At 46.8% G+C, this 72,089-nt stretch overlaps 2 protein-coding genes and 1 non-coding gene across 3 annotated transcripts; 2 read left to right on the top strand and 1 right to left on the bottom strand.

Moving 5' to 3' along the window:
- The first annotated feature begins 45,756 nt into the window (after nt 1-45,756).
- On the top strand, nt 45,757-47,515 carry LOC109764269 (uncharacterized). The gene is made up of 4 exons (XR_012187443.1): nt 45,757-45,870; nt 46,018-46,272; nt 46,365-46,652; nt 46,757-47,515. It is a non-coding gene; the product is annotated as an uncharacterized protein (transcript).
- Nucleotides 47,516-59,757: 12,242 nt separating this feature from the next.
- LOC109764268 (uncharacterized) lies at nt 59,758-65,297 on the top strand. Its single transcript, XM_020323113.4, has 12 exons — nt 59,758-61,076; nt 61,172-61,374; nt 61,516-61,713; nt 61,816-61,887; nt 62,309-62,404; nt 62,887-62,966; nt 63,060-63,135; nt 63,212-63,422; nt 63,599-63,792; nt 63,868-63,973; nt 64,064-64,153; nt 64,400-65,297. Exons 1-12 carry the CDS (start codon nt 60,503-60,505, stop codon nt 65,128-65,130), a joined length of 2,631 nt encoding a protein of 876 aa, XP_020178702.1. The 5' UTR covers nt 59,758-60,502; the 3' UTR covers nt 65,131-65,297.
- An 885-nt stretch (nt 65,298-66,182) lies between these two features.
- On the bottom strand, nt 66,183-67,876 carry LOC109764267 (zinc finger A20 and AN1 domain-containing stress-associated protein 4). The gene is made up of 2 exons (XM_020323112.4): nt 67,745-67,876; nt 66,183-67,036 (listed from the first exon to the last, which is right to left on the bottom strand). Exon 2 carries the CDS (start codon nt 67,017-67,019, stop codon nt 66,492-66,494), a length of 528 nt encoding a protein of 175 aa, XP_020178701.1. The 5' UTR covers nt 67,020-67,036; nt 67,745-67,876; the 3' UTR covers nt 66,183-66,491.
- Between the last annotated feature and the right edge of the window lie 4,213 nt (nt 67,877-72,089).

Below are 72,089 nucleotides of genomic sequence, written 5' to 3'. Positions count from 1 at the left end.
TTGGCATTCGGATGTTTTGTTTCCTTTCTCTGTAAACCGACTTTGTACAACCCTAGGCCCCTTCGGTGTCTATATAAACCGGAGGGTTTAGTCCGTAGAGGCTAAGACAAATCATACAGGCTAGACATCTAGGGTTTAGCCATTACGATTCCAAGGTAGATCAACTCTTGTAACCCCTATAATCATCAAAGTCAATCAAGTAGGAAGTAGGGTATTACCTCCATTAAGAGGGCCCGAACCTGGGTAAACATCGTGTCCCCTGCCTCCTGTTACCTTTGATCCTCAGACGCATAGTTCGGGACCCCCTACCCGAGATCGGCCGGTTTTGACGCCGACATTGGTGCTTTCATTGAGAGTTCCACTGTGCCGTCGACAGAAGGTTCAATGGCTCGATCGATCCTCTACAACGATGCCGTTTCAGGAGAGATTTTCTTCCCCGGCCAAATTTTCGTATTCGGCGGCTTCGCACTGCGCGCCAACTTGATTGGCCACCTTGAGCAGATCGACAGCTACGCCCCTGGTCATCAGATCAGTTTTGGAAATCAGAACGATGTCGCCGATATCTGAGGAGACTTGATCTTCGAAGGGTTCGCGGCCCCAACCACCGCTCTGGCCCTAGATCCAGAGCAGACTACCAGGTCCGAAGATGGGAGTTTAAAGCCCGCCGGACTATCTGCAATTATGGAGCTCACTACCGGAGATCCGGAGGGGACTGCGTCATCGGCGAAGCCGGACTCGCCCCTGAACTCCAGATCGAAGGGGACTACATCTCGGGCAAGTCCGCGCCAAGCGAGCATGGCCAAGAAGCTTTCACCCCGGCCAGCCCAGTGGACTCTCGCTTCCCCGTCCAAACCTCGCTCTTAAACGAGGCTCTGGACTTAATGCGATCCCTCGCCATTACAGAAGAATCGCTCCCGAATTACGCCCAGCCCGGACTAGGGGCTGAGAGCGGGGAATTTCACGTCCCACCCACCACCCACTTCATAGCCATTGTCGAAGATTTAACCGACATGCTTGACTATGCCTCCGAAGACATCGACGGCATGGACGACGATGCCGGAGACGAACAAGGCCAAGAACCGCCGTTTACCGGACGTTGGACGGCCACCTCCACATATGATGTGTATATGGTGGACACACCCAAAGAGGATGACGGCGACAGCAGGAAGGATCCGGTTGAGGACAAGCCTGCTGAGGCACCTCCAAAGCGTCAACGTCAGCGGCGCCGCTCAAAATCGCGTCGCGGAAAAGACAGCAATATCGGCACCAGAGACAATGACACTCCGGAGAACACCGAAAACCCCGAAGCCCCCGTCGAACCAACATCCGAACGGGATGATTGGGAGGAGGGGCAAGTTAACCCCGACGATCCGGTCGGGAACGAGGACTCGGAGGATAGTAACTATCTACCGATCTCTGAGGATGACGTGAGCCTCGGCGACGAAGATTTCATCGTGCCAGAGGAACCCCTCGAGTAGGAGCGCTTTAAGCGCCAGCTAATCGCTACTGCGAGAAGCATAAAAAAGAAGCAGCAACAGCTCCAAGCCGAACAGGATACGCTCAATGAAAGATGGACTAAAGTCCTGGCAGCCGAAGAATACGGCCTCGAACGCCCAACAAAGAGCTACCCGAAGCGCAAGCTACTACCGCAATTTGACGACGAGGCTCTTGAGCTAATACCGCCAAAGTATAAAGCTGTTGACGAACCTGACCGACCACCACGTGGGCGGGACAGAGCGGCTACTCATGCTGAACAACAGCCCGCACCTCCCCGCTGTAGAGGCAAGGAGGTCGCAGCTACGGGCTACACCTACGACCTGCGTAAGGACCTGGACAATAGAGCCGGTCAGACCAGATCAATCTATGGATCAAGGGGGCGTGCTCCAACGCGAGAAGACGATCACCAGGCCTGGCGTCACAACCACAACCTCACCCGGGCCGAAAACTGCATACGAACTTCATCCGAACTGCATCGTGACATCACCCGATGCAGAGGCGCCGCACACCCCTTATGCTTCACTGACGAAGTAATGGAGCACCAGTTCCCAGAAGGGTTTAAACCCGTGAACATTGAATCATACGATGGAACGACAGATCCTGCTGTATGGATTGAAGATTTTCTTCTCCATATCCACATGGCTCGCGGTGATGATCTCCATGCCATCAAGTACCTCCCGCTAAAATTAAAGGGACCAGCTCGGCACTGGCTAAACAGCCTTCCAGAAAACTCCATTGGTAGCTGGGAAGATTTGGAAGATGCCTTTAGAGACAACTTCCAAGGTACCTATGTTCGGCCCCCAGATGCCGATGACCTCAGTCACATAGTCCAGCAAACTGGACAGTCAGCCCGGAAACTCTGGACCAGGTTTTTAATTAAAAAGAACCAAATTGTCGATTGACCGAATGTTGAAGCCCTTGCGGCCTTTAAATATAGCGTCCGTGACGAGTGGCTCGCCCGACACCTCGGCCAAGAAAAACTGAAGTCCATGGCATCCCTTACCGCACTTATGACCCGCTTTTGCACGGGAGAAGATAGCTGGCTAGCTCATAGAAGCAACGGCACCAATGACCCTGGCACCTCTGAAGTCAGAGACGACAACGGCAAACCACGGTGCAAAAAGAATAAGCGTCGAAGCAACAATGAAAATACTGAAGATACGGCGGTCAACGCCGGATTCAGTGGCTCTAAACCCGGTCAGCGGAAGAGGCCATTCAAAGGAAACAAAGATGCTCCATCCAGTTTGGACCGAATACTAGATCGGCCTTGCCAAATCCATGGCACCCCTGATAAGCCTGCCAATCATACCAACAGAAATTGTTGGGTCTTTAAGCAGGCCGGTAAGCTAAACACCGAACACAAGGGGAAAGGGCCGCCCATCGAGGACGACGATGAAGAGCCTCGCCCAACGAATAGCGGGGCAAAAGAAATTTCCCCCCGAGGTGAAACCAGTGAACATGATCTATGTCATTCACATCCCCAAGCGGGAGCGCAAGCGCGCACTAAGGGACATTTATGCCATAGAGCCAGTCGCCCAAAAATTCAACCCATGGTCAGCCTGTCCGGTCACTTTCGATCGCAGAGACCATCCGACCAGTATCCGTCATGGAGGTTCGGCAGCCTTGGCCCTCGATCCAATTATCGACGAATTCCATCTCACGCGAGTCCTTATGGACGGCGGCAGGAGTCTTAACCTACTTTATCAGGACACTGTCCGTAAAATGGGTATTGATCCGTCAAGAATCAGACCTACCAAAACCACCAATAAAGGAGTGATACCCGGCGTAGTGGCCTGTTGCACAGGATCCATAATGCTGGAAGTCGTCTTCGGCTCACCGGATAACTTCCGGAGCGAAGACTTGACATCGTCCCGTTCCGTAGTGGCTATCACGCACTGCTCGGACGGACCGCTTTCGCCCGTTTCAATACAGTCCCGCACTACGCTTATCTAAAGCTCAAGATGCCTGGACCACGTGGCGTTATAGCAGTCAATGGAAATATGGAGCGCTCCCTCCATACCGAGGAGCATATTGCATCCCTCGTAGCCGAAGTACAGGGTGACCTCATTAAGCCGAATACTTCATCGGCAGTCAAGCCCCCGAACACTGTCAAACGAGTCCGGTCTACCCTACAGAATGGCAGTCCGGCTCGTCCAGAGCTAGATTAGCAATTCAGCCTCCGTCAAAGCCCAAACCTGATAGCGGCATACGTACCGCGCGTACATAACTATGCACTAAAGATACCATGTGCAAGGACAGAGGCTTACTAAACATAAGGTCCACAATACGGTTCGACCCTATCCGGACCCTCATACTCTTCTTTTTCTTCTTCTTTTTATTTTTTCAGGTTCTTTACAACCCACATCACTTCTCGATGGTACCAAGGGCCCCTTTTTTAGGTCCCTTATGTATACTCGATCATTGATCCTTTGAAAGGATCATACACCAAGGCGAAAAGCGGCGCAGACGTGCGGCAGAATATCCAAAGGATCTTCAAGATCATCTTTTTAGGACCTTTATACAGCTTTCCCTTGTGCTCGGCATGTAAAATAGCCTCGATGCTTATCGCATCCTCTGTAAAAATACGTTTTGACGTATCAATCATATTATAATGGAAACAATTCCGCCCAACCCCGTTCGGTATTGGCTTATTTCCTAATCTGTACCCCCCTTTTTCGTCAGATTATCATATATACCTCGGCACGATTCAAATCGCCAGGGGCTCTATCTGGCCACGTATATTTTTCAAACAAATAGAAGTCCAAACACTTTTATAGTACACTTCGGCGTCCCGAATATAGCATTATATGTATCGGCTCTGAATCATGTCTTTGGTCAATAGTTGGGTTGCCCGGCTCCTGTGATTACCACCTTACGTTCCGCTTGTTCGGCTAAGGTAGTAAAGGGAGAACTACTGCGATTGTGTTTCTGGTTCGTCCGGTCAAGCACCTCGGTAGAGAAAGCCAAAGACCGACTGTCATGATGCGGCGAGAGTTGGTCAGCAATTCGGCGACTTACTAAATCTCTAGTGATTTCTTCCGTATTACATGAAGGACTGGCTCTTTCCAGTCACGCGCTTAAGGCATCCAAGTCCGGATAGCCGCATACGCACCAGGGGGCTACCTTACAGTCCAATTGTCAAACTCCTATGGCTAAGTGAAAGTGCTAAAGCCGCATAGTCTGATTGCCCGGTTCACTACGTAAATCACCTCCTTTACAGACCAAAACGTTGGGTCAAGAGTGATTACACGTTATTCCGAACACCCCCGTAGTATCTACGTTGGGGCTGAAGCCGACGACTGGCAAACTTTCAGAATAATAATATGCGGCCACACAGGAGGAAAGTAGTTCAGATAAATGCATAAAATATATTACACAGCCTTGGTTTATAATACATTGTCTGGGTAGCCCAGATACATTTACTCGAACATGATATCCTTCGAGCATTGACCCCTCTATCAAACGGGCACCCTCAAGGACATCTTCAAAATAGCGCTCCGACTTGCGGTGGTCCTTGCCTCCGGGCGGACCCTCAATCGCCACGACGGCGGCCTTCATCTTCGCCTAGTGCATCTTGACATGGGCAAAGGCCATCCGCACCTTCTATGCACGCCGAAAGCTTCACTACCTCTACTCGGGGCAAGGCGTCGCCGAGCCGCTTGACCAGGCCGAAGTAGCTGTTTGGAATGGGTCCGGCTGGCCATAACCGGACTATGATGTCCTTCATGGCAAAACCGGACATCCTATGCAGCTTAGCCAGCTGCATCATCTGGTTGTTTAGCAGCGCTTGCCACTCCGGCGCCAGGTACTGCGACCAGAAGAGCTTCTCTATCGCGTTCCCTTCTTGGGCCCGGAAATACTGGGTGGCGTCGGCAGCACTCCTCGGGAGATCCGCAAAGGCATCTGGAGTACTCCATAGTCGAATTAACAAAGCATATCTTTGACCGCCAAATATACTCTGTAAAAGAAAAGGCTTGCCAGCCGCTATCTGTTCGGCTTGCTTGACCTCCTCGCGAGCCGCTCGAGACTCGGTCTGCGCCTCCTTTGCCTCTTGAAGAGCCTTGGTGAGTTTGGTCGCTTGGGCCTTATTACTCTCCTCCAAGGACTCACACTTGTTGGTGGCATCCTGGAGCGCTTGCTCCACTTCGGTCACCCTCTCCTTATACTGGAGGCGGGCATCCTGTTCGGCCTTTAAATCCGCAGTCGCTTTGTCTGCGACTGCTTTGCTCGCCCTTGCCTCCTCCTTGGCTTCGGCAAGAGCACTCTTGAGGGTCTCGACCTCGGTCGCGGTGCCTACAATCATACACATAGCAACACATGAGCTTAAACTCGGAGTTTGCATTACAATTCAGGCTTGTAAGGGGTCTTTGTAAAAAGCATACCTTGGGCCTCCTCGAACCACTTGTTAATACGGTCGATCTCATCATCAGCCAGCTTCAGTTTCCGCTGGAGTTCGGAAACTTCTACATCCTTGGCTGAAGCTGCTAGCAGTGAAGCCTGTTTATCAAAATAGACAAGTATGTTATCTCCGGAATATTTGATCCTTTGTCCGGCCTCTTTTTCAAAAAGCCGAACAGAGTCTCAGGGGCTACTATCTATACACAGGCATATTTTTTACTCATGCAAAGGCGGCTAAGAATATTATATCGCATACCTCAAAGCCTGTTAGCAGGCTGGTGAAAGCTTCGTTCAGCCCGCTTTTTGCGGACTGAACTTTCTCAACCACCGTACTCATCAGGGTACGGTGTTCTTCCACAACGGAAGCACGTTGAAGTGCTTCCCTCAATGTGTCCGGCGCCTCCGGATTGATGGAGGTCACCGGTGGAGTCGGCGCTCCCCCCTCCCTTATAGGGGGCCGCTCATTTGATTCCGGAGCCATGTGGGTCTCCGGGGTTGTATTCGGCTGGGGGCCGGACTGGTCCGGGCTCCCGTCATCAGTTTCCATGAGGGTTGTGCCCCCATGTTTTCGGCAGCCGAGGCATTACCCTCTGGTGCCATTTCAGCGGCCTTCCACACCTCTCCCTAGCCCGGAGAGGTCCTTTGGGACAACACCTCAATGTCATCCGTGACATGTGGCAGAGAGGCTCGCAGAGGCATCTCGCTCTCCATCATCTCCGGCGCCAAAGAGTTCCCCGAAGACGATGATTGTTGCGGGAGATCACGGGCCGGACTGAAATACATAAATGACATGTTATCCTACAATTTGTAAAAAGCCGGACATATGTATAGTATCTTTGAATACTTACGATTCGTCCAGGGGTTTTGCCCTGGGGAGCCACTGGGGGATGGCTTCGGCATCCGAGTCTGAGCCATCCGAGAGGGATATCTTCCCCCTTTTGGACGCCTCCGCTTCTGGATTAGCGGAGGCCACCCTCTTATTCTTCTCCTTGAGGGGAGAATTGCTCTCTTCCTCCTCCTCTTCTCCGTCTTTGTCTCCCTCGTGGGAGGAAGAAGCTTCGGTATCTCCGGACACCGCGTCCGAAGTACCTTTACGGCGGAGGCCACTTCTGGCCTCCTTGCCCTTCTTCTTGGCCTTCTTCTCCAGCGCCTGATATGGCGCCGGGGCCAGCATCCTCGTTAGCGGAGGAATGGCTGGGTCTTCGGGTAGCGGAGCCGGACATTAGATCCGCTCCGCCTTCTTTGTCCAACCCTGAGGAAAGAATGGAAGGCTCAACATACTCCTTCGATTTACAAGTTGAGGTTATGTTTGGAAATCAGAAAACTTACTGGAGTGGCCGGATGAGCACAGTCGAGGCTGAGGTCTTCGGCCGTTTCCGGCCACGACTTCTGGACCTTGAAAAGCAGCTTCCAGATCTCTTCGTGCGTCGTGCCAAAGAATCGTTATAGGGTCCGAGGGCCGGCCGGATTGAACTCCCACATATGGAGAGTCCGGCGCTGGCAGGGGAGAATTCAGCAAAAAAGTGTCGGTGTACAAAAGTAGGGGCTCTCCTTTTGACCCCTTTACTTGTGCACGGGCAGTCAGAGCCACGCACCGCGGCCACACGAAGCAGGGCAAGGGAGGGAAGCCGGAGAGAAGCCGAAGTACAAGACAGCCAAGGCAACGCCAAGGCCAAGAAGCACAAAAGAGCAGAGAGACGAAGCAGGTTCCCCCGGCAAGACCCTTGCCGAGGCGGCTCTCCCACACCAGCGGAGTGAGCCATCCTCGAGCCCACGGGTTCCAACTCAACCAACCATGTTGGAACTAGGGCTCAGGAGGCACCTCCATGGTGTCATGCAGATCTTTGTCAAGACCAAGGAATATTCAAGATAAGATGAGGATTAAAAGACAACGGTCCTCGGCAAGATCCTTGCCGAGGAGAGCCACAAGACCCCCGGCAAGATCCTTGCCGGGGCCGACAGCGCGCCACGGAAAGACCCTTGCCGGGCCACCCGGCAAGGCCCTCACCAAGGATGCCAGCAGGGCCACTGCCAGGCCCGCACCAGCCAAGTCTCCACCGCCGTTCGCATGCAGCTGCCAGCCCAACCAGCTGGGCTGGCACCTGCGTGGCAACATGCAGCTCCCAGACCAGATCAGCAAACACATGTGTGGCGGCATGCAGATCTTCGTGAAGACCCTACCGCCACGCCACCTCAGCTGCCTGCCTGCCTACATGGCGCCGCACGCATCGCTTGCCAGGGCGCGTGTCGAAGCAAGGAGGAGCGGCGACGGACAGGACGGGCCTCGCTCCCGCCCCCGATAAAGCTAGGGGACACCTCAGCGGCGCATTAAATGCATCTTGTCCTGTAATACGAGCGATAAGCTCATAGCACTGTACGCCTTTCCACCTCCTGTGTGCCACTGTGGCAGCCCCTTTCGACTATAAAAGGAGGCCCATGGCGTACTAGAGGAGGATTCGGCTCTTTGGAACTACTCAGCCACCGTAGCTAGTTCAAGGGCTCAAGAACACTCAATACACCCACCAAAGCAGGACTAGGTTTTTACGCATCCTCGCGGCCCGAACCTGGGTAAATGATCCTTGTGCTGATTACTAATCTTGCTCTTCTTGCAACCCTGCGCCCCGGCAACCGTAGTAGGGATTCTTGTGATCCCATAGGTGTCGTTTCCCACCGACATCTTTGGCGCGCCAGGTAGGGGGGGCAATTGTGAGAATCTGGTCTAGTAGTTAGCCTAGCGGTTCTTCATCGCCATGGCTCCCAAGAAGAAGACGGCCACGGCGATCGGCTCATCGGGGGCCGAACGGCCCGTGCCAGTACGGGCGAGCAGCGGCCCGGTCACGGACAGAACCCGGGCCACGGTCCGCAAGCACCAGCATCGCCCAGGCAGTCAGAGCCTGGCGAGCGGCGTCGTTCGTGCGCCAGGCGACGGGCCGCACGTCACCAAATCCAAAGATAGGGCTGGGCCCCCCGCAGGCGGTGCGGGGCCCTCCAGGAGTGTCGTTGTGCCACCCACGGGCGGCGCAGCAACCTCCAAGATGCCCACGCCGGCGACCACTGCGCGCTCCTCCCATGGTGTGCACGACGAGCAGCGTCACCACGCCGGTGACCCAAGACACCGCCGTGGGAAGAGCCCTGTGCGTCGTCCGCAGGACGAAGGAGTTCAGCATGCCCGCCGAAGTGCTGGCGAAAATGGCGCGGAGCCGCTGGGTCATGATAGAGCTCCTTCTAACATGGTTAGAAGTCGAAGCGCGCCAGGTCCACACAGCTGTCGCCGCCACCCACGCCAGCATAAGCTTTGGCGTGCGCGCGGCTGCTCCTCGACTTTCCTCCAGCTGCGGAGAAGCTCGATGAGTGGAGGGCCACCATCCGGAGCCTCGTCGCCGTCGCCAACAAAGATGATCCGTGACGGCGGGACCCTCGGGCCGGCGCTCCACCGAGCCACCACATGCCAGCGCTGGGAGGACCGGGGGTGCTGCGGTCACGGTGCACTCTCCTCCTCCTCACCAGCCGCCGCGGGCGTCGGCCCGTCGTGACGACGCTTGTGATAACATCTCTATAGCGTCGTCCGACCCGCGGACCCACCGCGACCAGCGCCAAGTTCTTCGAGAACAAGCTCATGAAGATGCTCGAACCACTATCGAGCGCTGGCGTGATACATGCTACCTCTTGAGCACTACATTGGTTTTCCGTTGAAGAGGAAAGGGTGATGCAGCAAAGTAGCGTAAGTATTTCCCTCAGTTTTTGAGAACCAAGATATCAATCCAGTAGGAGGCCACGCACAAGTCCCTCGCACCTACACAAACAAATAAATCCTCACAACCAACGCAATAAAGGGGTTGTCGATCCCTTCACGGTCACTTACGAGAGTGAGATCTGATAGATATGATAAGATAATATTTTTGGTATTTTTATGATAAAGATGCAAAGTAAAATAAAAGCAAAATAAAAGGCAATAGAAATAGCTTGTTGTTGGAAGATTAATATGATGGAAAATAGACCCGGGGGCCATAGGTTTCACTAGAGGCTTCTCTCAAGAGCATAAGTATTACGGTGGGTGAACAAATTATTGTTGAGCAATTGACAGAATTGAGCATAGTTATCTAGGTATGATCATGTATATAGGCATCACGTCCGAGACAAGTAGACCGACTCCTGCCTGCATCTACTACTATTACTCCACACATCGACCGCTATCCAGCATGCATCTAGAGTATTAAGTTCATAAGAACAGAGTAACGCTTTAAGCAAGATGACATGATGTAGAGGGATAAACTCATGCAATATGATATAAACCCCATCTTGTTATCCTCGATGGCAACAATACAATACGTGCCTTGCTGCCCCTACTGTCACTGGGAAAGGACACCACAAGATTGAACCCAAAGCTAAACACTTCTCCCATTGCAAGAAAGATCAATCTAGTAGACCAAACCAAACTGATAATTCGAAGAGACTTGCAAAGATAACCAATCATACATAAAAGAATTCAGAGAAGATTCAAATATTGTTCATAGATAAACTTGATCATAAACCCACAATTCATCGGTCTCAAAAAACACACCGCAAAAGAAGATTACATCGAATAGATCTCCACAAGAGAGGGGGAGAACATTGTATTGAGATCCAAAAAGAGAGAAGAAGCCATCTAGCTAATAACTATAGACCTTAATGTCCAAAACAGAATATAATATAGCATGGAACAATCAAAAGTTATAGATACGTTGGAGACGTATCAAGCATCCCCAAGCTTAATTCCTGCTCGTCCTCGAGTAGGTAAATGATAAAAACAGAATTTTTGATGTGGAATGCTACTTGGCATAATTTCAATGTAATTCTCTTAATTATGGTATGAATATTCATATCCAAAAGATTCAAGACAAAAATTTAATATTGACATAAAAATAATAATACTTCAAGCATACTAACTAAGCAATCATGTCTTCTCAAAATAACATGGCCAAAGAAAGTTATCCCTACAAAATCATATAGTCTGGCTATGCTCTATCTTCACCACACAAAATATTTATATCATGCAAAACCCCGATGACAAGCCAAGCAATTGTTTCATACTTTCAGTGTTCTCAAACTTTTTCAATCTTCACGCAATACATGAGCGTGAGCCATGGACATAGCACTATATGTGGAATAGAATGGTAGTTGTGGAGAAGACAAAAAGGGGAGAAGATAGTCTCACATCAACTAGGCATATCAACGGGCTATGGAGATGCCCATTAATAGATATCAATGTGAGTGAGTATGGATTGCCATGCAACGGATGCACTAGAGCTATAAGTATATGAAAGTTCAACAAATGGAACTAAGTGGGTGTGCATCCAACTCGCTTGCTCACGAAGACCTAGGGCGTTTTGAGGAAGCCCATCATTGGAATATACAAGCCAAGTTCTATAATGAAAATTTCCCACTAGCATATGAAAGTGATATCATAGGAGACTCTCTATCATGAAGATCATGGTGCTACTTTGAAGCACAAGTGTGGTAAAAGGATAGTAACAGTGTCCCTTCTCTCTTTTTCTCTTTTTTTATTTGGGCCTTTTCTTCTCTTTTTTTATGGCCTCTTTTCTTTTTTTTGTCCGGAGTCTCATCCCGACTTGTGGGGGAATCATAGTCTCCATCATCCTTTCCTCACTTGGGACAATGCTCTAAAAAATTATGCTCATCACACTTTTATTTACTTACAACTCAACAATTACAACTCAATACTTAGAACAAAATATGACTCTATGTGAATGCCTCCGGCGGTGTACCGGGATATGCAATGAATCAAGAGTGACATGTATGAAAGAATTATGAACGGTGGCTTTGCCACAACTACGATGTCAACTACATGATCATGCGAAGCAATATGACAATGATGGAGCGTGTCATAATAGACGAAATGGTGGTAAGTTGCATGGCAATATATCTCGGAATGGCTATGGAAATACCATGATAGGTAGGTATGGTGGCTGTTTTGAGGAAGGTATATGGTGGGTGTATGATACCGGTGAAACGTGCGCGGTATTAGAGAGGCTAGCAATGGTGGAAGGAGGAAAAGTGTGTATAATCCATGGACTCAACATTAGTCATAAAGAACTCATATACTTATTGCAAAAATCTACAAGTTATCAAAGCAAAGTATTACGCGCATGCTCCTAGGGGGATAGATTGGTAGGAAAAGACCATCGCTCGTCCCCGACCGCCACTCATAAGGAAGACAATCAATAAATAAAACATGCTCCGACTTCATCACATAACGGTTCACCATACGTGCATGCTACGGGAATCACAAACTTTAACACAAGTATTTCTCAAATTCAAAACTACTCAACTAGCATGACTCTAATATCACCATCTTCATATCTCAAAACAATTATCTAGTATCAAACTTCTCATAATATTCAACACACTCATAAGAATTTTTTTTACTAATCTTGAATGCCTATCATTGTCAAAGCAAACTACCATGCTGTTTTGTAGGACTCTCAAAATAATATAAGTGAAGCATGAGAGAATAATAGTCTCTATAAAACAAAATCACCACCGTGCTCTAAAACATATAAGTGAAGCACTAGAGCAAAAACTATATAACTCAAAAGATATAAGTGAAGCACATAGAGTATTCTAACAATTTCCGAATCATGTGTGTCTCTCTCAAAAGGTGTGTACAGCAAGGATGATTGTGGCAAACTAACAAACAAAGACTCAAATAATACAAGACGCTCCAAGCAAAACACATATCATGTGGTGAATAAAAATATAGCTCCAAGTAAAGTTACCGATGGAAGTAGACGAAAGAGGGGATGCCTTCCGGGGCATCCCCAAGCTTTGGCTTTTAGGTATCCTTAGATTATCTTGGGGTGCCATGGGCATCCCCAAGCTTAGGCTCTTGCCACTCCTTGTTCCATAATCCATCAAATCTTTCACCCAAAACTTGAAAACTTCACAACACAAAACTTAACAGAAAATCTCGTCAGCTCCGTTAGCGAAAGAAAACAAAACACCACTTCAAGGTACTGTAATGAACTCATTCTTTATTTATATTGGTGTTAAACCTAATGTATTACAACTTCTCTATGGTTTATAAACTATTTTACTAGCCATAGATTCATCAAAATAAGCAAACAACACACGAAAAACAGAATATGTAAACACAGAACAGTCTGTAGTAATCTGTAACTAACGCAAACTTATGGAACTCCAAAAATTCAGCAAAAATAGGAAGACCTAGACAATTTGTTTATTGATCATCATCAATTGGAATCAATATTTTATCACGTTCTGGTGATTTTTAACAATTATTTTCATGAACAGAAAGTTTCTGCAATTTTCAGCAAGATCAAATAACTATCATCCAAGAAGATCCTATAGGTTAAACTTGGCACAAGCACTAATTAAAACATAAAAGCACATCTAACCAGAGGTTATATCAAATATTTATTCCTAAACAGAAGCAAAAAGCAAAAAAAAACTAAAAATAAAATTGGGTTGCCTCCCAACAAGCGCTATCGTTTAACGCCCCTAGCTAGGCATAGATAATTTTAATGATGCTCACATCAAAGACAAGAATTAAAGCACAAAGAGAGCATCATAAAACACATTACAATCACATCTAAGTCTAACATACTTCCTATGCATAGGCATCTTATAGGCAAACAAATTACCAAGGCAAGCAAAAACTAGCATAAGCAAGGAAGCGGAAAGAAACAATAGCAATCTCAACATAACGAGAGGTAATTTAGTAACATGAAAATTTCTACAACCATATTTTCCTCTCTCATAATAATTACATGTAGGATCATAAGAAAATTCAACAAAATAGCTATCACATAAAATATTTTCAACACGATCCACATGCATGTGAAGTTGACACTCTTCCAAAATAGTGGGATTAACATTAACTAAAGTCATGATCTCTCCAAACCCACTTTCAATAATATTGCAAACACTATTATCAATCTCATACTCATCATGGGGCTTAAATAAATTTTCAAGATCAAAAGAAGAATCACCCCAATCATGATCATTGCAACAAGTAGTAAACATAGCAAAACTAGCATCCCCAAGCTTAGGGTTTTACATATTATTAGCATAATTGACATCAAGAGAATTTATAGTAAAATCATTGCAATCATGCTTTTTATTCAAGGAGCTATCGTGAATCTCTTCATAAATTTATTCATCACAATTTTCAGATTCACAAATTTCAAGCAAAACTTCATAAAGATAATCTAGTGCACAAAACTCACTAGCAATTGGTTCATCATAATTGGATCTCTTAAAAAGGTTAGCAAGGGGATGAGGATCCATAACAATAGATTTTTAGCAAGCGAAGATGCAAGCACATAGAAGGCACATGGAAACACAAGCAAACGAAAAAGACGAACGGAAGAGGGGCGAATAAAACGGCAAGGGTGAAGTGGGGGAGAGGAAAACGAGAGGCAAATGGCAAATAATGTAATGCGGGAGATAAGGGTTTGTGATGGGTACTTGGTATGTTGACTTTTGCGTAGACTCCCCGGCAACGGCGCCAGAAATGGCTCGTTGTCGGGAGTCCAAATCTTGACTTGACCTTGCATAAGCCTCCCCGGCAACGGCGCCAGAAATCCTTCTTGCTACCTCTTGAGCACTGCGTTGGTTTTCCCTTGAAGAGGAAAGGGTGATGCAGCAAAGTAGCGTAAGTATTTCCCTCAGTTTTTGAGAACCAAGGTAGCAATCCAGTAGGAGGCCACGCACAAGTCCCTCGCACCTACACAAACAAATAAATCCTCGCAACCAATGCAATAAAGGGGTTGCCAATCCCTTCAGGTCACTTACGAGAGTGAGATCTGATAGATATGATAAGATAATATTTTGGTATTTTTATGATAAAGATGCAATGTAAAATAAAAGCAAAATAAAAGGCAATGGAAATAGCTTGTTGTTGGAAGATTAATATGATGGAAAATAGACCCGGGGGCCATAGGTTTCACTAGAGGCTTCTCTCAAGAGCATAAGTATTACGGTGGGTGAACAAATTACTGTTGAGCAATTGACAGAATTGAGCATAGTTATGAGAATATCTAGGTATGATCATGTATATAGGCATCACGTCCGAGACAAGTAGACCGACTCCTGCCTGCATCTACTACTATTACTCCACACATCGACCGCTATCCAGCATGCATCTAGAGTATTAAGTTCATAAGAACAGAGTAACGCTTTAAGCAAGATGACATGATGTAGAGGGATAAACTCATGCAATATGATATAAACCCCATCTTGTTATCCTCGATGGCAACAATACAATACGTGCCTTGCTGCCCCTACTGTCACTGGGAAATGACACCGCAAGATTGAACCCAAAGCTAAGCACTTCTCCCATTGCAAGAAAGATCAATCTAGTAGGCCAAACCAAACTGATAATTCGAAGAGACTTGCAAAGATAACCAATCATACATAAAAGAATTCAGAGAAGATTCAAATATTGTTCACAGATAAACTTGATCATAAACCCACAATTCATCGGTCTCAACAAACACACCGCAAAAGAAGATTACATCGAATAGATATCCACAAGAGAGGGGGAGAACATTGTATTGAGATCCAAAAAGAGAGAAGAAGCCATCTAGCTAATAACTATGGACCCGAAGGTCTGAGGTAAACTACTCACACATCATCGGAGAGGCTATGGTGTTGATGTAGAAGCCCTCCGTGATCGATGCCCCCTCCGGCGGAGCTCCGGAAAAGGCACCAAGATGGGATCTCACGGGTACAGAAGGTTGCGGCGGTGGAATTAGGTTTTTGGCTCCGTATCTGGTAGTTTGGGGGTACGTAGGTATATATAGGAGGAAGAAGTACGTCGGTGGAGCAACGTGGGGCCCACGAGGGTGGAGGGCGCGCCCAGGGGGGTAGGCGCGCCCCCCTACCTCGTGCCCTCCTGGTTGATGTCTTGACGTAGGGTCCAAGTCCTCTGGATCACGTTCGTTCTGAAAATCATGTTCCCGAAGGTTTCATTCCGTTTGGACTCTGTTTGATATTCTTTTTCTGCGAAACTCTGACATAGGCCAAAAACAACAATTCTGGGCTAGGCCTCCGGTTAATAGGTTAGTCCCAAAAATAATATAAAAGTGTATAATAAAGCCCATTAATGTCCAAAACAGAATATAATATAGCATGGAACAATCAAAAATTATAGATATGTTGGAGACGTATCAATACACGCCACCAGTCGGACAAGCGGGCGGGACCCGCTATGGACCACCCAGCGCCGGGGGGCTCCGGTGGCCTACCTTACGAGGTGGGCTGCCCAGCCTTTACCCGCGAGCTGCGGCAGTTCCAGTGGCCGTCCCACCGCACGTTCAAGCCTGACGTCGGCGAGAAGTACACTGGCAAGACCCATCCGTCCGAATTCCTCAGCATCTACACCATCGCGATGCAGGCTGCCGGAGCTCGCGACGACAAGATGCTTGCCAATTACTTCCCGTTGGCACTGAAGCCCAATGTTATGTCTTGGTTGATGCACTTGCCGGTGGATTCCATTTCTTCTTGGTCGGATCTGTGCCATGAGTTCGTTGGCGCCTTCACTAGAGGCCACCAAGCTCATGGCCAGGCCAGTGATCTGCATATCATTCCCCAGAAGGAAGGGGAAACCCTGCGCAAGTACATCCAGAGATTCAGCCGGGTGCAGTACAACATCCCCGACGTCCATCCCGCCGCTGTGATCAGCATGTTCCATCAGAATGTGCGCAACCGCAAGATGCGCAAAGAGCTGGTGATGACCAAGGTTAAGGATGTGGCCGAACTCTATGTTCTGGCCGATAGGTGCGCCCGGGCTGAAGAGTGAAGGAAGTACGCGGGAACCGACTCTACTGATGAAGACACCGCTGCCCCGACGAAGAAGGGTCGGCGTCGCAACAGGAAACGCAAGGGCAAGGCCGTGCTTGCCGTTGAAGGGTCTGACGACACCGGCGCTGCCAAGAAGGTCAAGGCAGACGACCCCGGCAAGGAGATTGCCGGGTGCGTCACCTTCCGGGCCTTAGCAGCTGCCGACAAGCCAGGGGCTCCGGCAAGCAGTACTGCAAGATCCACCGCACCAAGGGCCACGACCTCCAGAACTGCCGGCAAGTCGAGCTACTTGCTGAAAAGCAAAAGGCCGAGTATGAGAGGCGGGACAAGGAGAAGGGCCAGGACGGTGCCGAGGGATCCGGCAAGAAGCGTGGCGGCCAAGGAGGCCGCCGCGACAAGGACAGTCAGCAAGAGAGGCCCGCCCGGGGCCGTGACAAGAAGCAAGAAGACGATGATCATGACGAGGACGACGAGTCCGACGAGCAAGAGTTCCAGAAGGCTACAGAGGCCATGTGCGTCAACGGTGGCGCCTCGCTGCATACTTCTCACCGCCAGCTCAAGCAGTGGGTGCGTGAGATTACAGCAGCGGAGCCGACGTTCGACGCTCAGAAGCCGCTGAAGTGGTCCAGCACGCCCCTCGTCTTTGATGCCGAAGACCACCCTGACCGCACAACCGCAGTCGGTGTTTGCCATTGTTGGTCTCGCCAACAATACGCAACCTCAAGGTGAACAAGATGTTGGTCGACGGCGGGGCCGGTCTGAACTTGATCTCGCCTGTCGTGATCAAAAGGCTACAAATCCCTGATGGAGACCTCGAGGAAACAGGCACGTTTCAAGGGGTCAATCCAGGGAGGAGCCAGCCGAAGGGGAAGGTCACGCTGCCCGTGACGTTTGGAGGGGAGTTGAACCACAGGACGGAGAGGATCGTCTTCGACGTGGCCGAGATCCCCTTGCCCTACAACGGGATCCTCGGCCGCCTGGCACTAGCCAAGTTCATGGCGGCATCGCACTACGCCTACAACATGCTGAAGATGCCTGAGCCGTTGACCATCATCTCCGTCCCCTCCGACAAGAAGGATGCGCTGATTTGCGCCGACCAACTCTACCGGGAAGCAGTTGCAGCAGCTGCCGCCAAGGCACTTGCTCCCGCCGCTGAAGCCCCGGGAGGGAAGAAGAAGCCCGACAAGACCTCTCGCACCCACTCCGGCAAGCGCACCTCCTCGGAGTGTTGTGCTACCGTCGAGGACGTGCCAGAGAGCTCTACCAGCAAGAGCAAGAAATCCAGAGCTGAGCCACCGCAGACCAAGAAGGTGTCCGTCAGGGAGGATGGCACGGGAGGGGCTTTCACCATAGGCTCCACCCTCGACAGCAAATAGGAAGGCGCGCTCGTCACCTTCCTGCGGGCGAATGTCGATGTGTTTGCGTGGCAAGCATCCGACATCCCCGGTGTTCCCAAGGAGGTGATTGAGCACCACCTAGTTGTATGTCCTCATGCGCGGCCCGTCAAGCAGAAGGTCAGAAAGCAGGCTCTGGAGAGGCAGGAGTTCATCACAGAGGAGATCAGGAGGTTGGAAGCGGCGGGTTTGGTGAGAGGAGTGCTCCATCCGACGTGGTTGGCCAATCCGGTAGTGGTGCACAAGGCAAATGGGAAGTGGAGGTTGTGTATTGACTACACAGATATCAATAAGGCTTGTCCTAAGGACCCCTTCCCGTTGTCGCGCATCGACCAGATTGTCGACTCCACGGCCGGGTGTGATCTGCTGTCATTCCTCGACGCCTACTCGGGCTACCACCAAATCTTCATGACAAGAGAAGATGAAGAGAAGACAGCATTCATCACCCCATGTGGTACGTATTGCTTTTTACGGATGCCTTTCGGGTTGAAGAGTGCTAGCTCGACGTTTGCAAGAGCAGTCCAAATCGGTTTTGAACCCCAGCTCCATAGAAATATGGAGGCATGCATGGATGACATAGTGGTCAAAACCAAGGACGGGGCAACTCTTGTGCAAGATCTGGAAGAGACATTTGCCAACCTGCGCAAGATCAACCTTAAGCTGAACCCTGAGAAGTGTGTCTTCGGCGTTCCGTCCGGCAAGCTTCTCGGATTCTTTGTGTCGCAGTGCGGGATCGAGGCAAACCCAGACAAAATCAAGGCTATTGAACAGATTGAGGCGCCCAAGTGGATCAAGGATGTGCGTCGGCTCACCTGTTGCGCCGCCGCCATGAGCCGATTCATCTCCAAGTCCGCCGAGCGCGCCCTTCCCTTTTTCAAAATCTTGAAGAAGGCAGGCCCGATGGAGTGGACCCCAGAAGCCAAGGCGGCGTTGCAGGATCTGAAGAAATACCTTTCCTCCACGCCGATACTGGTTGCGCCTAAACCACAAGAACTGTTGCTGTTGTATAGCGGCGACGAATCAAGTGGTCAGCGCCGCATTGGTGGCCCAGAGGGAGGTCGACGAGGAGGCAATGGCGACGGCAGAACCAGTGGACAACGAGCCAAAGATTCCCCCGGCAGGGCCTGGTGCCGGCAAGGCAAGGCCCCCGGCAGAGTCTGACGCCATCAGGGCAACGCCCGCACAGTCAAACAAAGTGGTGCAGAAGAAGATGATGATGCAGCACCCGGTTTACTTTGTCAGCTCCCTCTTGCAGGGGGCTAGGTCGAGGTACTCCGGTGTGCAGAAATTGCTCTTCTGCCTCCTTATGGCCTCGAGGAAGCTGTGTCATTACTTCCAAGCCCACGAGATCACTGTCGCCACCCGCCTCCCGTTACAGCGGATACTGCACAACCTAGATGCAACCGGGAGGATTGTGGAATGGGCCTTGGAGTTGTCAAGCTTTGGGTTGAAGTTCGAAAGTACCTCAACAATCCAGAGAAGAATCTTGGCAGAGTTCATTGCGGAATGGACCTCAACACCTGACGAAGAAATCCAAGAGACCGCTCGCCCCGGCAAGGAAGCGGACCGCGACTGGATCATGTACTTTGACGAGGCTTTCTTGCTGCAAGGCGCCGGTGCCGGTGTGCTGCTTGTCGCACCCACCGGAGAGCACCTCAAGTACGTGATCCAGATGCACTTTCCCAGGGAGATGTCCACAAACAACACTGCTGAGTACGAGGGGCTTGCCGGTCTCAGGATTACGGCAGACCTCGGGGTGAAGAGGCTCACCGTCAGGGGTGACTCGCAGCTTGTCGTCAGACAAGTCAACAAGGATTACCAGAGCCCATTGATGGAGGCCTACGTAGATGAAGTGAGGAAGCTGGAGGAGCGCTTTGACGGTATCCAAGCGGAGCACGTTCCCCGAGCGGAGAACGACATCGTCGATTACCTGTCGAAGCGTGCTGCATTCAAGCTACCTGTGGAGCCAGGTACCTTTTTGCTCCGGTTAACTCAGCCATCCGTCGAACCGTCAACGGGGCGAAAAAAGCCAAGGAAATCAGGTCCCGGCAAGTACTTTCCCGCCGAGCCCCCTGGGGCTGCCGGCAAGGATGCTGCCGTGGACGCTGAGCCTGCCAAAGAGCAACTGGCTCCGGCAGGGCGTCAAGCCTTGGCCGTGGAGACAACCGCTCCCATGGCAGAGGAAATGCCTTTGGTCCTTGTCGTCGAGCCCCAGGCTCCGGCGTGGGCGCAGCATACTGTCTGATTCCTCCAAACAGGGGAACTTCCTGAGGAGCAGGAAGAAGCGGAAAAAGTAGCCCGTCGGTCTGCCCTGTACTAGTTCGTCGATGACGTCCTGTACAGGAGAAGGCCGAACGGTGTGAAATTTAAGTGCATCCCCCGGGAGGAAGGACTGGAGCTGTTGGCAGAGATACATGGAGGCATATGTGGCTCCCACATAGGGTCGAGGGCCCTTGCCGACAAGGCGTTCCGGCAAGGTTTCTTCTGGCCCACCGCCCTCCAGGATGCGACGACACTAGTAACCAAGTGTGAAGCATGTCAGTTCCATTCAAAGAAGCTTCATCAACCAGCTCAAGCCCTTCAAACGATCCCTCTCTCCTGGCCATTCTCGGTCTGGGGGCTCGACATACTGGGCCCTTTCCCCTGTGCTGTCGGGGGCTTTGAGTACTTGTACATTGCAAACGACAAGTTGTGAGGAAGGTGACAGCACACTCAGCCGTCAAGTTCTTCAAGGGACTAGTCTGCCGTTTTGGTGTGGCAAACAGAGTCATCACCGATAATAGCACGCAGTTCACAAGCCACACCTTCATGCAGTACATTCAAGACCTCGGCAGCAAGGTCTGTTTTGCTTCCGTGGCACACCCCCGGAGCAACGGCCAAGCAGAGAGGGCGAATGCTAAAGTGTTGCGAGGCCTAAGAACGAAGACCTTTGACATGCTGCACAAGAGCGGAAGGCGCTGGATTGATGAGTTGCCGGCGGTTCTTTGGTCGATCAGGACGACGCCAAATCGAGCCACCGGTCAGACACCCTTTTCCCTAGTATATGGGGCGGAGGTAGTTCTCCCCACGGAACTCATATACGGGTCACCTCGAGTGCTCGCTTATGGTGATCTTGAGCAAGAGCAGTTGCGGCAAGATGACGCGACGCTCCTTGAGGAAGATCGTCTTCGGGCGGCTGTGAGAGTAGCATGCTACCAGCAAGACTTGCGCCGCTACCATAGCCGCAAGGTTCATGCCCGAAGCTTTGAGGAAGGCGACCTTGTTCTTCGGCGCGTTCAGTCGGCCAAGAATTCCAACAAGTTGACGCCGAAGTGGGAAGGCCCTTATCGGGTAATACGAGTCACCAGGCCTGGCGCAGTCCACCTGGAGACCGAAGATGCTATTCCAGTGAGCAACTCCTAGAACATCGAGCATCTTTGCAAAATTTACCCATAAGGCGCGGCTTGCCGGGCCCCCCGACAAGCCACCTTTTGTACAAGCCTTGCCGGCAAGGCATGTAACCCTTTGTACAAAGCTAGGCGCAGACCCTGAGCACAAATAAATGAAGCGCTGGCGCCCTAAGTTATAGCATGCATGCTAGGTCGAGTCTCTTCCTTGGTTAGGGTTGATAGTGCTTAGCGGCGACTAACCCCTAGCCTAGAGGTCGAGTGCGCGTCTCTCTGTCCTTTTTTGCCCTCCTTTGGTTCACAGGGCACATGGGCACTTCTGCTGAGCTACTTGGAAGAAAGGGAACGGACCGGCGTCTCGACCCCGGCAAACCAGAGTTGCCGGGGGCTCCAAGTACAAGGATCCAACCGCGGCAAGACAAGGTTGTTGGGGGCTGCAGATCCAGATAAGTCTTTCATCCTCTGTCATGCATTTTGGTACGGAACTGGGACATGTGAAACCTCGTTTTATCTCCAGGCTACCGTGCTCCCCTTTTTCCTATACCTAAGGATTATCTCCTGGGTCCAGATTTGGTTGTAGCCGCCGCGGCAAGGAGATAGAACAAGGAGCCTAAGCTCACTTCATCCCTGCCTCCACCAAGGGCGCGAGAATGGTCGAGCGAAGTGAGGGGGACGGCAAGGCCTGTTGCCGGGCGAAAAACGTTTATCTTAAATAGTAACAAGGATTCACTCCTTGTCGCAGGGTCCACCCACGAACGAAAAACCCGGCAAACGTCCCTTTTTCATTAAAAACATCCCACACAGGTACAGTTCATACGGAATGAAAAACATGAGCAAGGGGATTACAAGTTCTAAATTTAACGAAGGCCCGAAGGCTTACAAACTAAAAAAGAGATGAGATGCCTGTAATCCCTTTCTTATCCCTCTCCTCAGGAGGCAGGTCAAGAAGGCGAAAGGGAACAAGGGGCGCCTAGGCGAGCTATGAGCAGCAAAAAGCACCAAGAGAACACCTCGGTGGCTACCCAAGGGTGGGCCGGTGAACGTGCAGAACCGAGGGGATGGGTGAAGCGACCTATCCCCACCCCGTGATCGTGGGGTGTGGACGCTTTGAAGACCGTGACCCGGCCCCATTCAGTAAATGGGCCGCGCCTTTATGCCTCTCCCTCTTCATGGGGAAGGCACGAGCCGCCCCTGTATCGCGATGTGACGCATGCCTGCAGAAACCACCCCACGCATGCCGCCCACGTCACGCACGCCCCCTTCCCACGTCGCGCATTCAACGCGGGTCGTGGGGAAGCACAGCGGACGAAGAGTTACTGCGGTGAAAATCCGCCCCGCCTGCCCGCGCACCGTTTTGGGCCTGGCCCAACAACGTGTCGCGCTTATGTGTGGCCCAGGCTGGGGGGCTCCTGTCGGTGTACAAAAGTAGGGGCTCTCCTTTTGACCCCTTTACTGGTGCACGGGCAGTCAGAACCACGCGCCGCGGCCACACGAAGCAGGGCAAGGGAGGGAAGCCAGAGAGAAGTCGAAGTACAAGACAGCCAAGGCAACGCCAAGGCCAAGAAGCACAAAAGAGCAGAGAGACGAAGCAGGTTCCCCCGGCAAGACCCTTGCCAGGGCAGCCTCAGTAGCCCTGACAAGACCCTTGCCGGGGCGGCTCGCCCACACCAGTGGAGTGAGCCACCCTCGAGCCCACGGGTTCCAACTCAACCAACCACGTTGGAACTAGGGCTCGGGAGGCACCTCCATGGTGGCATGCAGATCTTTTTCAAGACCAAGGAATATTCAAGATCAGATGAGGATTAAAAGACAACGGTCCTCGGCAAGATCCTTGCCGAGGAGAGCCACAAGACCCCCGGCAAGATCCTTGCCGAGGACGACAGCGCGCCATGGCAAGACCCTTGCCGGGCCACCCGGCAAGGCCCTCACCGAGGACGCCAACAGGGCCACTGCCAGGCCCGCACCAGCCAAGTCTCCACCACCGTTCGCATGCAGCTGCCAGCCCAACCAGCTGGGCTGGCACCTGCGTGGCAACATGCAGCTCCCAGACTAGATCAGCAAGCACATGCGTGGCGGCATGCAGATCTTCGTGAAGACCCTACCGCCGCGCCACCTCAGCTGCCTGCCTGCCTACATGGCGTCGCACGCATCGCTTGCCAGGGCGCGTGTCGAAGCGAGGAGGAGTGGCGACGGACGGGACGGGCCTCGCTCCCGCCCCCGATAAATCTAGGGGACACCTTAGCGGCGCATTAAATGCGTATTGTCCTGTAATACGAGCGATAAGCTCGTAGCATTGTACGCCTTTCCACCTACTGTGTGCCACTGTGGCAGCCCCTTTCGACTGTAAAAGGAGGCCCATGGCATACTGGAGGAGGATTCGGCTCTTTGGAACTACTCAGCCACCGTAGCTAGTTCAAGGGCTCAAGAACACTCAATACACCCACCAAAGCAGAACTAGGGTTTTACGCATCCTCGCGGCCCGAACCTGGGTAAACGATCCTTGTGCTGATTACTAATCTTGCTCTTCTTGCAACCCTGCGCCCCGGCAACCGTAGTAGGGATTCTTGTGATCCCATAGGTGTCGTTTCCCACCGACAAAAAGCATCACCTGGATCACATCGGCAAGACTGGTGTTCTTCTCTATCATACTCTTGACACGCTTCTGCAGCGTCATCACCTCGTCGGACGACGCCCAATCCAGGCCCTTGTTAATCCACGACGTAAGCCACATTGGAGGCCCGGATTTGAACTCAGGAGTGGCGGCCCATTTGGCGTCGCGAGGTTCCGTGATGTAGAACCACTCCTGTTGCCATCCCTTCACGGTTTCCATGAAGGCCCCCTTGGGCCCGGTGACGTTGGGGAGCTTGCTCACCATGGCGCCGCCACACTCTGCATGTTGACCATCGACCACTTTCGGCTTCATGTTGAAGACCTTGAGCCATAGGCCGAAGTGGGGGGAAATGCGGAGGAATGCCTCACACACGACGATGAACGCCGAAATGTTGAGGAAGGAATTCGGGGCTAGATTGTGGAAATCTAGCCCATAATAGAACATGAGGCCACGGACGAAAGGGTGGAGGGGGAACCCTAGCCCGCGGAGAAAGTGGGGGATGAACACTACCCTCTCATTAAGCTCCGGAGTGGGGATGATCTGCTTTTTGGCAGGGAGCCAGTGGGCGATGTCCGCGGCCAAGTACCCCGCTTCCCGGAGTTCCTTGACGTTCCCCTCCGTGACGGAGGAAGCCATCGACTTGCCCTACGCGCCAGATCGTACATGGCTGGAGTGTTTGGTGGGGACGTAAAAGATCGAAACTTGGGCCCTGGAGCTCGATGGTGGATGGGCTGAGGAAGAAGAAGGCGTGAGGTAAAAAGATGGATCCTTATCCTCTTATAAAGGCAGTGAATATTAGGCGCCCCCCTCACGAGCATTAAAACTCGCCTATTCCCAAGGGGTCGTGCAAACGGCACGGTTGGATTACCCAAACCCGTATTGATGAGAATCCCGCAATAAGGGGACAAGATCTCTGCTTTGACAAGACGTGTCAATGAAGACCGCGCCTCGAAACGCGAAGCGGGAGGCTAAAAATGGTTCGAAATAATAATAAGGCCAGGCATAACGTCTCACCGAGAAAGCTGTCAGTAGACATGACTTATTTTGTTTAAGTGTTTTGCTCTTGTGGTTCGGGGTTGTAATTGTTATACAGAGCCAGATATAGTTCTCCTGTTCAAACTGCTTCGGAGTATTCGGAGGAGGAACCCGCCTTGCAATGTCGAAGACAATCGGCGCGCCGGACACATCGTCATTGAAGCCTGGTTCAGGGGCTACTGAGGGAGTCCTGGATTATGGGGTCCCGGGGCATCCGGGCTATGTGACATGGGCCAGACTGGTAGGCCGTGTGAAGATACAAGATAGAAGGCCTTCCCCCGTGTCCGGATGGGACTCTCCTTTGCGTGGATGGCAAGCTTGGCGTTCGGATGTTTAGTTTCCTTTCTATGTAAACCGACTCTGTACAACCCTAGGCCCCTCCGGTGTCTATATAAACCGGAGGGTTTAGTCCGTAGAGGCTAAGACAAATCATACAGGCTAGACATCTAGGGTTTAGCCATTACGATCTCGAGGTAGATCAACTCTTGTAACCCCTATACTCATGAAAGTCAATCAAGCAGGAAGTAGGGTATTACCTCCATTAAGAGGGCCCGAACCTGGGTAAATCGTGTCCCCTGCCTCCTGTTACCTTTGATTCTCAGACGCACAGTTTGGGACCCCCTAGCTGAGATCGGCCGGTTTTGACATCGACACTCCCCCCGTTCCTTATTTCCGGAGGGGGAAAAGGGAAGAGGAAGGAGAGAAGGAAAGGGGGGTGGGCGAACCCCTTCTTTCCCTTCTCCCATTCGGCCTCCTTCCTTGGGCGGGGGGCGCGCCACCCTTGTGGGCTAGTGTTCTCCCCTCCTATGGCCCATATGGCCCATATCTTTCCCCCGGGGGTTCCGGTAACTCCCCCGATACTCCAATAAATACCCGATACACTTCGGAACACTTCTGGTGTCTGAATACTATCATCCTATATATCAATCTTTACCTCTCAACCATTTCGAGACTCCTCTTCATGTCTGTGATCTCATCCGGGACTCCGAACAACATTCGGTCACCAAATCACATAACTCATATAATACTAAATCGTCATCGAACGTTAAGCGTGTGGACCCTACGGGTTCGAGAACTATGTAGACATGACTGAGACACCTCTCCGGTCAATAACCAATAGCGGAACCTGGATGCTCGTATTGGCTCCTACATATTCTACGAACATCTTTATCGGTCGAATCGTTATGACAACATACGTAATTCCCTTTGTCATCGGTATGTTACTTGATCGAGATTCGATCATCGGTATCTTCATACCTAGTTCAATCTCGTTACTGGCAAGTCTCTTTACTCGTTCCGTAATACATCATCCCGCAACTAACTCATTAGTCACTTTGCTTGCAAGGCTTCTTATGATGTGTATTACCGAGAGGGCCCAGAGATACCTCTCCGATACTCGGAGTGACAAATCCTAATCTCGATCTATGGGAACCCAACAAACACCTTCGGAGATACCTGTAGAGCATCTTTATAATCACCCAGTTACGTAGTGATGTTTGTAGCACACAAGGTATTCCTCCGGTATCTGGGAGTTGCATAATCTCATAGTCGAAGGAATATGTATTTGACATGAAGAAAGCAATAGCAATAAAACTGAATGATCAATATGCTAAGCTAACGGATGGGTCATGTCCATCACCTCATTCTCCTAATGATGTGATCCCGTTATCAAATGACAACTCATGTCCATGGTTAGGAAACCTTAACCGTCTTTGATCAATGAGTTAGTCAAGTAGAGCCCACTAGGGACATAGTGTTTGTCTATGTATTCACACATGTATTAAGGTTTCCGATCAATAAAATTCTAGCATGAATAATAAACATTTATCATGAATAAGGAAATATAAAATAACAACTTTATTATTTCCTCTAGGGCATATTTCCTTCAATACTTATGGGTCATCATTACAAAAGTATAGTGTTTGGTCATATCATTATAGACTGTTCTGTCTTAGACAGATTCTGTTTTCTATTGCATAGTTTGTTTGTTTTAATGATGCTATGGATTATATCGGGGGGTATAAGTCATGGAGAAGTTAGAATACAATAGGTATTATGCAAGAACAAAATATGAATGGGTTCATAACAACACCTAAAGTTTATGATTTGCTTATTACACTAACGGATCTCATGAGGGACACACATTTATTCACGATTTGTTACTCTATGGGCTTCACTTATATCTTTTGAACTAGGCAGTTGCTTTAGTGCTTCACTTATATCTTTTAGAGCACGGCGGTGGCTATATTTTAAAGAAATAGTTGCACTCTTATGCTTCACTTATACACTACAGGAATCAGGCACTTTGCCGTCAGCCATGGCTGACGGCAAAGGCATGGATGGCTGACGGCAAAGACCTTTGCCGTCAGCCAGCAGACGGCAACAGGTCCGGCTGAATAGGCTATGGCAAAGGCCTCTTTGCCGTCTGCTAGCTGACGGCAAAGCTGCAAAGGGCTTTGCTGTCCGCTGACCAACGAAAAAGAGCCTGGACGGCACATGTGGCAGTTCAGGTCCGTTAAGTGGTTAACGGCGTGCTTTGCCATCGGCCAGCAGACGGCAAAGGCCTTTGCATCGTTGCCGTCAGCCAGTGGATGGCAAAGATGCAAAGGCCTTTGTCGTCTGCTGGCTGATAGCAAATCGGCCAAATAGGCCAGCCTCCACCCCCAGGTTGCATAGGTAGCTGCCACGTGGCAACTTTGCCGTCTGCTGGCGGGCGGCAAAGACCTTTGCCGTCCGCCAGCTGACGGCAAAGCGGCTATATAGCCCCTGTTTTCCTGTTTTTTCCTAAATTCATTCAATTTGACAAAATTTCACATATATATATATATACACATTTCAACTTAATTTCAACAATCATACCAACAATAAGTTTCCAACAACATATACACGTTTCTAACAACATGAACATATATATACAAGTTTCCAACAAGTTTCCATAAATAAAAAGGAAGCACAAAGCACAAGTAAAAGTTTGCAACAAGTTCCAATCAATGCTAGCTGCTTCCTCATCTCAAGCAAATCTGCAAATTAGGAAAGATGATAGTTAGAAGAAGAAGAAGAAGAAGACTAGCTAGAAGAAGAAGAATGCCATTTTTTAGCTAAGGTAGGTAAAATGCGAAGTGTGTAGGTCATTTTAGAGCTAAGCTAGGTAAATAGGTCATTTTGGAGCTAACCTACGTAGTTATGCCATTTTTTAGCTAACTAAGCATATTTATTCATTTTGTAGGACAAAATGGTAAGTGTAGGTCATTTTAGAGCTATCCTAGTTAAAATCGGTCATTTTGGAGCTAGGTAAGGTTATGTTGTCATTTTGGAGGAAAATAAACTAATTATATGATAGTTTGGAGCTAAACCAAGGTTATTATGCCATTTTTTACCTAAGTGCGCTATTTATGTCAAAAATGAAGTAGCTAAGCTAATTATAGATCATTATTGAGCTATCCTAGGTTGTTATGCCATTTTTTACCTAAGTGCGCTATTTATGTCAAAAATGAAGTAGCTAAGCTAATTATAGATCATTATTGCTATTCTAGGTTGTTATGCCATTTTTTACCTAAGTGCGATAATTATGTCATAAATGAAGTAGCTAAGCTAATTATAGATCATTATTGAGCTATTCTAGGTTGTTATGCCATTTTTTACCTAAGTGCGCTAATTATGTCATAAATGAAGTAGCTAAGATACTTATAGATCATTATTGAGCTATCCTAGGTTGTTATGCCATTTTTTACCTAAGTGAGTTAATTATGTCATAAGTGAACTAGCTAAGCTAGCTATAGATCATTATTGAGCTATCCTAGGTTGTTATGCCATTTTCTAGCTAACAAAGCATTTGTTAAGCAAAACACTTGGGAAAACTTACCATAATCCGGGAGGTGAAGGACCAGTTGGGGTTGCACCACCGCGGGACGGAGAAGGAACGGTCGATCCTTTGTGGGAGGCGTGTTGCACGAAAGATCATTTGCAATGTTTAGTTAGCATGATGCTACTGAAATGTGAATACTAGTAACTAATGACCATTCAAATGAAACTCACCGTGTCCGCTATAGCAATGGGCATCGGCGGAGGGGTCTGGCCGGTTTTCTCGCACACGGATTGCACATTTTGTTTTCACGAGTCAGTCATATTAGTTAGTAATGAAATGAACATACGTGCATGATTTGGCTAGTATGCGGGAGAAACTTACCACGAGGATCTCTTATAGGGCCCGGTGACCCGCGTCATTCCGGTTCCTCTCCGCCTCCAACAGATTAGCCATCCTCTCCTCCATCTCCCTCACCTTCTCCTCCGCCGATCTGGTTGCCTCCGCCACAGGCTCCTTGGCCCTAGCCTCGATAGCGAGCTCCATTGGCCGTGGTCGAGGCCTCATCTCGGGAAGTGACTTCGTCTGGCGCTTCTTGATCTCCGGGAGACTTCTAGGACAACGTATGAGTCCATCCCCAATGGCTACTGACCCATGTTTCCTCCCATCACCAGATAGCATCACGAGCTCAGGATCAAAAGTACTCTGGTTCGGTTGAACTCCCCACCTTTCATCTTCTTCCCCCAGTCTCTGTACCTCACAAGCTTGTCGTGGGAGGAGATGTTGGTGAAGCTCTCTGGATGATCGAGGTCATCCTTCGAGAATGCCTTGGCCTTCTTGTACGGGGCACTATGGGCCATGTCATAGAGGTCGTACAGCGGCGGCACCTCCTTCTTGTGGTGTTGCTCCTGAAAGAGAGGAACAGGGTAAATTAGTAATTAAAGCAAGCATGAAGAATAAAATTGCATGAATCGTTAAGGGCTCGAACCACATACCCAGTGATCCCCGTACTCAAACAGGTTGGAGCTCCCTTGATGGTGCGGCACACCTTGCATCTGGGCACACTTTTCCCTGTTCTTGTGGTGGACGGCTAGCCATTGGGGAGAGAACCACTCATCCACCAACCTCTCCCAACAGTCCATCTTATCCGCACACCATCTCGAGGGCGCCTAAGTTAGACAAAGAGAAATTTCAGCGCTACACCTACGAATCAAATCAAGGAAACTAGTACAAGGCCATAAGAATAGGTAATTACCTTCATGTACTTATCCTTACTCAGATACTTGGCGCGACACTTCTTCTTCTCCCTCCTGATGTTAGTCGAGGCATAGTAGTCTCGAACACACTGCACCCGAGCCTCGTGCCGTAAGTTTTGAAGTAGGCGCTTGCACTCGGCTTCGAGAACCATAGCCGCGTCCGCCTCGTGTTCCTCAAGACACCTGTAGAAGGTCTGCAATCAAACAAGACAACACTGATTAGTACAATCACTAGATACTGTTGATTTTTAATTATGTAAAGGAGAAATTACCCAAAACCGCGGTCTCACAATGTCGGCCACCGTCTCGCACATGACACCGTCGACCGTCTCCCCCGGCGGGGCCGGGGAAGCCTCGTACAGCTCCCAGGTCAGTGCTAGCTGTGGAAGCTCACCCTCAAGGGGCAACGTGACCCACCCCGGGAAGTGGTGCCGGACTAGAGTACCAAGGACCTGGTTGGGCCTGCGGGCCTTATCTGCGTGTATCCAGCCCCTGCAGTATGACAAGGCCAACACATTAGATATTATTTTGAACAAACATGAAGGCAAAAGGTTAAAAAAGACTAATTGCACTTACTTCTCCCCGTTAGGCTGAATCAACCACCTCTGGTCGCGGGTCGCCGGCACGGACGGTAGCTTAGTACCACCATGCTGGTAGACCTTCTTGCCCTCCTCAACCAGCTCGCCCTCGCTGTAGCTATCCTCAGATAAGGTCTCCTCGACACCATCACCATGGTCGCTAGTCTCAGGAGTCATGTGTGACAAAGACTCTAGGACCCGAGTCTCCTCGGAGGAAGACACTGGGACCCGAGGCTCGGCGACCAGAGGCTCGTCGACCCGAGGCTCGTGGACCGGAGTCCGACACGGGTCTAGGTCAGACGGGTCCACCTAAGACGGAGCACTCCAGTGGTCCGGAGACTCAGCGGGGGGTGGTGACGAGGAAGGCAGAACAACCTTCCTACCTCTCCCAGCGCCCCGTCCACCTCTACCTCCACCTCTCTTCTTCCACCGACCTTGATACGTCTCCAACGTATCTATAATTTTTTATAGTTCCATGCTATTATATATTCTGTTTTGGATGTTTAATGGGCTTTATTATACACTTTTATATTATTTTTGGGACTAACCTATTAACCGGAGGCCCAGCCCAAATTGTTGTTTTTTTGCCTATTTCAGTGTTTCGAAGGAAAAGGGTATCAAACGGAGTCCAAACGGAATGAAACCTTCAGGAACGTGATTTTCGGAACAAATGTGATCCAGTGGACTTGGAGTGGACGTCAAGCAATCAACAAAGGAGGCCACGAGGCAGGGAGGCGCACTGCGCCCCCTGGGCGCGCCCCCCACCCTCGTGGGCCCATCGTAGCTCTCCTGACCGACCTCCTTTGCCTATGTATACTCATATACCCTGGAAACATCAGATACATAGAAAAAACCCTATTTCCACCGCCGCAACTCTCTGTACCCGTGAGATCCCATCTTGGGGCCTTTTCCGGTGCTCCGCCAGAGGGGGCATTGATCACAGAGGGCTTCTACATCAACACAATAGCCTCTCCGATGATGTGTGAGTAGTTTATCTCAGACCTTCGGGTCCATAGTTATTAGCTAGATGGCTTCTTCTCTCTCTTTGGATCTCAATACAAAGTTCTCCTCGATTCTCTTAGAGATCTATTCGATGTAATCTTCTTTTGCGGTGTGTTTGTCGAGATCTGATGAATTGTGGGTTTATGATCAAGATTATATATGAACAATATTTGAATCTCCTCTGAATTCTTTTATGTATGATTGGTTATCTTTGCAAGTCTCTTCGAATTATCAGTTTGGTTTGGCCTACTAGATTGATCTTTCTTGCAATGGGAGAAGTGCTTAGCTTTGGGTTCAATCTTGCGGTGTCCTTTCCCAGTGACAGCAGGGGCAGCAAGGCACGTATTGTATTGTTGCCATTGAGGATAAAAAGATGGGGTTTATATCATATTTCTTGAGTTTATCCCTCTACATCATGTCATCTTGCCTAATGCGTTACTCTGTTCTTATGAACTTAATACTCTAGATGCATGCTGGATAGCGGTCGATGTGTGGAGTAATAGTAGTAGATGTAGGCAGGAGTCGGTCTACTTGTCACGGACGTGATGCCTATATACATGATCATACCTAGATATTCTCATAACTATGCTCAATTCTATCAATTGCTCGACAGTAATTCGTTTACCCACCGTAATACTTATGCTCTTGAGAGAAGCCACTAGTGAAACCTATGGCCCCCGGGTCTATTTTCTATCATATTAATCTCCTGTCAACTACCTATTTCTGTCATCATTTATTTTACTTTGCAATCTTTACTTTTACTCTTTATCATAAAAATACCAAAAATATTATCTTATCATCTCTATCAGATCTCACTTTTGCAAGTGGCCGTGAAGGGATTGACAACCCCTTTATCGCGTTGGTTGCGAGGTTCTTATTTATTTGTGTAGGTGCGTGGGACTTGAGCGTGGTCTCCTACTGGATTGCTACCTTGGTTCTCAAAAACTGAGGGAAATACTTACGCTACTTTACTGCATCACCCTTTCCTCTTCAAGGGAAAACCAACGCAGTGCTCAAGAGGTAGCAAGAAGGATTTCTGTCGCCGTTGCCGGGGAGTCTACACACAAGTCAAGACATACCAAGTGCCCATCACAAACTCTTACCCCTCGCATTACGTTATTTGCCATGTGCCTCTCGTTTTCCTCTCCCCCACTTCACCCTTGCCGTTTTATTCGCCTTCTTTTTCGTTTGCCTTTTTCTCGCCAGATCTATTGTTTGCTTGTGTTACCATGTGCCTTTTATATGCTTGCATCTTTGCTTGCTAAAAATCTATTGATATGGATCCACTTAAAGTGTTCTACTTGGATCATCTTCGATCCTTATGCGCTCGTGCTGAAACCCCAACTAGCCTAGTTGATGGGAAATCTTTAGATGAGCATGCTCATTTTGTGTGTCATCGTTTGTCTGGAAAGGGGAGACTCTTATGGGATCAAATAAACAGATTGATGTGTTATGCTTGGAATCTTTGTGAAATTTATGATTTTACTTGTTGCTCTGAAAGCATTAAGAAACACCTTCCCTACCAATGTGAGTTTAGTGATAATGGAATCGTATCTTCGTATGCCAAGGGTGTTTATAATTACTATGATGTTCAACAAATTGAAGAATTTGTTGCTTTTAAGGGTGCTTATGAAATTGCTTCTTTGATTGAAACATATGATGCTACTCTTTACAAATCTGAAAATTTTGCCATACTTAATTATCGTTATGATAATTATGCTTCCAATGCCTATGTTAAACCATATATTGAGGACTCCTCCGTTGTCCAAGAAGAGGCTAATATTTTGCAGGAGTCTATGGAGGAAGAAAATAATGATATGCATGAATCTATAGATAATTATGATTCCGATGATTTGATTGAAATATCCCTTGATGAACATGATGCTTGCTATTCTTGTGGCCATGATGCCAATATTTATGGAGATGAATTTGCTATAGTTCCTTATGTTAAACATGAGATTATTGCTATTGCACCCATACTTGATAGTTCCTTGAATCAAAAAGCATGATTGCAATGATTTTTCTATAAATTCTCTTGATGTCAATTGTGCTAATAATATGCAAAACCCTAAGCTTGGGGATGCTAGTTTTGCTATGTCTACTACTTGTTGCAATGATCATGATTGGGGTGATTCTTCTTATGATCTTGAAAATCTATTTAAGCCCCATGATGAATATGAGATTGATAATAGTGTTTGCAATATTATTGAAAGTGGGTTTGGAAGAGTGTCAACTTTAGATCCCACATATTTGGAGAATGTTCAATATTATGGTATTTTTGATAAAAGTGGGTTTGGAGAGGTCATGACTTTAGCTAATGTTAATCCCACTATTTTGGAAGAGTGTCAACTTTGCATACATGTGGATCGTGTTAAGCGTATGTTTTGTGATAGCTATATTGTTGAATTTGCTTTTGATCCTACATGTAATTATTATGAGAGAGGAAAATATGGTGGTAGAAATTTTCATGTTACAAAATTGCCTCTCGTTATGTTGAGATTGCTATTGTTTCTTTTCGCTTCCTTGCATATGCTAATTTTTGCTTGCTATGATAATTTGTTTTCCTACAAGATGCCTATGCATAGGAAGTATGTTAGACTTAGATGTGTTTGTCATGTTTTTTATGATGCTCTCTTTACGCTTCAATTCTTGTCTTTATGTTAGCATCATTGAAATTATCAATGCCTAGCTAAAAGGCTTTAAAGAAAAGCGCTTGTTGGGAGGCAACCCAATTTTATTTTTGTTTCTTGCTTTTTAGTTCTGTTTAGGAATAAATCATCCATCTAGCTTCTGGTTAGATGTTTTTTTATGTTTTAATTAGTGTTTGTGCCAAGTTAAACCTATAGCATCTTCTTGGATGATAGTTATTTGGTCTAGCTGAAAATTCCAGAAACTTTCTGTTCACGAAAACAATTGTTAAAAATCGCCAGAACGTGATAAAATACTGATTCCAATTGCATTAGATCAATAAACAAATTATCTAGGTCTTCCTATTTTGGTAGATTTTTCTGTGTTACAGAAGTTTGCGTTAGATACAGATTACCACAGACTGTTCTGTTTTTGACAGATTCTGTTTTTCGTGTGTTGTTTGCTTATGTTGATGAGTCTATGGTTAGTAAAAGAGTTTATAAACCATATAGAAGTTGGAATACAGTGGGTTTAGTACCAATATAAATAAAGAATGAGTTCAATACAGTACCTTGAAGTGGTGTTTTCTTTTCTTTCGCTAACGGAGCTCATGAGATTTTCTGTTGAGTTTTGTGTTGTGAAGTTTTCAAGTTTTGGGTAAAGATTTGATGGATTATGGAACAAGGACTGGCAAAAGCCTAAGCTTGGGGATGCCCAAGGCACCCCAAGGTAAAATTCAAGGACAACCAAAAGCCTAAGCTTGGGGATTCCCCGGAAGGCATCCCCTGTTTCGTCTTCGTCCATCGGTAACTTTACTTGATCCTATATTTTTATTCACCACATGATATGTGTTTTGCTTGGAGCGTCTTGTATGATTTGAGTCTTTGCTTTTTTAGTTTACCACAATCATCCTCACTGAATACACTTTTGAGAGAGACATACAAGATTCGGAATTTATTAGAATACCCTATGTGCTTCACTTATATCTTTTGAGCTATATAGTTTTTGCTCTAGTGCTTCACTTATATCTTTTAGAGCACGGTGGTGGTTTTGTTTTATAGAAATTATTGTTCTCTCATGCTTCACTTATATTATTTTTAGAGTCCTACAAAACAGCATGGTAATTTGCTTAAATTGTGAAATTATTCCTAATATGATAGGCATCCAAGATTAATAAAAACTTTCTTATAAGTGCGTTGAATACTAAGATAAGTTTGATGCTTGATGATTGTTTTGAGATATGGAGGTAGTGATATTAAAGTTGTGCTAGTTGAGTAATTGTGAATTTGAGAAATACTTGTGTTGGAGTTTGCAAGTCCCGTAGCATGCACGTATGGTAAACGTTGTGTAACAAATTTGAAACATGAGGTGTTCTTTGATTGTCCTCCTTATGAGTGGCGGTCGGGGACGAGCGATGGTCTTTTCCTACCAATCTATCCCCCTAGGAGCATGCGCGTAGTGCTTGGTTTTTGATGACTTGTAGATTTTTGCAATAAGTATGTGAGTTCTTTATGACTAATGTTGAGTCCATGGATTATACGCACTCTCACCCGTCCATCATTGCTAGCCTCTTCGGTACCGTGCATTGCCCTTTCTCACCTTGAGAGTTGGTGCAAACTTCGCCGGTGCATCCAAACCCCGTAATACGATACACTCTATCACACATAAACCCCCTTATATCTTCCTCAAAACAGCCACCATACCTACCTATTATGGCATTTCCATAGCCATTCTGAGATATATTGCCATGCAACTTTCCACCATTCCATTTATCATGAGACGCTTCATCATTGTCGTATTGCCTTGCATGATCATGTAGTTGACATCGTATTTGTGGCGAAGCCACCATGCATATTATTTCATACATGTCACTCTTGATTCATTGCCCATCCCGGTACACCGCCAGAGGCATTCATATAGAGTCATACTTTGTTCTAGTATCGAGTTGTAATCATTGAGTTGTAAATAAATAGAAGTGTGATGATCATCATTCATAGAGCATTGTCCCAAAAAAAAGATAAAGGCTAAATAAAAAAGGAAAGGCCCAAAAAAAGAAAAAAAGAAAAAAAGAGAGAAAATAAAAAGGGGCAATGCTACAATCCTTTTTCCACACTTGTGCTTCAAAGTAGCACCATGATCTTTATGATAGAGAGTCTTTTGTTTTGTCACTTTCATATACTAGTGGGAATTTTTCATTATAGAACTTGGCTTGTATATTCCAACAATGGGCTTCCTCAAATGCCCTAGGTCTTCGTGAGCAAGCAAGTTGGGATGCGCATCCACTTAGTTTCTTTTGTTGAGCTTTCATACATTTATAGCTCTAGTGCATCTGTTGCATGGCAATCCCTACTCCTTGCATTGACATCAATTGATGGGCATCTCCCTAGCCCGTTGATTAGCCGCGTCAATGTGAGACTTTCTCCTTTTTTGTCTTCTCCACATAACCCCCATCATCATATTCTATTCCACCCATAGTGCTATATTCATGGCTCACGTTCATATATTGCGTGAAAGTTGAAAAAGTTTGAGATTACTAAAGTATGAAACAATTGCTTGGCTTGTCATCGGGGTTGTGCATGATGAGAGCATTCTTGTGTGAAGAAAATGGAGCATGACCAAACTATATGATTTTGTAGGGATGAACTTTCTTTGGCCATGTTATTTTGAGAAGACATAATTTCTTAGTTAGTATGCTTGAAGTATTATTATTTTTATGTCAATATTAAACTTTTATCTTGAATCTTTCGGATCTGAATATTCATGCCACAATTAAGAGAATTACATTGAAAATTATGCTAAGTAGCATTCCACATCAAAAATTCTGTTTTTATCATTTACCTACTCGAGGACGAGCAGGAATTAAGCTTGGGGATGCTTGATACGTCTCCAACGTATCTATAATTTTTTATTGTTCCATGCTATTATATATTCTGTTTTGGATGTTTAATTGGCTTTATTATACACTTTTATATTATTTTTGGGACTAACCTATTAACCGGAGGCCCAGCCCAAATTGCTGTTTTTTGCCTATTTCAGTGTTTCGAAGGAAAAGGATATCAAATGGAGTCCAAACGGAATGAAACCTTCGGGAACGTGATTTTCGGAACAAACGTGATCCATAGGACTTGGAGTGGATGTCAAGCAATCAACGAGGAGGCCACGAGGCAGGGAGGCGCGCCTGCCCCCCTAGGCGCGCCCCCCACCCTCGTGGGCCCCTTGTAGCTGTCCTGACCGACCTCCTTCGCCTATATATACTCATATACCCTGGAAACATCAGATACGGAGAAAAAATCCTATTTCCACCGCCGCAACTCTCTTTACCCGTGAGATCCCATCTTGGGGCCTTTTCCGGCGCTCCGCCGGAGGGGGCATTGATCACGGAGGGCTTCTACATCAACACCATAGCCTCTCCGATGGTGTGTGAGTAGTTTACCTCAGACCTTCGGGTCCATAGTCATTAGCTAGATGGCTTCTTCTCTCTCTTTGGATCTCAATACAAAGTTCTCCTCGATTCTCTTGGAGATCTATTCGATGTAATCTTCTTTTGCGGTGTGTTTGTCAAGATCCGATGAATTGTGGGTTTATGATCAAGATTATCTCTGAACAATATTTGAATCTCCTCTGAATTCTTTTATGTATGATTGGTTATCTTTGCAAGTCTCTTCGAATTATCAGTTTGGTTTGGCCTACTAGATTGATCTTTCTTGCAATGGGAGAAGTGCTTAGCTTTGGGTTCAATCTTGTGGTGCTCGATCCCAGTGACAGTAGGGGAAACGACACGTATTGTATTGTCGCCATCGAGGATAAAAAGATGGGGTTTATATCATATTGCTTGAGTTTATCCCTCTACATCATGTCATCTTGCTTAAAGCGTTACTCCGTTCTTATGAACTTAATACTCTAGATGCATGCTGGATAGCGGTCGATGTGTGGAGTAATAGTAGTAGATGCAGGCAGGAGTCGGTCTACTTGTCACGGACGTGATGCCTATATACATGATCATACCTAGATATTCTCATAACTATGCTCAATTCTATCAATTGCTCTACAGTAATTCGTTTACCCACCGTAATACTTATGCTCTTGAGAGAAGCCACTAGTGAAACCTATGGCCCCCGGGTCTATTTTCTATCATATTAATCTCCTGTCGACTAGCTATTTTTGTCGTCGTTTATTTTACTTTGCAATCTTTACTTTTACTCTTTATCATAAAAATACCAAAAATATTATCTTATCATCTCTATCAGATCTCACTTTTGCAAGTGGCCATGAAGGGATTGCCAACCCCTTTATCGCGTTGGTTGCAAGGTTCTTATTTGTTTGTGTAGGTGCGTGGGACTTGAGCGTGGTCTCCTACTGGATTGATACCTTGGTTCTAAAAAACTGAGGGAAATACTTATGCTACTTTACTGCATCACCCTTTTCTCTTCAAGGGAAAGCGAACACAGTGCTCAAGAGGTAGCAGACCTCTTCTCCCGGCTGAAGAAGAAGCGCCCGCCGAAGGTGCTGGGGGTGTATGCATGATGTGCTCTCCGGAGGTTCTGGGGTGCAATAACAACACCCCTCCCACGCGCTGAGGTAGGAGGCTCGGAGCACTCTCGACCCAAGCCCACCATCTGTCAACACCTGCAATGACAAAGAGTAAACGAAATTAGTACAACATAAACATAATTAAAAAATAGTGTGTATCATCATCATGAACATAATAAAAAATTAAATACCTAATAACATTAACTAATTAATATCAGGGTGTCGGTGTCGGGGGTGCCTTGTCGGGATCTCGGGTTGTCGTGTCGGGGGTCGGGGTGCCGGTGGTGTCGTGTCGGGGTGCTGTGTCAGGGTCGGGGTGCCCCTCGGCAACCCTCGGGGGTCGGGGTGTCGGTGGTGTCGTGTCGAGGGTCGGGGTGTCGGGGTGTCGTGTCGAGGGTCAAGGGGTCGGGGTTTTGGGGTCAGGGGGTCACGGTGTCGTGGTCGGGATGGCAAATCCTCGACCCCTTGACCCCCGACACGACACCCCGACACCCCGACCCCTCAACACGACACCCCGACACCTCTTCTTCTTCCTCCTCTTCTTCTTTTACTTCTTTTTTCATCTTTCTTGTTTATTCTTAAAAAACTACCTAAACTAATTAAACAAAATAACCTAAACTAACTAGACTAAAAAACCTAAACTAATTAAACTAAATAACCTAGACTAATTAAACCTAAACTAACTAAACTAGAAAACCTAAACCAATTAAACCTAAAGTAACTAAACTAAACAACCTAAACTAATTAAACCGAAACTAATTAAACTAAATAACCTAAACAAAGTAAACCTAAACCTAAACTAATTAAACTAAATAACCTAAACTAAATAACAAAAGAAAAAATACAGAAAAAACAGGAGATGGGGTGGCAGGGGCTCACCGTGGGGGAGGGGGCGGCAGCGACGGGGCATCGATGGGGCACGGTGGCGACGGGGCGGGGAGGGGGCAGCGACGGGCGGCGCTCCTCGGGGGCGGTCCACCGACGGCTGCGGCGGGGAGGCTCGGGAGTGGGTGGGGAGGCAGGGAGGGGGCGGCGACCGGGCGGGGGGGCGGCGATGAAGAGGTGGTGGGCCGATGGGACGACGGGGCGGCGGCGCTGCTCGTCGGGCGGAGAGGAGAAAGAGATAGGGCGACAGTGGGAGCGCGGGCCGTTAAGTTATTTTGAAGCTTTGCCGTCCGTGTCACCTTTGTCGTCCGCAAGCTGAGGGCAACGGACGCTTTGTCGTCCGCTGGCGGACGGCAAAGAGGGGCCTGTTAGGGCTTAACAGCTAGTGGGCCCAACACCCTCTTTGCCGTCAGCTAGCGGACGACAAAGATTCTTTGCCGTCCACTAGCTGGCGGCAAATTGTTGGCTGATGGCAAAGCCTTTCTTTGCCGTCCGCTGCCTCTTTGCCGTCGGCTTACCGTTGGCTGATGGCAAAGCCTTTCTTTGTCGTCCCCTAGCTGACGGCAAAGATGGGGCGGACGGCAAATCTTCTGATTCCAGTAGTGATATCTTTTTGAGAGTCTAATAAATAGTAATGGCAATATGCACATGTTATGAAATTGATCCTGATATGATAGGTATTCAAGAGGGATATAATAAAAACTTTCATGTAGATCACTGAATATGATAAGTTTGATTTCTTGCAATAGTTTTGCGATATTAAGATGGTAATATGTGGGGGTACTAGTGAATGATTGTGGTTTAGAAAGAATATTGGTGTTAAGGTTTGTGATTCCCGAAGCATGCACGTATAGTCTCTAGTTATGCGACGAAGTTGGAGCATGATTCATATTGAGTGTTACCTTATGAGTGGCGGTCGGGGACGAGCGATGGTTTTTTCCTACCAATCTATCCCCTAGGGGAATGCGACTAGGACTTTACTTCGAGGTCTAATAAACTTCTACAATAAGTACGTGAGTTCTTTATGACTAATGTGAGCCCATGGATTATACGCACTCTCCGCTTATCATTAGCGTCTCGGTCAGCTGGGGATTAGAGATTAATCGGAAATCGGTCGATTAATCGATTTTATCGGTCGACTATTAATCAGCCATTTTTTGCAAATCCCAGGTTCCCAATACTAAAATATGTTATATTCAACACCAAAACAATATTGGACAGAAGTGTTACCTTGATTCCTAGCCTTTGAATCCTGTTATAATGACAAACAAAATAGGACAATAGTATATATTGCAAAACAAGGTCCAAAAAACACAAAGAAACATAGTTTTTGCAAACATAATGTTAGGAATAGGCCTGATTTATCAGTAGATTCCTGATAAATCGCTTGTCAGAGTGATAAATTGGCCCAAACGATAAACCGTGAAGATAAGGCATAATCTTATCGGTCACCCCATGAGTAGCGATAAATTGGATGATAAATCGCTGAATCTGAAGATTTCTCGAACCGTGTGCACGTATAGTCTCTAGTTATGCGATGAAGTTGGAGCATGATTCATATTGAGTGTTACTCAATGAGCGATGGTCTTTTCCTATCAATCTATCCCCTAGGGGCATGTGAGTAGTACTTTGCTTCGAGGTCTAATAAACTTTTACAATAAGTACGTGAGTTCTTTATGACTAATGTGAATCCATGAATTATACACTCTCTCACCTTTCCGCCATTTGCTAGCCTCTTCGGCACCGTGCATTGCCCTTTCTCACCTCGAGAGTCGGTGCAAACTTCCCAATGCATCCAAACCCTATGATATAACATGCTCTATCACACATAAGCCTCCTTATATCTTCCTCAAAATAGCCACCATACATACATATCATGGCATTTTCATAGCCATTTCGAGATATATTGCCATGGCAATACGAGAACTTTTATTTCTGCACAAAAACAACACCATGGCAATTCTGCTGAAAACAACATCACTCCGGGTTAGTTTCATTCAAATCATGCAAATTAGAGTCCAAAACAAGAGCAAAAGTGTATGGAAAATTAGATACGACGGAGACGTATCACAAGTTCATCCTTAACATGCAACTGGGCACAACAGATTGTTTTGCACTAGGTGCAATTCTATTCTCGACAGGCAAATGGGCTCGCCTCTTTTTTTCTAGTTGCAATTATACATGCTTCTAAGTCGTGCTCATTGTTGTTGTGCCGTATTTTCTGTTCGTCCATCTGAAGCAGTGAGGCCCAATATGACTTTTTTAGTCGACAGTTTTTATGTATTTTGTATTGGGTTTATTTTGTGGGTTGTAGCTTTTTTTGGAGGGCCACATGTCTTTATATTGCAGGTTTTTGTTTATTTTGGTTTTACTGTGTAGCTGAGTGTAATTAGACTTTTTCTTCTTCTTCTTTTGGATTTGCGAGATGAGATTGAGTGATGTCTCATCTAAGTCTGTAACCATTCAATTTATTTGCTTTAATGTTCACATAAATTCGACCATGCGCGCCTATGTCAACTCATTCTTTCTTGTCGTGCGTCCTCTTGTCCTTTTTTGTGCTAGTCTATTCTTGTGTTTCTTTTCATATGGGCCCATATATGTCATTGTTTGGAGGGCACGGTATGTTTCTTCTTTGTTCGGTTTTGTTGCCCGTATTTTATGGCCTATTGGAGAATTTGTAGCACACTTGGACTCTTAAATGGGCTCGTAGTTGTCCAGTTGCAAGTCCACCGTCGACTCGCAACTGCACATGTGTTTTTAACTGTTTGTTTTTCATGTAGGTTTCAAGTCCGCGCTTGACTCGCAACTGGGCTTGTAGTTTGTTATTGTCCCAGATGCATGTCCACCATCGACTCGCAAACGATAACGTAGTTTTGTGTAGTTGTCTAGTTACAAAGTCGGTCCTTGACTCGCAACTAGGCTCATAGTTTATTTCATCCCAGCTACAACTCCACCCTTGACTCATAACTGGGCTCGTAGTTTCATAGTTGTCCGAGTTGCAAGCACTCCCACGACTCGCAACTTGGCCTATGTTTTGTTTTTATCCCAACTACAGGCCCACCCTTGACTCGTAACTGGACTCGTAATTTGTTTTATCTCAATTGCAAGTCGACCCTTGACTCGCAACTAGGCTTGCAGTTCCATAGTTTTCCGAGTTGTAACCCACCCTCGACTCAGAACTGGAGCCCGTGTTTTTTTTCTTCACAGTTGCAAGTGTGCTCTCGAATCGCAACTAGGCCCATAGTTTGGTTCATCCCAGTTGTAAGTTGACCCTTGACTCGCAACTGGGCTCGTAGTTCCATAGTTTTCCGAGTTGTAACCCACTCTCGAGTCATAATTGGAGCACGTGTTTTTGTTTTTCTTCATAGTTGTAAGTGTACTCTCGACTCGCAACTAGGCCCATAGTTTGGTTCATCCTAGTTGCAAGTCGGACCTTGACTCATAACTAGGCTCGTAGTTTTGTAGTTGTCCTAGTTGCATGTCCACCTTCGACTTGCAAATGAACTCATAGTTGTCCCACTTGCAAGTCCACCATTCACTCGCAATTGTGCATGTGTTTTGTTTTTTATCCCAGTTGGAAGTCCACGCTTGATTCACAATTGGGCTTGTAGTTTATTATTGTCCCAGTTGCAAGTGCACCCCAACTCGCAAATGGTATCATAATTTTTTATAATTGTCCTAGTTGCAAGTCTGCTCTTGACTCGGGGCTAGTATTTTGTTTCACTGCAGTTGCAAAGTCCATCTTTGACTCGCAATTGGGCTCATAATTTTGTGGTTGTCCCAGTTGCAAATCTACCCTTGACTCACAATTGGGTCCATAGTTTGTTGTTGTCCAGTTGTAAGTCCACCCTCCAACTCGCATCTGGGCTATTTATTTTCATCGCAGTTGCAAGTCCAACCTTGACTTGCAACTGATATTGTAGTTTTGTGTAGTTGTCCCAGTTGCAAGACCATGCTCGACTCGTAAATAGGCCCATAGTTTTTTTCATCCCACTTGCAAGCACACCCCTGACTTGCAATTGGGAATGTAGTTTGTTTTCCATCCCAGTTTTAAGTCCACTCTCTACTCGCAACTAGGCTCATAGTTGTTCTAGTTGCAATTCCGCCATCGAATCGCAACTGGTCTCATAGTTTTGTGTAGTTGTCCCACTTGCAAGTCCACCGCCGACTTGCAACTAGGCAAGTATTTTGTTTTTATCACTGTTGCATGTCCACGCTTGACTCGTAAATAGGCTTGAAGCTTTTTCCGCCTCAGTTTGCAAGTCCACCCTCGGCTTACAACTAGCATTGACCCTTTTTTGTTCTCCTCTCCTAGTTGCAAGCCCACCCTCTACTTGCAATAAGACTTTTTGACCTTTTTATTTGTTGCATTAGTTACAAGCACAACCTCATTTTCGCTTGTAGGTCGTCATTTTTTATTCTTCGTCCCAGTTGCAAGTCCACCACGGACTTGCAATTGGGCTCCAGGTTTTTTTGACGCAATTACATGCCACGACAACGTGCAAGTGGGGTGAGCAACTAAGTTTTATCTAGTCACAACTCCATGCCCGATACGTAAGTGGGGCAAGACCCATTTTTCTCCGAGTTACAAGTCCATCCTCGACATGCAGCTGGGCCTAACCCCTTTTTTCTTAGTTGCAAGTCCACCCTCGACATGCAACTGCATGCCTATAGCGAGATTGCAATTAGTGGTAGGAGGAGGATTGTCGGCAAGTCTCTTTTCCACATTTATAAAATATTCATGGATTTTTTTCATTTTTATTTTTTATAAAAAGTTATGATCATTTTCCAAAATTATGATATTTAAAAAAAATCATGTTTTTTATAAAAATAATCATGATCTTTTCCAAATTTGTGGACTTTTTTAATTTCAAAAATATCTTTTAACTTCTGTGTTTCCGCTCATTTTGCTTCTTTTTTCTTTCTTTCTGTTTTCCCTTCTTTCTTTCCTGTTATCATTATTTTATTTCATTTTTATTTTCATAATTTTTTTCTTAGTTTTTGCTTTTGATTGTCGGTTTTTTTGTCCATCCATTACTTAAAAATGTTCACCATGTTTTAAAATGTACATCACATATTTTTTAGAAATGTTCACAGCATTTTAAAAGATGCTCACCGTGTTTCAAAATATATATAGTAACCATCTTATATGAAATGCTTATTGCATTTTAAGAACATTTCATGATGTTTTACAAGTTTTTCATCATGTGTTTAAAAAATGTTCACCACATCTTCAAAATGAATATTGCATATTTATAAAATGCTCATTTTTTTACTTTATAAAAATGTTCATCGTGATTTTTCAAAGTTATTCACATTGTCCTAAAAAACTATTCACCTCGTTCTACAATTTAGTCATCGATTTCTTACAAAAAAATGCTTACTTTGTCATTCAAGTGCTTGTTACCATGTCAAGTCATCCGTAGTATTGGACGGGTGTCTCCATTGAGAAAACTAGATAATTCCCCCGCGCGTTGCTGCGGGGATTCTTAGTCCTACGCACATGGTAAGACATAAATAGAATAACTTTGTTTGAATGATATGGATATATGATCTTAAGATGATTTTTTTGGAATGAACACAATACTTGCAATATAATTATGAAGATAGCAAATATAGTGTTTTGCTCGGAGAGGGGCGTTTTGGTGGACGAGCTGCATGGAGGCCGCTATCTGCGCCGGTCGTTAATGCGTTGTGATGCGTGGCCTATGCTCTTTTTGCTATATACGAGCTCTATTTGCTGGAAATACAGCGGTGCCACCTGCTGCTGTTCAGGGTTTGTACGTGGGCCTACGATTTTGCTGCTGCGCGCGTGCACAAGATGTTCTCCCTGTGCGGCTTTAAATTTGGCCCACTTTGCGGGCTGGCACAGGGTGGTTGGTGGGAAAAATAAATGTTTCTGCCTGGCCCGTTCAGCGGCAAAGACGCCCATTTAGCGGGACGTGGCCTGTTTGGGCAGTCGACCTGCACACACAGGGGGAGGGGTGAGCGCCACTTCTCACCATGGACGGCATGGAGTTCTTCTTCGAGGAATCTGGAGCAGGGTAATCTTCTGAAGAAAAAATTCTTTTTTCTTGCCTTACTTCCTCTGTTTGGGAGAGATTTTTTAAGCTGGAGTTCAATCGATTGAAGTTTCCCCCGACTTGTCCGTCTAAAAATCAGATCTGGTTGGCTCTCATTTGCCTGTGCAGGCTCGTACCGCGTTTGGACGGCGGAGTTGTCTTAAAAGAGCTAGTTGCCGGCGCGCAACTGACTAAGGGCGGCACGGGTGAAACTGCTCATGCGGATGAGGACTTGATTTCTCCTCTGCCGGCGCGTCGAGCTGGAGGCCACATGGATTACGAAGAGGGAGGAGGTGCTGCAGAAACATTGCGTTCCGGCAATATGAGAAGATGCAATTTGACCGCGACTCAGAAGAAAGTTACCAGGAGAAAAGGACAAAACTAGTAAGTTTGGATAACTCTATGTATTTTGTGTGCTGTTGCATTGCTCCTGTTGAGAGGAACTAGTTTCCTTTTGATGCGGGCGTCATTTGCAGGGCGGGATTGTCCTGAAGCAAAATATCCCAATTGAGGCACATGCATCGCAAGTTTATACCAGGACAATGTTTGAGAAATTAGGTGAAGCACTGTATGAGTGTGGGTCGTATGATCTAATAGAAGTCAAGCCGTGCTTGGAGTACATTGCTAGGCACATCAAATTTCAGTCCAGGGAAAAATGGTGCAAGAATAAATTTATGATCTCCGTGAGCGAGACAGCTGATGAGTTCAGGTGCGAGTGTGGAACATTTGAGCACTATGAAATGGTTTGCAGCCATGCACTTAAGGTGGGTGTCCCAGCTCCTCTTCGTTATTCACAATCAGGTACTGTAGGTTGACATTGTTTAGAAAACACTAGAAACTGACGTTTTCTTTGTCTGCTGTTGGTCAGGTCATGATACATCTAAACTGCATGAACTCCCTGCTAAACATGCACTCAAGGGATGGACTAGCTAGAGATGCAAGAGATATGCTACCGCTAGAGTATTTGCACTACCAGAAGGATCATGCGCCGCTGAAGTATGCGAGATGTCGAAGGGTTGGTCGAGCCAGTTGTCGCCGTGAGGGATGGGCTTGGTTTGTCTGATAGAGAGATGGCAGCAGAATCAGCAGGATCTGGCGTTGGTAACAAGCAGCACTTTGGACGAACTGAGTCTGAACACACCATTTCACAAGGATCAGATGTGTTCCCAGCGTCGTCGAGCAAACGACAGGCTGGGCGTCCAACAACCAGCCCCGACAAGGCTCCATATGAACAACCATCGAAGCGAAGTAGATTCTATTCTATATGCAGAGTTCAACATGCACAAGAGCACAACATGCCCAGCCACTCCTCGCTGCTCAAAATGTGGGTTAACTGGGCACAGGAAGAACACATGCAGCAACCCACCTAAAGTCTGAAAAATCTAAAATTTATTCGCAATCAGGTACTATAGGTTGACATTCTTTAGAATTCCACTAGATATTCTCGTGTGCTGTGGTGAGATTGAAGAAATTTCGGTTCAAGTGCTGTTTTGTTCTTGACAAAAAAGGGAAGGATTTTTTATTTGCCCCGTCATGTGGATAAAAGGGTCAAAAAAGAAGGCCTCGCGATGAAAGGGGCTGGAGAACGGAAAAATAAATAAAAATCTAAAAAATGAGCTGATGTGCATTTTGAGCGACCGCTGCGACTGTGTGGTACAAAAGAATATATCTCGGCTTTGGTTGTGCTGAGATGGACACTGTTGTTCTTGTGAGGTATAAATAGATGATTTCCACACGGTCTGATCGATACACCCAACGTTCGGACTCCCAAAACGGTCTGATCATAAATCCCACGTTCGGATTCCAGCTAGCCGGCTCCAAGGGCTAGCAGAGTCGATGAACATGAGAGCCTGTGCGTGCCCATGTTCATTAGTGTGTGCGAGTGATGCTAGCACCGAAGGAACGTGATGGGTGAATGTATCGCACATCTGAGCAGCCTGTCAGCGAGTCGTGGACGACATGGGCTGCTACTGTAGGAAAATACAGAATACAGTATGGGCGTTATAGCTGTGAGCTCGAATACTTGACATAAATGCGTCGCTGGAGCAGCTCGATGCGATTATTAACGCCCAGGATATCGAGCTGCATGGAGCTCGGCCTCCAAACGGCATTTCCGGTTTTGCTCGTATCATTTACATTAATAATTTTATACACTAAGAACCAGATTCACAAATGGAGATGCGACAAAAGGAATTGCCATTTTGATATACTTATTGTGTATTATATGTGAGTCTTGTTCTAAATATATCTTCTGCATGTTATTACATATATAAGTTCTACAGAATATAACCAAGTTGTTCATATATAAAAGCAAGTGTAAAAATAGGTGTGTGTTGCAACATATTGTTGTATGTGCTAATAAACTGGAAACATTAGTTTTTTCTTGTCTTCGTTAACATCTCTAGTAGCTTATATGATAATTAGTGAGAACACTTACCAACATACTTTCTCTTTCCAAACGACATTAAGGGATAGTAGTAGCGGATACTTGACGTGAAGGGATGATAACGTACTCAGGCTAGATCTTGCTAATGATAATATGAAATCTCTACAAAATATTAGAATGCGCTAATTTGTCTGGTCATTATATGCAAGCTATACAGAATTATGATAGATCACACACTAAGATTGGACAGAGATCAGTAACATTGTGCATGGAGAATATATGTAAAGAAGATGGAACTTCACAATTGACAGATCCAACGAATATTTTTTTAGGAGAAATCCAATAAATATTGCAGCTGAAAGAAAATAGAAGAAGGCCCCTGCAATAAATGACGATGTAGGTGAAAGCAGCATATTAATCACCTTCTACTTGAGCAGGTTAAGGAAGGTACCTGCTTATACATGGAGATAAGAGGGCAGAGGGAATTGCAAGCTTTCCCTTTTAAATAAAGTGTCTAAGGCATTAAGACAATCAGCAAGAGCACCACCGAAATCTAAATGTGTTGGAATAGCACCACATGAGCTATCAAATGCTTAATTAAAAAATTGCACAACTGCTAGTTTGATTCACGGCATTAAAGCTTGTGTTAAACAATTCAGTACGCATTTCCCAACAAAGCAGAGTAGTAAAGGAGCAGAGATATTGAATTAACTTAAAACTATAGATGTTCTAGGGCTAAAGGTGCCAATGGCCATGGGAAATAAATAGTAGGAATTCCAGCCCTTGAAGCATGGAACAAGCAAAATAGGCGCTGATGGTGCCTGGCGAAAATTTCTCTTTTTTGAATGGATTTTTTAGGGGTTTCTGAAAGGTATACACCGCAGTATTACTGGACTTGTATTAAGGTAGTACTCCTGCAATAGTACAATACGCAAAGGAAGACGAAGCCGCAGACAAAGAAGAAGAACACCTGCAGCCAACCCTGGTCACAGAGAGACACCATCGCTCGACGCTCTGTGCACCGCAGCTGTAGTCCGTCCTTGAAGACGAAATCTTGAAGGCGATAAACACGCATCGGCCGGAGACACGCCCCATGCCTCGTTGAGATCGCGCCGGAATACCCCACCTGAATATATCAAGGCCTGATTCCGCCGAGATCGAGCCACATCTTTGAGTGGTGACAAGGTAGTGCGTTGCAGAGCTCGATTCCAGCGGCGGTGGGCCGGCGGCTGAAGATGAGATGCGCAGACGAAGCGCTGCTTTGTTCATCTATACTACTATTAATCTATACTACTATTAAAAGAGCAAACATAAACTCCTCTAAAGTCACACAACAAATTGTACACGGGGTAATCAGAACCCTTCGATCAAATCAACTTAAACGCATCCTACTGTCCGTATTAGATTAATTATCTGTCACCCAAATCAACGTCTCGGATCAAATGTTTCTGCCAAGCAGACGCGCTGGTTTGTCAATCGTCCGCGCTCGCATCCCTCTAATCCGCGCGGCCCTCTCCTTGATTTGCGTTGCAGTTAGTCCGTGATACGATCCCCTTAACAACCGAAATTTTCCTTTTTTTTCTCTCCACCTCTTTCTCCCGAAAAAAAACTGCTCCCTCCCCTCCCCCGCACACCTCTCCCCATGGCCCCGTCGCCCCCGCCGCTCCACGCGACGGAGGCCATCTCTCCCCTATTTCCCTCTTCTCCCATCCCACAGGGCAAGTGCGTGGCAGAGCAAGGAAGGACGACCGACATCTCTCTCTTCTCCCTCGCCCCGCTGCACCTCACCACAGCCTCACGCTTCCAGACGCTCGCCTCGAAGGAGGCAGCCGCCTCAACCGTCTCCACGCCCAGTGGGGCGCGGGGAGCGGGCTGCTCTCGCTGCTCGACCGGGCGCTTACCGTCGAGGAGCAGTACTGCCGCCAGCCCGCCCAGGTGCAGCGCAAGGGCATGGAGGCGGAGGGGTTTGGCATAGAGGGGATCTCGACGGGCGGGCACGAGACCTGCGTCACTGCGCCGTCCCCATTCTGTGGCAGTGGTTGATTCAGCAACGATATGTACACTGCTGACATTTTTTGTTTCAGGAGCTTGAGTATTATCTTCATCTAATTGCTTGTCAAGTTGCTAATTGGAGTCTTCAGATTCTTAGTCACATTGTAGGTCAAGTAAATCTGATGTGTGACACCTTTGAGTTTTCACTTTTCATCTTAAAGTTGAATCTAGATCGCTAGAGAATGATCCTGATACATGCAAACAAATCTGATTTAGTCACTGTGTGATTACTTAGACCGGGCCTGTACCTTGCTTGAGTAAGTATTCCACAAATTGTGTTTTTTCCGGGTTGGTTCAGCAATGATACTAATACATGCAAACATATCTGATTTATTCGTGTGCATTTCAGTACCTACTGTTAATTAAGTTTTTTCCCTCCTCAGGATCCACAAATTGTCAAGCACACATGGTATAGCCATCAAGTTCTGGGATATTAGCTGGTAATTGAACTATCAAACTTGGTAATGTTCACATAATGGTTTCCATCATCTATCTGATTCTGTTTCCAAACTTTCCATTATAGTTGTTTGTTTGTCCACAGATTATGTGTACTCTTGGATAAGAAATCTATTCAGTCTATGACACTGCATCCAAAAGAGTTGGTACCCACGAGTTCATTTTCCTACTTTGTACATTGCTGGAAGCCTAGAACCTTTAAAATAATTTATATTATGTATGAAATCATTTGCATCAGCAGCTGCCGACAACATAAAAATGGTTAGCCTTCCAATGCAAAATTCTGCACATTTTCACCTTGTTTATAAGTGGAACGGTTTGTTATTTATTTAGCTGTAATTCCAAACATTTAAGTACTGCACTATATGTTCATGCTACTCAAACTCCATTGTTTATAATCAAAATACGTTTAGAACTAATTTTTTGTTTGCTTGATGCCCTTTTTTTGTGTGAATTTTACAATTTTCTTGGTGGTGCAGTGATTCTTTTTTTCTTGGAAAGACCGGCATCTTCAATCTTTTTTGCTTGGGACTTATGACTTGAAGCATGAATTACTAATTTCATTTCTATATATTAGCAACTGAACTTGTCCCCTTGTATGAAACTTCTCCCATGCAGGCTTTAAGTTTTCAAGTGCAGGCAGTCTTTTAACAAGGGATGTATGTCAGTAGTGATATGCCGAATACCATGGATATATGTTCACTGCAGATAAGTTCTTTTCCTGAAACTTACAAGCACAAACTTACTTAGTCAACTCAAATCTTCGCACGGTTATAAATACAATACTTTACTATAAGCAATAATGCTTGAATTTTTATCAGTTTTCAACACTATCCGATTCTTCGAACCATTCTCTAAAAATAAAAATGAACTCCTTGAGTGCTTTCTTACCAGTGCCTCTGGCCAAGCTTGTTTTTTTTCCTAACCTTATTATAATCCAGTATTTCATATGCCATCTAATGATCCAAGGTCTTTATAGGAAAAACAATGGCACTTTTAATGCAAGTTCACTGGACGACTACCATATCTTACTATACTTTTGATTGCTTGGATGAAGTTGGATGGGAGATCCCCATCCAGTTTTTAAAAGCCATGATTTTGTTTCATTGGTTGGGTGAACAAGATAGTATACCATTAAAACTAATTTAGCTCCAACTAGGGCAAACAATTTGGTAAAGAAACTGAGTGAGCTGGGCCATTTCTTGCTCGCACTGGTTAAGCTTAAATTTCCATTTGATATTCATTTCTTAAGTAATAAAGGAATTCCATGCAAAATTCTGCACCAAGCATGAGCCTTCAAAGTTAAGCATAACAGTCTTTGATGATACAATGAGAAGGAAATTTAAGCCAACAATGCTGCTGATTGGTGGCTCTGCTGCCTCCAATGCTGCTACTCTTGGATCATTACTCAAGTATGTCTTGCATACATGATCGTTGATGTAGGTGTTGCAGCTTCTTCAGTGCAGTATACACTGACTAACCGGGAGCACACTTGAATTACATGTTTTCTCCTTTCAGCACGCTTGCTTGTTGTCAGCTATCGTGCAGAAACTTTAATCTATTGTGCAGAATACATTTCTTCAGAGAAACCGTTGTTGTGTACAGAATATATTTCTTCAGAGAATGTGTTATTGTGCAGAAACTACAATGAAGTTGTCGGCGGAGAAGATCCAGTGAACCCAACTACAACATTCCCCCTTTTCTTTAGAGATGAAGGGACCATTTGTACTCTCTCCGTGCCATGCCTGCGTGCATGATTACTCAGTATACTCATGTTCATTTTTGTTATGTTTCTGAACATGTATATCATTTATGTGGGTGAACCGGTGGTGTCCTTTAAAAATACATATTGTTGTGCATCAATTTCTTCATGGTCATGCCTTCTTCTATTTAAAAAAAAAATCATAATATCAATGTAAAATTTATATTCGCATGACTTGTTAATTAATCACAATAAGATATGTCTATACCACTTGTCAATCATTGTTGGCAAGGATTCGAAAGGGATTTGGTTAAGAGAATCATGACATACTTCTTTGAAATTTTCCCTCAAAAATTGTCGGTTTACTCATGATTGATGACAAATATGTTCACTCAGTTTTTAGACCAAGTAATATTTTTTGTATCACATGATAATACGTGCATTGCACGTGCACGCTTACTAGTTAGAGAAAATGCGGTGGGAGCCCGGGAGGTGGATGATGCGATGCATCTGGTCTTTCAGAGTGGCTCGTCTGTTACAGAAAATGGAGGCGATGACCACTGTATGTATCGCAAGGAGAAGCAGTGTTGCGATCATGTGGAGTTCGAGCTAATTTATAGGGAGGGCAAAAGAAGATGCATGGAAGGGGAGAGGACGACTCATTTTTTGTTGATCGCCTAGATCAGTTCCGATCCAATCGTTTCTGATGGAATTATGATGGGCTGCCTTAATTGCGAGTTCGCTGGTGGCAGAAAACAAAACGATTGAAAACAGAGAGGCTGCCATGTACGCCAGACTTATGGGCTGCCAGCTTGCTAATAATAGAAAACTGAACACACAGAAAAACAAATCATAGGAAAAAGGCCACTTTTTTTAGAGGAATGCTGTAGAGAGGCGATGACATGGCAGAATAGCTGAGGTGGATAGGTTGATGAGGTGAATAGGCTGCATGTCAAGAGAAATAAGTTAGTGGGATGAACTATTTAAATACTCCCTCTGTAAACTAATATAAGAGCATTTAGATTACTAAAATAGTGATCTAAATGCTCTTATATTAATTTACGGAGGGAGTATTATAGACGAGTCAATATAGTAGTACATCGCTGACACAAAATCCTATAGCACACCACGCGTCACTGTAGATTGTACTGTAGCACAGCGAATCAGATCGCACTATGCATCAGCGACTCGGCGCAGCCTAGCAGTGCAGAAAATCAATTTTACTCTAGTCCGGTTTGTGCATGCGTGCACCAACAAGGGGTCTGCAGTTCGAACCTTGCTCTCGTGGCACATTCTTTTATTGTGGTTTTTTCGGTCGTGGACGACAAACAAAAATACAATGAGAAAACAAGAAAAACAAACAACCAATACAACTGTGGCACTTTTATTTACGGAATCGATAACTCCCGAACGCGCTGCATTTTTATGTTTCCGTCCGAACGCCTCCTGCGTCGTCAGATCTATAGTACGAATCTTAAATCGGCTGGGTTGCCAGGTCACGCAAAAAACTCGTTCGGGCCCGATACTACTGACCCCGAACGCCTCAGTCTGTCTCTCTCTCTTATCCTTTCCCCAACCACACCTCTGCTCACTCTGCTGCACATTCTCGCCGCCATCGCCAACATCGACCGCAGATCACCTCCCGCCCCGACCACCGCCTCCGCCGCGCGCATCGACGGCTACCGCGAGACGAGGAGGCACGCAGTTCCCTCGACGCCCCCGCGTGGGGAGCATGGCAAGCCTGCGGCAGGCGCGCGGAGAGGAGCCCTGCAGGTCCCGCGGCGGCCTCGGGGAGGAGCATGGCAAGTTCCGGCGGCGGCTGGGCGATGAGGAGGTGCGGCCACTACCTATCCACCTCGTGCGCCGCCGATGCCGTCGAAGTTGGTGTTTGGTGCGGGCAGAGAGGAGCGGCGAGAGGGAGATGGGGGGAGAGGCGGTGGGCGACGCAGGGGGAGGGCAGATCCGGCGAGGTACGTGGACCACCCTGATGCTGTTAGAAATATGCCCTAGAGGCAATAATAAATTGGTTATTATTATATTTCCTTGTTCATGATAATCGTTTATTATCCATGCTAAAATTGTATTGATAGGAAACTCAGACACATGTGTGGATACATGGACAACACCATGTCCCTAGTAAGCCTCTAGTTGACTAGCTCGTTGATCAATAGATGGTTACGGTTTCCTGACCATGGACATTGGATGTCGTTGATAACGGGATCACATCATTAGAAGAATGATGTGATGGACAAGACCCAATCCTAAGCCTAGCACAAGATCGTGTAGTTCGTTTGCTCAGAGCTTTTCTAATGTCAAGTGTCATTTCCTTAGACCATGAGATTGTGCAACTCCCGGATACCGTAGGAATGCTTTGGGTGTACCAAACGTCACAACGTAACTGGGTGGCTATAAAGGTGCGCTACAGGTATCTCCGAAAGTGTCTGTTGGGTTGGCACGAATCGAGACTGGGATTTGTCACTCCGTGTAAACGGAGAGGTATCTCTGGGCCCACTCGGTAGGACATCATCATAATGTGCACAATGTGACCAAGGAGTTGATCACGGGATGATGTGTTACGGAACGAGTAAAGAGACTTGCCGGTAACGAGATTGAACAAGGTATCGGGATACTGACGATCGAATCTCGGGCAAGTAACATACTGATTGACAAAGGGAATTGTATACGGGATTGATTGAATCCCCGACATCGTGGTTCATCCGATGAGATCATCGTGGAACATGTGGGAGCCAACATGGGTATCCAGATCCCGCTGTTGGTTATTGGCCGGAGAACGTATCGGTCATGTCTGCATGGTTCCCGAACCCGTAGGGTCTACACACTTAAGGTTCGATGACGCTAGGGTTATAGGGAATAGATATACGTGGTTACCGAATGTTGTTCGGAGTCCCGGATGAGATCCCGGACGTCACGAGGAGTTCCGGAATGGTCCGGAGGTAAAGATTTATATATGGGAAGTCCTGTTTTGGTCACCGGAAAAGTTTCGGGTGCTATCGGTAACGTACCGGGACCACCGGGAGGGTCCCGGGGGTCCACCAAGTGGGGCCACCAGCCCCAGAGGGCTGCGTGGGCCAAGTGTGGGAAGGGACCAGCCCCTAGGTGGGCTGGTGCGCCTCCCACAAGGGGCCCAGGGCGCAGGAAGGGGGGGAAGGGGGAAACCCTAGTCTCAGATGGGCCTAAGGCCCATCTAGTGGGGCGCCCCCCCTCTCCCCCCCCCTTTGGCCGCCCCCCAAGTCCCATCTAGGGCTGGCCGCACCCCTTGGGGGGGAACCCTAGATGGGGGCGCAGCCCCTCCCCCTCCCCTATATATAGTGGGGGTTTTGGAGCTGCCATAGACACGAGAACATCTCTCTCTTTGGCGCAGCCCTACCCCTCTCCCTCCTCGTCTCTCGCAGTGCTTGGCGAAGCCCTGATGGAGTACCACGCTCCTCCATCACCACCATGCCGTTGTGCTGCTGCTGGACGGAGTCTTCCCCGACCTCTCCCTCTCTCCTTGCTGGATCAAGGCGTGGGAGACGTCACCGGGCTGCACGTGTGTTGAACGCAGAGGCGCCGTGGTTCGGCGCTTAGATAGGAATCAACCGCGATCTGAATCGCTACGAGTACGACTCCTTCATCCGCGTTCTTGCAACGCTTCCGCATCGCGATCTACAATGGTATGTAGATGCACTCCCCTTCCCCTCGATGCTAGATTACTCCATAGATTGATCTTGGTGATGCGTAGAAAATTTTGAATTTCTGCTACGTTCCCCAACAGATGCGCCTTCGGCTTCCATGCGGGAGCCAGCCGCCTCGTTCCCCGCGACGGCCATGAGCGCCAAGCTCCTCAAAGCTACAGGCATGGCGTGGCGGCTACCGCGCCGCCGGGAGGAGATGCAAGCCACCGCGTTGCCGCAAGGACGAGGTACCGGCCACCGTGCCGCCGGCGTGGAGAAGGGGTAGGCACGGCACCCGTTCTAGAGAAGTGGAGTGTGTTCTACAGGCTTACATCTCGCCGCGCGTTCTACAAATTGTGCAGCTCCTTTCTGAGGTATGAATCGTGCCCACGCCTCTCCCGTTCCAGTTCTTCTACTAACTAATGTGAGTTTTCCCGAGACGAGTTGCCGTCCTGCTGATTGCTGGATTTTTAGAAGATAATCAATAGAGGTGAGGAAAGTGCTGGGTGCTCCCGTCGTCGCACACGGTCGCTGAGGAGAGCCGGCGGCTATGGAGGACGTCGAGTGGCAGTGGCAGTCGCTCCCGCTTCTGCTACGAGTGTATCAACGGCGTCGTCAGTCATCGACCCCTCCATTTCAGGCTTGCTCGAGGTACAAGATGCATCTGTCCGTCTCATTGCTACGAAATTTGTTGAAGCTGCAAGTCTGATTAATCAATCCATTCCACCGATGTTGTTTCAGTATTTGCCATGCTTTTGTTTTAATTGTGTTTTTGCACTTGCTTTCATGTTGATTCAATCAAATCTAATTGATCGTTTCAGACAATCTCTATTTTGGTTCAGTAATGTCATGTTCATTTACTGTCGGAGTGATCCATCGAGTCCATGCATGCATTTTTGGTTGATTGGTTCAGTACATATGGCCATGCAATTGAAGAAGAAACAGTCTACAATCATTGATCGAGCATACTATGGGCAAACATTTTTTATTGCCATGCCAATTTAAAAAATTTATTTGACATGGCGAATTAACTTCTATTGCCAAGACGAAGGCAATTTTTTCGGCAAATAAAAATGGAAATTTTAGTTCAGGAATCATGGCGAATTTCTAAATTTAACCATGGCAACTCTATTTTCATTTGACCATGGCAAATTTTGTTCAAAGATCATGGCAAGTTTTAATTTCTCATTAAGTAACCATGGCAACTTTTTTTTCATTTGATCTTGGTAAGTTTAGAAATTGATCATGGCAATTTTAGTTCGTACATCATGGCATTTTTTAGTTTCATGTATTTCGCTTGGCAACATTTTTTTAGCCAGGACAATGGCAATTTTTAGTAAATGACCATGGGAAATTAAGTTTATGATGCATGGTAAATTTAATTATTTAAACATGGCAAAAGAATATTTAGTAAATCACGATGGCAATTTTTCTGAATGTTAAGTACATCCACAACTTCTGTCGCGCCCTTGTTTGGCAAATTTTACTCCATTTTTTGCCATGGAAAAAATACCTTTATCCACACGGCAAATTTTAGTTTAAGTTTCCATGGCAATTTTTTTTGTTAAATTTCCATGTCAAATTTATTGTAAAGAGCATGGAAATTTTGTTTTAAATATGATGGCAAATTTACATTTCCAGAACATGGCAAATTTAACTATGTAGCCCGGCAAGTATACTTGCATAGCCATGGCAGTTTTTTAATTTATTTTCCATGGAAAAATTACTCCATTTTTTGCCATGGCAATTTTTTACTCCATTTTTGTCATGGCAAATTTAACTTCATTTTTTGCCATGGAAAAAATACTTTTATTTTTCACATGGCAAATTTTAGTTTTAGTTGCCATTGGAAATTTTATTTTTAGTTGCCATGGAAAATTTATTGTAAAGAGCATGGAAAATTAATTTAAATATTATGGCAAATTTACATTTGTAGAACATGGCAAGTTTTACTATGTAGCATCTTAAATATATTTGTGTAGCCATGGTATTTTTTAATTTATTTTCCATGGCAAAAGTACTACATTTTTGCCATGGCAAAAATTAAACCATTTTTGCTATGACAAATTTAACTCCATTTTATGCCATGGCAAACTTCTTTAGTTAACATGTTCAAAAACATGCAAACTTGCTATGGCAAAGTTATAGATGTTCAAAACATGGCAATCTTTGCCATGGCAACATAAGATGTTAAAAAATATGGCAAATTTGCCATTGCATTTTAAAATGTTCAAAAACATGGCAAACTTTAATATGTTGAAAAACATGGTAATTTCTTTTAATTAAGTTTTGTCCAAAAACATGGCAAACTTCTTTTAATTAACATGTTCACAAACATGCAAACTTGCCATGGCAACTAAAGATGTTCAGAAAAATGCCAACGTTGTAGATGTTAAAACATTCGTAAACTTGCCATGGCAAATTTAAGATGTGCAAAAACATGGCAAAATTCTTTTTTAATTAAGTTTGTACAAAAACATGGCAAACATGCAAACTTTCTTTAACTAAGATGTTCAAAAAAATGGCAAACTTGCTATGGCAAATAAAGATATTCAAAAACATGGCAACCTAAGATGTTAAAAAACATGGCAAACTTGCCATGGCAACTAAAATCAGTATTGTTGATAGAAGTTTTTTTCCATGGCAACTAAATGCATTTTTTGCCATGGTTAGTCTTGTCTTTTTGCCATGTCCATCCGAAGAATGTTTGTCATGGCCATTACAAATTAGATTCAGAACACGATGAGTTTGTTCTTTCAAATTTCTTTTTGCCATGGCAAAACGTTTTGATCCTTTGAAATTTGTTTTGCCATGGGGATTACATGTACGATATCATCACAACTTAAGATGTTTTCTCCATTCTTTTTCCGAAAATTTTCTATGTGTCTGGAGAGAACTTCTTTCACCATATCACTTCATGGCAACTTTTCATTTTTTTTATAAACATCATACTGATGGCAATTTTTCGTACTGTTGAGATGCAGATTGCCATGACTTCTTCCTTTTTTTTGAGCCATTTTTTAAAATATAAACTTGAACATGGTAATTTTTTTCATAGAATTGCAAAAGTCCACAGCAATTTTGTTGTGCACAGAAAAACTGGGCCTTTTACTAGTCATGACTTTGCCTAAAAAAAACTAGTCATAACTTAATATGGGCTTTATTTATTTTTTTGTTTTGCTTTTCGTAGGAAAAGGCCTGAAGGGCCCGATGGGTGGGGCGTTCGCGCTAGGGCGATCTCCTCCCGAACGAGTTGTTGTTCGGTCCATGCTCCCTCCCGTCCCGAACAAAACGTTCAGTCTGGGATGCTCGCAGATCGAACGGTCGGGAGTTATCGACGTCCTTTATTTATCTGCTGATGTAGGATAATATCATGTTAGATGTGAGGTATTATCTCACATCTAAATGTGATATAGACAGGCCCATTAAATTACGGGGATGGGCTAAAAATGCCCTTAAGGTCCATTCCAAACCGAAGTTTGGTTCATGCCTGGTCGGTTGGAAATTCGAGAACGGAAATCGCGGTGTGGATGCGGTCCCAGTTGCATCGTGTGCCGATCGATCCTAACTGCAACCATACGAGCTAGTTCCGGCGAGCTGAGGTCATAAACAAAGATGCTCAAATAGCTGTGTTCTACACGCTCTCCTGCATCTATAATGGTAAACGGCAGTGGCAGTGGAGTTCCTCCTTGCGTGTGCCTGCCTGCCACTCTGGTCTGGGCTCAGCCTGGAAATCCAAGAACAGAAATAGATGACGATTCCTGGCGCGGCGTGCGTCCGTCTTGTACCGCGATCGATCCGCGACGCTGCTGAGGTACACATGGACGCGCCAAGCCGCCAACTGCCGCCGTTGCTGATCCAGACGGTGGCACTACTCCTAGATCACATCGTTTTCCAACGAACGCTCCGACGTGTAAGCAAGCGACGCTGCCGTCACCACTCACCCGGTCCATTCCCGTCCATGGTTGCGGCCCTTTGGGTGCAAGATTGCCTCCCCTCCACGCGCGTTTCTTGCGTCTCCTCCGCGCCGATCCGTCCCCGCGCACGCACCGCAGCAAACCAAAAAAGAGCCCCGATTTTTCTCAGAAAAGAATCCCCCCTTCCTGTTCTTCGCCGGCCAAAATCACCACTCAGCCCACCTTCTGTGGTCTCCGAGCTCTCGGAGTGCGTTGTCGCCGTCGCTTGTAAGCCTGTTGCTTAACCCTCTCGCCTTGCTCCGGCTATAATTGAAGGTCTGGGGATTCTTGGAGGCTCTCCTTCCCCTATATTATGCAGCCGGGCGGTGGCAGTCGAGCGTTGACGGCTAAGGAGTGACTGGTGAGTGAATTCTTAGGGGGGAGGGGAATGGCGCGAGGCGTGGCGGCGGCGGCGGCGGCGTTGGGGGTCGTGGCGGTGCTCTTGACCGCCGCCGCGGCGAAGGTCTGCACGAACACGTTCCCGTCGTCGGATTCGGTGGCGACCCACGCGGAGCGCGCCGCGGCGCAGCTGCGGCTGCCTGCCGGGCTCGCCGCCCGTGGCCACGGTCACGGGCACGGCCACGAGCAGCACCTCACCCCGACCGACGAGTCCGCCTGGATGGAGCTCATGCCGCGGAGGTCCCTAGGCGGCGGCGGCGGCGGCAGCACCCCGCCGCGCGAGGCGTTCGACTGGCTGATGCTCTATCGCAAGCTCCGGGGCGGCGCCGCCGCCGTGGACGGCCCCGCGGACCCGTTCCTCTCGGAGGCGTCGCTGCACGACGTGCGGCTCCAGCCGGGGACCGTGTACTGGCAGGCCCAGCAGACCAACCTGGAGTACCTGCTCCTCCTGGACGCCGACCGCCTCGTCTGGAGCTTCCGCACGCAGGCCGGCCTCACGGCGACCGGGACGCCCTACGGCGGGTGGGAGGGGCCCAACGTCGAGCTCCGGGGACACTTCGTCGGTGCGCCGCCACAATCTTGCCCTGCTTATTCACACATACCAGTTGCTCATCTCAACTGAACTTTTGTTGGCCTGACGCTCTTCTCTGCATTGCAGGGCACTACCTGAGCGCCACAGCCAAGATGTGGGCGAGCACGCACAATGACACCCTCCGTGCCAAGATGTCGTCCGTCGTCGATGTGCTAAACGACTGCCAGCAGAAGATGGGCACAGGGTACCTGTCAGCCTTCCCATCAGAGTTCTTCGACCGCGCTGAAGCCCTCACTACTGTTTGGGCTCCTTACTACACAATCCACAAGGTATACAATCTTTTACTCCTCCTTGAACAACATGTGGATCATTGTGTTGAGCTGTGATCTGGATTCCGTGATCCGTGTCCTGTGTTCTGCGTGATTCTATAATAAATTGTCTTGCTGCGTCTGCGATTTTTTGGTCTGTAGATTATGCAAGGGCTTCTCGATCAGTATACAGTGGCTGGAAACTCCAAGGCCCTTGAGATGGTTGTGGGGATGGCTAACTACTTCAGTGACCGGGTGAAGAATGTCATTCAGAAATACAGCATCGAGAGGCACTGGGCATCGCTCAATGAGGAGACTGGGGGCATGAATGATGTGCTATACCAGCTCTACACAATAACGGTGATTCACTGATTATGTGTAGTTTGTCATCTGCTTTACTACCTATTTTAAAAGTATGTTTTGAGTGGAGTTCAGAGTTGCTTATTTCTCTAACTTGGACAGGATGATCTGAAGCATTTGACACTGGCCCACCTCTTTGACAAACCGTGCTTTCTCGGTCTGCTTGCAGTTCAGGTCTACTCACTTGATTCCCTAGCCCTGACTCCTATGATGATTCAGCATCATCACGTAATGCATGATAGTCATTATAATCCAGTGAATGAGACCTCTTGTACTACTATGTCGTAATTTTATGAGTTTGTGTTCAGTTTAATTTATTCGTTTCTATATACTCCCTCCGTCCCAAAATTCTTGTCTTAGATTTGTCTAGATACGGATGTATCTGATACATCCGTATCTAGACAAATCTAAGACAAGAATTTTGGGACGGAGGGAGTACCAAATACAATATAAACTATGTCACTACTACAATTGAATGTGCATTGTAATATGCACAATTATTAAACTCACAGCTTTACAATGCATACCTACAAGAACAGCATTCCTATTGCAGGAGTTCCTTGGGAGTAATTACTTTATGGTGTTTCCTTTTCAGGCTGACAGTATTTCAGGCTTCCATTCCAATACGCATATTCCAGTTGTCGTTGGTGCCCAAATGAGATATGAAGTCACCGGTGATGCTCTTTACAAGGTAAAGCAAATCATGCTTTCTGGAGAGTTGAACTACTCACTCATTGATGGGGAAAATTATATGAGGGGATATGAGTGTAAGCATAAAAGTTAGCAGTTCAGATTACCATATTGGCTACTCTTCCAAACAGAAAGCATTGGCATTAGTATTTCACTTCTAGTCTAGGCTTTTCAGCAATATTGGTAAACATCCAAAGATATTTGGAAGTTGGTATAGCTTTGTCTGGGGCAAAGAAGACACTTAATGCAAAAACTGTGTTTTCTTGGTATCATTTTTGGTGCGGAGAAAGGAATGCTAAACTAGGGTGCTCATTTTGTGGGAGTTATGCTGCTTTGTTTACTTCAGTTTTTCCTCTGACCTCCTCATGCCGAAGATTGTGATTGGTATTTTACTGAAGTTGTGTCACTTCCTTCTTTTCTCATTTTGACTCCCTGCAAGTGAAGCTGCATCAAAGCTGACCGTAATCGTAATTCCTGAAACAGCAAATTGCAACATCCTTTATGGACATGATAAATTCTTCTCATAGCTATGCAACTGGTGGGACATCTGCCGGCGAAGTCTGGTAACATATATATAACTCTGGATGCCTAATATCGATAATGAATGGCCATAGTTACCTTTCGGGTGGAAGCTTATACCCTCAATCTCTTTTCAGGGCCGATCCAAAGCGTTTAGCTGCGACTCTGAGTACTGAAAACGCGGAATCTTGCACTACCTACAATATGCTCAAGGTATACAATTATGAAACCATTCTCTGAAACATTTATTTTCTCCTCCAGAATCGTGTCAAATGCAAGCGGTATGCAGGTTTCCCGCAACTTATTCAGATGGACAAAGGAAATAGCATATGCGGACTATTATGAAAGGGCACTGATAAATGGTGTGTTAAGCATCCAGAGAGGGACGGATCCCGGAGTGATGATTTACATGCTACCCCAGGCACCTGGACGGTCTAAAGCAATAAGCTATCATGGTTGGGGAACCAAGTATGATTCGTTCTGGTGCTGTTATGGAACAGGTAATTTTTTAAGCCTGCTGAGTACTGTTTACTACTGTATATGGCATTGCTGCCTTCATATTAAAATCAAGCAACTGCAGCATTTTCCTAGCAATTCTTGCTTTCTACTCTAAGTTGTGAAGGTTGTAGTTCTAAATTAGAAAGTCATTGTGAATGTTCTGCCTTTGCATTTGCAGGGATAGAATCCTTTTCGAAACTTGGCGATTCTATTTACTTTGAGGAGAAAGGAGACACACCAGCACTCAGCATCATTCAGTACATACCAAGCACTTTTAACTGGAAAACAGCTGGGGTTACTGTTACCCAACAACTCGAGCCCCTCAGCTCCTCGGATATGAACTTTCGAGTTTCACTCTCCGTTTCCGGGAAGGTAATTCTTCTTGAGTTTTTTTGGCATGAAATTCATATCAGAGCATGCGAAGTTAGCCTCCTTATTTTTGCGCAGACAAATGGTCAGTCTGCTACATTGAATGTGAGAATACCAACATGGACATCTGCCAGTGGCGCAAAAGCAATTTTAAATGACAAAGATTTGGGATCAGTAACTCCAGGTATAATCGTTTGAATGTATGGTACCATTTCAACTACAGCCGTTAATTTTGGGGAAGCAAGTGTTTTATCTGATCTTATTGTGTGGGCAGGCTCTTTACTCTCAGTCACCAAACAGTGGAACTCAAATGATCACTTATCACTGCAATTCCCAATTGCCCTAAGGACCGAAGCAATCAAAGGTAAACAATTTTGGAAATTTCAGCTGCCGCCGAAATATATGCATTGATATATCTAAGCTTGAAGTAGCACATAGTTAATTTGTTGTGTTCACAATTCAGACACAATAATTTGTGATGCCAGACATGATTAAATTAAAAATAAGCTAGTTAATAGTGGACATGATTTTTTGCTGCCCTTCCTAATGCTAAATACTGTTATTCTAGCTAGATTCTCAACTAAGCTATTAGTTCATAACTATGCCTCAGATGACCAGCCGGAGTATGCATCTCTTCAAGCAATTCTATTCGGGCCATTCGTTCTTGCGGGTCTCTCCTCCGGTGATTGGGATGCAAAAACCGGCAGTGATGTTTCAGACTGGATCACTGCAGTACCTTCATCGCACAATTCACAGCTGATGACCTTCACACAAGAATCAAGTGGGAGGACATTCGTCCTGTCAAGCTCAAACGGCTCTCTGACAATGCAAGAACGGCCTGCAGTCGATGGCACAGACACTGCCGTCCACGCGACATTCAGGGTGCATCCTCAGGACGCAGCAATGCTGCATGGCACCTACGGTGCAACCCTGAAAGACACCTCTGTGCAGATCGAGCCATTCGACATGCCAGGAACGGTGATCACCAACAACCTCACCTTGTCCGCACAAAAGAGCGCCGGTTCCTTCTTCAACATAGTACCCGGGCTCGACGGGAAGCCAAACTCGGTTTCGCTCGAGCTCGGAACCAAACCAGGGTGCTTCTTGGTGTCTGGGGCAGATTACTCTGCCGGGGCAAAGATCCAGGTTAGCTGCAAGAGTTCTGTCCAGAGCATCGGCGGGATACTCGAGCAGGCGGCAAGCTTTGCACAGGCCGCTCCGCTGAGGCAGTACCACCCAGTAAGCTTCGTCGCCAAGGGGGTAAAGAGGAACTTCCTCCTGGAGCCGTTTTACAGCCTGAGGGACGAATTCTACACGGTTTACTTCAACCTTGCGGCCTGACGCTGCAAGATCACTTGCGCCTTGGTACAAACAAAACCAGAATAATACACGCCCTCTTTCTTCTCATGTATACTGTAGTTTACAACAGGCAATAGAAGAGGAAATGAGTTTGTTTCTTCTGGAATACTGTGAAGTTACAACTAAATACGATAGTGTCGTTTCTTTGATGAGCAAGTTACTTCTGGTTGTGTGAATTTTATTGTTTTCAGACGAACAAACCACGATGTGCATATACGTTGAAAAATGCTGCTAAAAGGTTAACTGCATCCTTCAGCATATATGCTGCTGTTTATCCTGGTAACAGATAAGTAATCAGGGCAAGTAGCAGCACCAAATCTTCCGAATTAAAATACATCTCCAGCTACTGGGAGGAGGGCAAAGCCTGGGATCCTATCCACTCTCATAAACAAATGCAGGAGGAATCAGTGCCTGCATTTGTTTAACACATCGCTGCTCAACACCCGGCAAAAGAGTTGATCAATGTGCACATCATGTCTAGGGGCCTGACCACAAATCAAGCAAAAGAAAACTCTATCTCCTGGAAAGGATAGTTTGGCACAACCAATTGGCTTCTTTCCAAGAGACAATATGCCAAAACAGCTCATACAGATTTCAACCCATGTGTTGTAATTGTTCCCATTGGATCAGAATGCGCAAGCGAAATGAATAAAATCCGCATTCGCAATCATACACTGAATCCTGATTTAAACTTCAGCTTTTCTAAGGCTAGTTTTTCAACTGGTGATCAACCACAAGGACTCCATTCTTTTCACCCTGGATTACTTCATCATAATCCACATATCATCAGATTAGAGCAATGACATATAAGAACTGTAACCATGTACGCCATTGCTCTCAGCATGTTTTCGAACTAAAACTTGAGAACCATAACCATGTTTCTCGTTGCTCTTTGATTTGGATGTATATTTGAGAGCGGAGAGCTAACCAAGTACAATTTTCCAAACTAACAACAATGAGAACACAAACTATACAACCATAAACATAATTGACTTGGACATACTCAAACATGGAAAATGAACCCACACGCAATATGATGAACCATTGCTGGCTACTATTACTGATCAGAATTTAACACACATGGGACAATAGTACATAACAGAGCTAGCTAAAATGAGAAGCCACAATACTGACCGAAAAAACCACCATGAATAAAGTTACACAACACGCAAACCACAATACTGAGGATTGAGTTCTTGCAGCTGCCACGACGCAGTGTGCATCACGATGCCGTACAATTTAGGAAATGCGGCAGCCAACAAGAAAGGGAGGTGCAAGGATGGCACAGCAAAGACGGATGATGAACCTTGGCAGATTGCAACCATTTCTTCCCTGTAGGACACCTAAATCTTGTCGAGCTTCTCTGCCTTCACCACCGGGTTGGCCTTGGCGATGGCATCCCTAGCTGCAGTCCGGTAGTCGAACTGGCAGTCATGCTTGTCGGAATAGCGATGCAGTGAACAGTACATGTTACCGCATCGGCAGTTGAATCCCGTCAGCCCAACCCTCTTCCTGCAAGTTGAGCACCGATTCGGCCCCTCCTTCCTCTTGGGGCTCACGGCAACAGCTTCGCTGGTGCCTGCAACATCAGCAGCAGGCTGCACAACAAGCGCCTTCACGTCAACTTGAGCAACCGCCACCTCTGCGCTCGCGGCCACAGCCGCAACAACAGGTGCTTTCCCACCATCGCCACCGTTGACGATGCTATCGAAGGAGGAGGCAGCCAGCTTGGCCTGCTCCTCCTTCATGACCATCTCCTTGTGGCACTTGGAGCACATGTTCATGGTCGCGGCGCTGCCAAAGAAGCCACAGTTATTAACACATAGGATTGGGCCCTCCGGCTGCTGGCAACCCGCCTCCTTGTGTTCCATCTTGAATAACTGTAAAGCTGCACGCAGAACAGACAACGGTAAACATCAGCATCGAAAGAGGAAGAAACAATTGCAATCTTCCAAGAGCAAGCGACCAAATCGAGCCACCCAACAAGAATCCTAAACGTACTATAACACGAATTGTAACTTCCAGGCACAAACAATCGTCGTTGCGGGGAGGTGCTCACCGCTTTCGGAAACAAGATCCTGATTTCTAGGAAATCAACATGTCAAAAGCGACTTCTCCCCAACCACCGCTACCAATCAGAGCCACTTATTACTTCCATTTCACCGACGGTCCAGACGAGGAACAGGGCACCGAATTCAAATCTCGAAAACTGAAATTTTCTCCCGAGCGGTGGTAAATCGAACACAACGTGCGCCAACCATACCGCATGATTCAGCTAATCCAGACGACTTTAATTTGAAAAAAGGTAAATCTAATCATTTCCGCACAAAAAGAACAGAAAAGGGGAAAACAACACGCAAAGACTTCTACCCGAACCGGACCAACCACCGAACGGCGCCGTGAACATCACAGAACACGACCCCCTTCCGTCGATCCCCGCACAGGGCGGAGCAGCGACCCAAAAACTCCCTCCTGGAGAACAAAACCCACGCGGATCGATGAACGGGACGCCGAATCAAGCGCCGAACGGAACAGATCAAACCGGCCGAGGGGGGAAAGGGACGGAGGGGGGAGGAGGGGGCGAGCGAACCCTAACCCTGTGGCGAGGCGGCGGCGGGGCCGGAGGAGGAGGCGTGCGGGGATTGGGAATCGCGAGGAGCTCGGCTCGATTGGGGGCGTCACCAGGGACGAGGACCGGGAGGTGGGGGAGGGGGAGATAAAGGGGGGGTGGGCGGAGCCACCGGTGGGAAAGTACCGGTTTGCCCCTCCCGGCCGCTGGGACTCCGCCCGCGCGGGCCTTCGGATCTGGGCGGGGTTGGCAGGTGGGCGGCTGGGATTGCGTTTTGGCGCGGTTTCGCGGATGGGTCCTCGGGAGACGGCCGGCTTCGAAAGTGGGGCTTTTCTTTCTTGCTGGGGAAGAAGAAGGATCGCGTCGGCGTCGCTTTCTCATCTTTATGGTGTGAATGGATGAATGAATGGATACTCCCCTCTTTCTCTCGCCGATGGCGGTGCTGTCGCTTGTTGCGTTTCCTTTTTGAATTCGGAATCCATTTTGTTGCTTACTATATATACGTGGTTGATAGTACGTGTGAGAGGAATGAAGGTCATGTTGTGAGTAGAGCAACTAATACTAGCTGAATTTGATTCTAACAGGAAGGTATTAATCTGCTCCTGGTATTTTGAGAATAAATATCGTTCCTACACGGAATCGCCTCGTGTGTCGGTTAATACTAGGTTTCTTAGAATGAAAACCACACGTTTTATTGCTACACGGAATCGCGTCGTGTGTCGGTTACTAGTGGCGTTCAGCTGGACCCTTGTTGGCATCCGGCGACGGAGCCGTTATCCCTTGTGTCATCTTTTGTTTCCGTTAAGGCGAATACACATGTTTTGAGCTGGCAACGGATTGTAATCACCTTTATGTCTTCTTATCTTTGACGAACCGATTTTTGTCGTCTTGAATAATGTGTTGTGTCTAAACTAAATGTGATCAAACTTTGTGCCATGTCTCGAACAACGTCAAGAATCTAACCTTATTGTTAGTATGTGAAATTTTTGACATGTACACACCCCTTAATCCATGAAAAAGCACTATTCTTTTTTATATTCGCGTACCAAATTTTCCGGTACTGTCATGTTCCATTGGACTGTTTTATCTCTTTTGCATCATTATCAGCATTTTCTGTTCACATGATAGTATTATAATTACCGAAAAAGGCTTTCACCCCGCTATATATATACATATATAGTGCTCCGCATCACCTCCCGCCTCCTAATTTTGACATGCACACACCCCTAATTATCTTGCCTTGGGTGTGTGTGCGTGTGTTGTGGTGACGTGAGGTTGTATCGGGTTGTTGATGATCATTCCTTTATATATATAGGAGCTGAGCGTAGCAACACCACCCCCTAGCACGACAAACTATCGGGGTCGTTGACCGTGAAACGCCACCGCAAAGAGATGAAGCCACATACGACGAACCGTGAGCTCCAAGCGGCGTCTTCAAGAAGGTTACGTGTAGGGTGAAACCCTAGAGGGGATCTTTTCAAACTTGAAGGGGGGAAAAAGGAAGAACACAAGGAGGAAATCACTCAAACAAACTCAAATAACACATTCACTAGAGTAGCATACATGAGATCTACAAGTATACAAGGACAATTCAAGGAAAAAGGCACTAGGGTAAAAGTTCTTCCCGCTAGGTGAGGTCTTGATATCCAAGAGGATCTTCTCCAAGAGGAGGGCTTGATCTCCAAGAGGAGGAAGATGAGCAGAGCTCTCTCTTTGTCTATGTAATACTTTGCTAACCCCTCAAATGAGCTAGGAGATGAGTACTTAAAGGCTAAGGACGAAACATGAGGAAGAGAAGGGTACAAGGGTCAAAACCCATAGTGCACGCAGGCACTTTCGAAGGGGTCCGGGCACCCAGACCGGACAGGGATGCGCTCAGGTTCGGCCGGGCACCCGGGGTGGCGCCAGGCGGCTGGAGGGGTTCGGCCGGGCACCCGAGGGTCCAAGGCCCGGGCACCCAGGCGGCAGCTGGCGGCTGGGCAGGTGGTCGGGCACCCGGGGTCGGCTGGGAGCAGCGCCCAGGGGGCTGCGGGCACCCGAGGCTGGCAGGGGCCGAGGCCAGGTTGGCGCCGGGCACCCGGGGCCAAAGTGGTCGGACACCCGGAGTGTTCAGGACCTCCCCTTCTTCATTCTTCTCGCTCCATTCTTCCTTCTCCTCGTCCATAGGTGCTTGGGTCTTCGTGCTAGCCTCTTCATGATCATCACTTTGGTACCTAAGCATGCATAACACTTTCGTTTGAGGTAGGACCCAATTCTCATGTGAGTTTGAATGGAGCTCGAAGAGGAAGGAGTTAACCTCGGTTTCGATGGCACGTGCGCGAGCTCTCGTCATTGGTCCTCTTAGCGCTTGCGGTGGTGTTGGCGTGTCCATGGGGATGGTCGAGTGGTGCTCCGCATCATCTCCCCCCTCCTTTGGGAGAGATCCGTTCGTGGATCGTGATCTTCATCACCATGGTACTTGGCCAAGTCTTTGACGTTGAAGATGTCGCTTACGTTCTACTTGTCACGTGGAATGTCCATCTTGTAGGCGTTGTCGTTGTAGCATGCGAGCACCTTGAATGGTCCATCGGCTCTCGGAAGTAGCTTGGACTTGCGCTCCTTGGGGAAGTGGTCCTTGCGGAGATGTAACCATACAAGATCACCCGGTTGGAACACCATCGGTGACTTGTTGATGTTGAGCTTGGAGGCGAGGCGGTGCACTTGACGCTCGATCGTGGACCTTGTTTCTTCATGCATCTTCTTGAGGTAGGTGGCTCTTGCGCTAGCGTCCATGTTCGCTCGTTCTTGTAGCGGTAGAGGAAGGATGTCCAACGGCAACAAAGGGTTGAAGTTGTAGACAACCTCGAAGGGGGACTTGTCGGTAGTAGAGTGTGTTGCGCGGTTGTAGGCATACTCGGCGATGGGTAAGCACTCCTCCCACTCCTTGATATTCTTCTTGATCAACACGCGTAAGAGAGTGGCGAGCGTCCGGTTGGTAACTTCCATTTGGCCATCGGTTTGAGGGTGATATGCCATGGAGAAGAGTAGCTTGATTCCGAGCTTGGCGCATAACGTCTTCCAAAAGTAGCTTAAGAACTTGACGTATCGGTCCGACACAATTGTCTTTGGCACTCCGTGTAACCTCAAGATTTCCCTACAAAAAAGATTTGCAACATGTGAAGCATCGTCTATCTTATTGCATGGGATAAAATGAGCCATTTTAGAGAATCAGTCCACAACAACAAATACGGAATCCTTGCCATTTTGAGTCCTAGGTAATCCAAGCACAACATCCATGCTAATATCTTCCCATGGTTGATGTGGAATAGGAAGTGGCATATGTAAACCATGGGATTGAGATGTGACTTAGCTTTGCGGCATGTAGAGCACCGGTTGGTGAAGCGTGAGACATCGCGGAACATCTTGGGCCAAAAGTAGTTCTTGGAGAGCGTGGCAAAAGTCTTGTCGCGTCCAAAATGTCCCATGAGTCCGCCTCCATGAGCCTCTTGCAAAAGTAACAAATGAAGAGAAGACTCGGGGATGCATAGTTTGTTAGCTCTCATTAGGTAACCATCTTTGATATAATATTGTTCCCAAGATGTATGCGTCATACACTTAGCAAAAGGAGTAGCAAAAGTCACATCGTGCTCATACAAATCTTTGATATGATCAAATCCAACAACATTCAATTCAAGTTGAGTAATTAACATGCATTTGCGGGAAAGAGCATCCGCCACAACATTCTATTTGCCCTTAATGTACTTGATCACATAGGGGAAAGATTCAATAAATTCACTCAATTTAGCATGCTGTTTATTCAACTTGGTTTGGCCTTTAAGGTACTTAAGTGTCTCATGATCGGTATGTATGACAAACTCATGTGGGCGAAGATAATGCTCCCAAACATGCAACACACACACTAAAGCATACAATTCTTTGTCATAGATGGGATAGTTAAGTTGGGCACCGGAAAGTTTTTCACCAAAATATGCAATGGCTCGCTTTTCTTGCATCAAAACTCCACCAATTCCGTTACCACTAGCATCACAATGAACCTCAAAAGTTAGGCAAAGCAAGAATCGGAGCATGAGTAAGCAAAGATTTGAGCTCATCAAATGCGGTAGATTGCAAAGGTCCCCAAACAAAGGGTGCATTTTTCTTACTCAAAGCATGCAACTGTGCGGCAATAGTGCTAAGTCTTTCACAAAGCGACGATAGAAACCTGCTAGACCAAGGAAACTACACACTTGTTGCAAATGAGTTGGTTGTGGCCAAGTTTTAATTGCTTCAATTTTTGACTCATCAACATGAACACCCTTTGAAGAAACAACGAAACCCAGGAAAACAAGTTTGTCAACACCAAAAGTGCATTTTTCCATGTTGGCATAAAGAC

Source organism: Aegilops tauschii, chromosome 6 (genome assembly GCF_002575655.3).
Source record: "Aegilops tauschii subsp. strangulata cultivar AL8/78 chromosome 6, Aet v6.0, whole genome shotgun sequence".
Classification (NCBI taxonomy): Eukaryota; Viridiplantae; Streptophyta; class Magnoliopsida; order Poales; family Poaceae; genus Aegilops; species Aegilops tauschii.
The sequence above is the reverse complement of the archived record's forward strand: the minus strand, read 5'-3'. Positions and strand labels throughout refer to the sequence as shown.

Bases quoted from the DNA above. Each gene is read 5' to 3' on its own strand.
- LOC109764268 (XM_020323113.4), top strand. From the start codon at position 60,503: ATGGCGCGAGGCGTGGCGGCGGCGGCGGCGGCGTTGGGGGTCGTGGCG. The intron at 62,967-63,059 runs GTAACATATATA...ATCTCTTTTCAG, and splicing joins ACATCTGCCGGCGAAGTCTG to GGCCGATCCAAAGCGTTTAG. The intron at 64,154-64,399 runs GTAAACAATTTT...ACTATGCCTCAG, and splicing joins AAGGACCGAAGCAATCAAAG to ATGACCAGCCGGAGTATGCA.
- LOC109764267 (XM_020323112.4), bottom strand. From the start codon at position 67,019: ATGGAACACAAGGAGGCGGGTTGCCAGCAGCCGGAGGGCCCAATCCTA.